Source organism: Hemitrygon akajei, chromosome 15, assembly GCF_048418815.1.
Source record: "Hemitrygon akajei chromosome 15, sHemAka1.3, whole genome shotgun sequence".
In the NCBI taxonomy this organism is placed as follows: Eukaryota; Metazoa; Chordata; class Chondrichthyes; order Myliobatiformes; family Dasyatidae; genus Hemitrygon; species Hemitrygon akajei.
Genome location: NC_133138.1, coordinates 97,815,696 through 97,885,431, shown reverse-complemented (window position 1 = coordinate 97,885,431; position 69,736 = coordinate 97,815,696).

Genomic DNA, 69,736 nt, shown 5'->3' with positions numbered 1-69,736 from the left:
CGGAGACTGCCGTTTGATTTCTGATGAGATCTCTCTGCTGCTAGTGAGGGGAGACATCCGTATGATTTCTGGTGTGATCTCTCTGCTGTTGTTGTCAAGAGACTGCCGTTTGATTTCTGGTGGGATCTCTCTGCTGCTGATGAGGGGAGACTGCCGTTTGATTTCTGGTGGGATCTCTCTGCTGCTGGTGAGGGGAGACTGCCATTTGATTTCTGGTGGGATCTCTCTGCTGCTGGTGAGGGGAGACAGCCATTTGATTTCTGGTGGGATCTCTCTGCTGCTGGTGAGGGGAGACTTCCATTTGATTTCTGGTGGGATCTCTCTGCTGCTGGTGAGGGGAGACTGCCATTTGATTTCAGGTGAGATCTCTCTGCTGCTGGTGAGAGGAGACTGCCGTTTGATTTCTGGTGGGATCTCTCTGCGGCTGTTGAGAAGAGACTTCCGTTTGATTTCTGGTGAGATCTCTCTGCTGCTGGTGAGCGGAGACTGCCGTTTGATGTCTGGTGAGATCTCTCTGCTGCTGGTGAGGGGAGACTGCCGTTTGATTTCTGGTGAGATCTCTCTGCTGCTGGTGAGGATTGACTGCTGTTTGTTTTCTGGTGGGATCTCTTTGCTGCTGGTGAGGGGAGTCTGCCATTTGATTTCCGGTGGGATCTCTCTGCTGCTGGTGAGGGTTGACTGCCGTTTGATTTCTGGTGGGATCTCTCTGCTGCTGGTGAGGGGAGACTGCCATTTGATTTCTGGTGGGATCTCTGTGCTGCTGGTGAGGGGAGACTGCCATTTGATTTCTGGTGGGATCTCTCTGCTGCTGTTGTCAAGAGACCTCCGTTTGATCTCTGGTGGGATCTCTCTGCTGCTGGTGAGGGGAGACAGCCGTTTGATTTCTGGTGGGATCTCTCTGCTGCTGTTGAAGGGAGACGGCCGTTTGATTTCTGGTGGGATCTCTCTGCTGCTGATGAGGGGAGACTGCCGTTTGATTTCTGGTGGGATCTCTCTGCTGCTGGTGAGGGGAGACTGCCGTTTGATTTCTGGTGGGATCTCTCTGTTGCTGATGAGGGAAACTGCCGTTTGATTTCTGGTGGTATCTCTCTGCTGCTGGTGAGGGGAGACTGCCATTTGATTTCTGGTGGGATCTCTCTGCTGCTGGTGAGGGGAGACTGCCGTTTCATTTCTGTTGAGATCTCTCAGCTGCTGGTGAGGGGAGACTGCCATTTGATTTCTGGTGGGATCTATCTGCTGCTGGTGAGGGGAGACTGCCGTTTGATTTCTGGAGGTATCTCTCTGCTGCTGGTGAGGGGAGACTGCCATTTGATTTCTGGTGGGACCTCTGTGCTGCTGGTGAGAGGAGACTGCCATTTGATTTCTGGTGGGATCTCTCTGCTGCTGGTGAGGGGAGACCGTTTGATTTCTGCTGGGACCTCTCTGCTGCTGTTGTCGAGAGACTGCCGTTTGATTTCTGTTGAGATCTCTCTGCTGCTGGTGAGGGGAGACTGCCGTTTGATTTCTGGTGGGATCTCTCTGCTGCTGTTGACTAGAGACTGCCGTTTGATTTCTGGTGGGATCTCTCTGCTGCTGTTGACGAGAGACTGCCGTTTGATTTCTGGTGACATCTCTCTACTGCTGGTAAGGGGAGACTGCTGTTTGATTTCTGGTGGGATCTCTCTGCTACTGGTGAGGGGAGACTGCCGTTTGATTTCTGATGAGATCTCTCTGCTGCTAGTGAGGGGAGACATCCGTATGATTTCTGGTGTGATCTCTCTGCTGTTGTTGTCAAGAGACTGCCGTTTGATTTCTGGTGGGATCTCTCTGCTGCTGATGAGGGGAGACTGCCGTTTGATTTCTGGTGGGATCTCTCTGCTGCTGGTGAGGGGAGACTGCCATTTGATTTCTGGTGGGATCTCTCTGCTGCTGGTGAGGGGAGACTGCCATTTGATTTCTGGTGGGATCTCTCTGCTGCTGGTGAGGGGAGACTTCCATTTGATTTCTGGTGGGATCTCTCTGCTGCTGGTGAGGGGAGACTGCCATTTGATTTCAGGTGAGATCTCTCTGCTGCTGGTGAGAGGAGACTGCCGTTTGATTTCTGGTGGGATCTCTCTGCGGCTGTTGAGAAGAGACTTCCGTTTGATTTCTGGTGAGATCTCTCTGCTGCTGGTGAGGGGAGACTGCCGTTTGATGTCTGGTGAGATCTCTCTGCTGCTGGTGAGGGGAGTCTGCCATTTGAGTTCTGGTGGGATCTCTCTGCTGCTGGTGAAGGGAGACTGCCGTTAGATTTCTGGAGGAATCTATCTGCTGCTGGTGAGGGGAGACTGCCGTTTGATTTCTGGTGGGATCTCTCTGCTGCTGGTGAGGGGAGACTTCCGTTTGATTTCTTGTGGGATCTCTCTGCTGCTGGTGAGGGGAGACTGCCGTTTGATTTCTGGTGGGATCTCTCTGCTGCTGTTGACTAGAGACTGCCGTTTGATTTCTGGTGGGATCTCTCTGCTGCTGTTGACGAGAGACTGCCGTTTGATTTCTGGTGACATCTCTCTACTGCTGGTAAGGGGAGACTGCTGTTTGATTTCTGGTGGGATCTCTCTGCTACTGGTGAGGGGAGACTGCCGTTTGATTTCTGATGAGATCTCTCTGCTGCTAGTGAGGGGAGACATCCGTATGATTTCTGGTGTGATCTCTCTGCTGTTGTTGTCAAGAGACTGCCGTTTGATTTCTGGTGGGATCTCTCTGCTGCTGATGAGGGGAGACTGCCGTTTGATTTCTGGTGGGATCTCTCTGCTGCTGGTGAGGGGAGACTGCCATTTGATTTCTGGTGGGATCTCTCTGCTGCTGGTGAGGGGAGACAGCCATTTGATTTCTGGTGGGATCTCTCTGCTGCTGGTGAGGGGAGACTTCCATTTGATTTCTGGTGGGATCTCTCTGCTGCTGGTGAGGGGAGACTGCCATTTGATTTCAGGTGAGATCTCTCTGCTGCTGGTGAGAGGAGACTGCCGTTTGATTTCTGGTGGGATCTCTCTGCGGCTGTTGAGAAGAGACTTCCGTTTGATTTCTGGTGAGATCTCTCTGCTGCTGGTGAGCGGAGACTGCCGTTTGATGTCTGGTGAGATCTCTCTGCTGCTGGTGAGGGGAGACTGCCGTTTGATTTCTGGTGAGATCTCTCTGCTGCTGGTGAGGATTGACTGCTGTTTGTTTTCTGGTGGGATCTCTTTGCTGCTGGTGAGGGGAGTCTGCCATTTGATTTCTGGTGGGATCTCTCTGCTGCTGGTGAGGATTGACTGCCGTTTGATTTCTGGTGGGATCTCTCTGCTGCTGGTGAGGGGAGACTGCCATTTGATTTCTGGTGGGATCTCTGTGCTGCTGGTGAGGGGAGACTGCCATTTGATTTCTGGTGGGATCTCTCTGCTGCTGTTGTCAAGAGACCTCCGTTTGATTTCTGGTGGGATCTCTCTGCTGCTGGTGAGGGGAGACAGCCGTTTGATTTCTGGTGGGATCTCTCTGCTGCTGTTGAAGGGAGACGGCCGTTTGATTTCTGGTGGGATCTCTCTGCTGCTGATGAGGGGAGACTGCCGTTTGATTTCTGGTGGGATCTCTCTGCTGCTGGTGAGGGGAGACTGCCGTTTGATTTCTGGTGGGATCTCTCTGTTGCTGATGAGGGAAACTGCCGTTTGATTTCTGGTGGTATCTCTCTGCTGCTGGTGAGGGGAGACTGCCATTTGATTTCTGGTGGGATCTCTCTGCTGCTGGTGAGGGGAGACTGCCGTTTCATTTCTGTTGAGATCTCTCAGCTGCTGGTGAGGGGAGACTGCCATTTGATTTCTGGTGGGATCTATCTGCTGCTGGTGAGGGGAGACTGCCGTTTGATTTCTGGAGGTATCTCTCTGCTGCTGGTGAGGGGAGACTGCCATTTGATTTCTGGTGGGACCTCTGTGCTGCTGGTGAGAGGAGACTGCCATTTGATTTCTGGTGGATCTCTCTGCTGCTGGTGAGGGGAGACCGTTTGATTTCTGCTGGGACCTCTCTGCTGCTGTTGTCGAGAGACTGCCGTTTGATTTCTGTTGAGATCTCTCTGCTGCTGGTGAGGGGAGACTGCCGTTTGATTTCTGGTGGGATCTCTCTGCTGCTGTTGACTAGAGACTGCCGTTTGATTTCTGGTGGGATCTCTCTGCTGCTGTTGACGAGAGACTGCCGTTTGATTTCTGGTGACATCTCTCTACTGCTGGTAAGGGGAGACTGCTGTTTGATTTCTGGTGGGATCTCTCTGCTACTGGTGAGGGGAGACTGCCGTTTGATTTCTGATGAGATCTCTCTGCTGCTAGTGAGGGGAGACATCCGTATGATTTCTGGTGTGATCTCTCTGCTGTTGTTGTCAAGAGACTGCCGTTTGATTTCTGGTGGGATCTCTCTGCTGCTGGTGAGGGGAGACTGCCATTTGATTTCTGGTGGGATCTCTCTGCTGCTGGTGAGGGGAGACTTCCATTTGATTTCTGGTGGGATCTCTCTGCTGCTGGTGAGGGGAGACTGCCATTTGATTTCAGGTGAGATCTCTCTGCTGCTGGTGAGAGGAGACTGCCGTTTGATTTCTGGTGGGATCTCTCTGCGGCTGTTGAGAAGAGACTTCCGTTTGATTTCTGGTGAGATCTCTCTGCTGCTGGTGAGGGGAGACTGCCGTTTGATGTCTGGTGAGATCTCTCTGCTGCTGGTGAGGGGAGTCTGCCATTTGAGTTCTGGTGGGATCTCTCTGCTGCTGGTGAAGGGAGACTGCCGTTAGATTTCTGGAGGAATCTATCTGCTGCTGGTGAGGGGAGACTGCCGTTTGATTTCTGGAGGGATCTCTCTGCTGCTGGTGAGGGGAGACTTCCGTTTGATTTCTTGTGTGATCTCTCTGCTGTTGTTGTCAAGAGACCGCCGTTTGATTTCTGGTGGGATCTCTCTGCTGCTGATGAGGGGAGACTGCCGTTTGATTTCTGGTGGGATCTCTCTGCTGCTGGTGAGGGGAGACTGCCATTTGATTTCTGGTGGGATCTCTCTGCTGCTGGTGAGGGGAGACTGCCATTTGATTTCTGGTGGGATCTCTCTGCTGCTGGTGAGGGTTGACTGCTGTTTGATTTCTGGTGGGATCTCTCTGCTGCTGGTGAGGGGAGTCTGACATTTGATTTCTGGTGGGATCTCTCTGCTGCTGGTGAGGGTTGACTGCCGTTTGATTTCTGGTGGGATCTCTCTGCTGCTGGTGAGGGGAGTCGGCCATTTGATTTCTGTTGGGATCTCTCTGCTGCTGGTGAGGGGAGACTGCCACTTGATTTCTGGTGGGATCTCTCTGCTGCTGGTGAAGGGAAACTGCCGTTTGATTTCTGGTGGGATCTCTCTGCTGCTTGTGAGGGGAGACTGCCATTTGATTTCTGGTGTGATCTCTCTGCTGCTGTTGTCAAGAGACTGCCGTTTGATTTCTGGTTGGATCTCTCTGCTGCTGATGAGGGGAGACTGCCATTTGATTTCTAGTGGGATCTCTCTGCAGCTGGTGAGGGGAGACTGCCATTTGATTTCTGGTGGGATCTCTCTGCTGCCGGTAAGGGGAGACTGCCGTTTGATTTCAGGTGGGATCTCTCTGCTGCTTTTGAAGGGAGACTGCCTTTTTTTTTACTGGTGGGATCTCTCTGCTGCGGGTGAGGGGAGTCTGCCATTTGAGTTCTGGTGGGATCTCTCTGCTGCTGGTGAAGGGAGACTGCCGTTAGATTTCTGGAGGAATCTCTCTGCTGCTGTTGAGGGGAGACTGCCGTTTGATTTCTGGTGGGATCTCTCTGCTGCTGGTGAGGGGAGACTTCCGTTTGATTTCGTGTGGGATCACTCTGCTGCTGGTGAGGGGAGACTGCCGTTTGATTTCTGGTGGGATCTCTCTGCTGCTGTTGACGAGAGACTGCCGTTTGATTTCTGGTGGGATCTCTCTGCTGCTGTTGACGAGAGACTGCCGTTTGGTTTCTGGTGACATCTCTCTACTGCTGGTAAGTGGAGACTGCTGTTTGATTTCTGGTGGGATCTCTCTGCTACTGGTGAGGGGAGACTGCCGTTTGATTTCTGATGAGATCTCTCTGCTGCTGGTGAGGGGAGACATCCGTATGATTTCTGGTGTGATCTCTCTGCTGTTGTTGTCAAGAGACTGCCGTTTGATTTCTGGTGGGATCTCTCTGCTGCTGATGAGGGGAGACTGCCGTTTGATTTCTGGTGGGATCTCTCTGCTGCTGGTGAGGGGAGACTGCCATTTGATTTCTGGTGGGATCTCTCTGCTGCTGGTGAGGGGAGACTACCATTTGATTTCTGGTGGGATCTCTCTGCTGCTGGTGAGGGGAGACTGCCGTTTGATTTCTGGTGGGATCTCTCTGCTGCTGTTGACTAGAGACTGCCGTTTGATTTCTGGTGGGATCTCTCTGCTGCTGTTGACGAGAGACTGCCGTTTGATTTCTGGTGACATCTCTCTACTGCTGGTAAGGGGAGACTGCTGTTTGTTTTCTGGTGGGATCTCTCTGCTACTGGTGAGGGGAGACTGCCGTTTGATTTCTGATGAGATCTCTCTGCTGCTAGTGAGGAGAGTCTGCCATTTGATTTCTGGTGGGATCTCTCTGCTGCTGGTGAGGGTTGACTGCCATTTGATTTCTGGTGGGATCTCTCTGCTGCTGGTGAGGGGAGTCGGCCATTTGATTTCTGGGGGGATCTCTGTGCTGCTGGTGAGGGGAGACTGCCATTTGATTTCTGGTGGGATCTCTCTGAAGCTGTTGTCAAGAGACCTCCGTTTGATTTCTGGTGGGATCTCTCTGCTGCTGGTGAGGGGAGACAGCCGTTTGATTTCTGGTGGGATCTCTCTGCTGCTGTTGAAGGGAGACGGCCGTTTGATTTCTGGTGGGATCTCTGTGCTGCTGATGAGGGGAGACTGCCGTTTGATTTCTGGTGGGATCTCTCTGCTGCTGGTGAGGGGAGACTGCCGTTTGATTTCTGATGAGATCTCTCTGCTGCTGGTGAGGGGAGACATCCGTTTGATTTCTGGTGGGATCTCTCTGCTGCTGATGATGGGAGACTGCCGTTTGATTTCTGGTGGGATCTCTCTGCTGCTGGTGAGGGGAGACTGCCATTTGATTTCTGGTGGGATCTCTCTGCTGCTGGTGAGGGGAGACTACCATTTGATTTCTGGTGGGATCTCTCTGCTGCTGGTGAGGGGAGACTGCCGTTTGATTTCTGGTGGGATCTCTCTGCTGCTGTTGACTAGAGACTGCCGTTTGATTTCTGGTGGGATCTCTCTGCTGCTGTTGACGAGAGACTGCCGTTTGATTTCTGGTGACATCTCTCTACTGCTGGTAAGGGGAGACTGCTGTTTGTTTTCTGGTGGGATCTCTCTGCTACTGGTGAGGGGAGACTGCCGTTTGATTTCTGATGAGATCTCTCTGCTGCTAGTGAGGGGAGTCTGCCATTTGATTTCTGGTGGGATCTCTCTGCTGCTGGTGAGGGTTGACTGCCATTTGATTTCTGGTGGGATCTCTCTGCTGCTGGTGAGGGGAGTCGGCCATTTGATTTCTGGGGGGATCTCTGTGCTGCTGGTGAGGGGAGACTGCCATTTGATTTCTGGTGGGATCTCTCTGCTGCTGTTGTCAAGAGACCTCCGTTTGATTTCTGGTGGGATCTCTCTGCTGCTGGTGAGGGGAGACAGCCGTTTGATTTCTGGTGGGATCTCTCTGCTGCTGTTGAAGGGAGACGGCCGTTTGATTTCTGGTGGGATCTCTGTGCTGCTGATGAGGGGAGACTGCCGTTTGATTTCTGGTGGGATCTCTCTGCTGCTGGTGAGGGGAGACTGCCGTTTGATTTCTGGTGGGATCTCTCTGCTGCTGATGAGGGAGACTGCCGTTTGATTTCTGGTGGTATCTCTCTGCTGCTGGTGAGGGGAGACTGCCATTTGATTTCTGGTGGGATCTCTCTGCTGCTGGTGAGGGGAGACTGCCGTTTCATTTCTGTTGAGATCTCTCAGCTGTTGGTGAGGGGAGACTGCCATTTGATTTCTGGTGGGATCTATCTGCTGCTGGTGAGGGGAGACTGCCGTTTGATTTCTGGAGGTATCTCTCTGCTGCTGGTGAGGGGAGACTGCCATTTGATTTCTGGTGGGACCTCTGTGCTGCTGGTGAGAGGAGACTGCCATTTGATTTCTGGTGGGATCTCTCTGCTGCTGGTGAGGGGAGACCGTTTGATTTCTGCTGGGACCTCTCTGCTGCTGTTGTCGAGAGACTGCCGTTTGATTTCTGTTGAGATCTCTCTGCTGCTGGTGAGGGGAGACTGCCATTTGATTTCTGGTGGGATCTCTCTGCTGCTGGTGGGGGGAGACTGCCGTTTGATTTCTGGTGGGATCTATCTGCTGCTGGTGAGGGGAGACAGCCATTTGATTTCTTGTGGGATCTCTCTGCTGCTGGGGAGCTGAGACTGCCGTTTGATTTCTGTTGGGATCTCTCTGCTGCTGTTGACGAGTGACTGCCGTTTGATTTCTGGTGGGATCTCTCTGCTGCTGGTGAGGGGAGACTGCCATTTGATTTCTGGTGGGATCTCTCTGCTGCTGGTGAGGGGAGACTGCCGTTTGATTTCTGGTGGGATCGCTCTGCTGCTGGTGAGGGGAGACTGCCGTTTGATTTCTGTGGGATCTCTCTGCTGCTGGTAAGGGGAGACTGCCGTTTGATTTCAGGTGGGATCTCTCTGCTGCTTTTGAAGGGAGACTGCCGTTTGATTTCTGGTGGGATCCCTCTGCTGCTGTTGACGAGAGACTGCCGATAGATTTCAGGTGACATCTCTCTGCTGCTGGTGAGGGGAGACTGCCTTTTTTTTTACTGGTGGGATCTCTCTGCTGCGGGTGAGGGGAGTCTGCCATTTGAGTTCTGGTGGGATCTCTCTGCTGCTGGTGAAGGGAGACTGCCGTTAGATTTCTGGAGGAATCTCTCTGCTGCTGGTGAGGGGAGACTGCCATTTGATTTCTGGTGGGATCTCTCTGCTGCTGGTGAGGGGAGACTTCCTTTTGATTTCTTGTGGGATCTCTCTGCTGCTGGTGAGGGGAGACTGCCGTTTGATTTCTGGTGGGATCTCTCTGCTGCTGTTGACTAGAGACTGCCGTTTGATTTCTGGTGGGATCTCTCTGCTGCTGTTGACGAGAGACTGCCGTTTGATTTCTGGTGACATCTCTCTACTGCTGGTAAGGGGAGACTGCTGTTTGATTTCTGGTGGGATCTCTCTGCTACTGGTGAGGGGAGACTGCCGTTTGATTTCTGATGAGATCTCTCTGCTGCTAGTGAGGGGAGACATCCGTATGATTTCTGGTGTGATCTCTCTGCTGTTGTTGTCAAGAGACTGCCGTTTGATTTCTGGTGGGATCTCTCTGCTGCTGATGAGGGGAGACTGCCGTTTGATTTCTGGTGGGATCTCTCTGCTGCTGGTGAGGGGAGACTGCCATTTGATTTCTGGTGGGATCTCTCTGCTGCTGGTGAGTGGAGACTGCCATTTGATTTCTGGTGGGATCTCTCTGCTGCTGGTGAGGGGAGACTTCCATTTGATTTCTGATGGGATCTCTCTGCTGCTTGTGAGGGGAGACTGCCATTTGATTTCAGGTGAGATCTCTCTGCTGCTGGTGAGAGGAGACTGCCATTTGATTTCTGGTGGGATCTCTCTGCGGCTGTTGAGAAGAGACTTCCGTTTGATTTCTGGTGAGATCTCTCTGCTGCTGGTGAGGGGAGACTGCCGTTTGATGTCTGGTGAGATCTCTCTGCTGCTGGTGAGGGGAGTCTGCCATTTGAGTTCTGGTGGGATCTCTCTGCTGCTGGTGAAGGGAGACTGCCGTTAGATTTCTGGAGGAATCTATCTGCTGCTGGTGAGGGGAGACTGCCGTTTGATTTCTGGTGGGATCTCTCTGCTGCTGGTGAGGGGAGACTTCCGTTTGATTTCTTGTGGGATCTCTCTGCTGCTGGTGAGGGGAGACTGCCGTTTGATTTCTGGTGGGATCTCTCTGCTGCTGTTGACTAGAGACTGCCGTTTGATTTCTGGTGGGATCTCTCTGCTGCTGTTGACGAGAGACTGCCGTTTCATTTCTGGTGACATCTCTCTACTGCTGGTAAGGGGAGACTGCTGTTTGATTTCTGGTGGGATCTCTCTGCTACTGGTGAGGGGAGACTGCCGTTTGATTTCTGATGAGATCTCTCTGCTGCTAGTGAGGGGAGACATCCGTATGATTTCTGGTGTGATCTCTCTGCTGTTGTTGTCAAGAGACTGCCGTTTGATTTCTGGTGGGATCTCTCTGCTGCTGATGAGGGGAGACTGCCGTTTGATTTCTGGTGGGATCTCTCTGCTGCTGGTGAGGGGAGACTGCCATTTGATTTCTGGTGGGATCTCTCTGCTGCTGGTGAGGGGAGACAGCCATTTGATTTCTGGTGGGATCTCTCTGCTGCTGGTGAGGGGAGACTTCCATTTGATTTCTGGTGGGATCTCTCTGCTGCTGGTGAGGGGAGACTGCCGTTTGATTTCTGGTGGGATCTCTCTGCTGCTGTTGACTAGAGACTGCCGTTTGATTTCTGGTGGGATCTCTCTGCTGCTGTTGACGAGAGACTGCCGTTTGATTTCTGGTGACATCTCTCTACTGCTGGTAAGGGGAGACTGCTGTTTGTTTTCTGGTGGGATCTCTCTGCTACTGGTGAGGGGAGACTGCCGTTTGATTTCTGATGAGATCTCTCTGCTGCTAGTGAGGGGAGTCTGCCATTTGATTTCTGGTGGGATCTCTCTGCTGCTGGTGAGGGTTGACTGCCATTTGATTTCTGGTGGGATCTCTCTGCTGCTGGTGAGGGGAGTCGGCCATTTGATTTCTGGGGGGATCTCTGTGCTGCTGGTGAGGGGAGACTGCCATTTGATTTCTGGTGGGATCTCTCTGCTGCTGTTGTCAAGAGACCTCCGTTTGATTTCTGGTGGGATCTCTCTGCTGCTGGTGAGGGGAGACAGCCGTTTGATTTCTGGTGGGATCTCTCTGCTGCTGTTGAAGGGAGACGGCCGTTTGATTTCTGGTGGGATCTCTGTGCTGCTGATGAGGGGAGACTGCCGTTTGATTTCTGGTGGGATCTCTCTGCTGCTGGTGAGGGGAGACTGCCGTTTGATTTCTGATGAGATCTCTCTGCTGCTGGTGAGGGGAGACATCCGTATGATTTCTGGTGTGATCTCTCTGCTGTTGTTGTCAAGAGACTGCCGTTTGATTTCTGGTGGGATCTCTCTGCTGCTGATGAGGGGAGACTGCCGTTTGATTTCTGGTGGGATCTCTCTGCTGCTGGTGAGGGGAGACTGCCATTTGATTTCTGGTGGGATCTCTCTGCTGCTGGTGAGGGGAGACTACAATTTGATTTCTGGTGGGATCTCTCTGCTGCTGGTGAGGGGAGACTGCCGTTTGATTTCTGGTGGGATCTCTCTGCTGCTGTTGACTAGAGACTGCCGTTTGATTTCTGGTGGGATCTCTCTGCTGCTGTTGACGAGAGACTGCCGTTTGATTTCTGGTGACATCTCTCTACTGCTGGTAAGGGGAGACTGCTGTTTGTTTTCTGGTGGGATCTCTCTGCTACTGGTGAGGGGAGACTGCCGTTTGATTTCTGATGAGATCTCTCTGCTGCTAGTGAGGGGAGTCTGCCATTTGATTTCTGGTGGGATCTCTCTGCTGCTGGTGAGGGTTGACTGCCATTTGATTTCTGGTGGGATCTCTCTGCTGCTGGTGAGGGGAGTCGGCCATTTGATTTCTGGGGGGATCTCTGTGCTGCTGGTGAGGGGAGACTGCCATTTGATTTCTGGTGGGATCTCTCTGCTGCTGTTGTCAAGAGACCTCCGTTTGATTTCTGGTGGGATCTCTCTGCTGCTGGTGAGGGGAGACAGCCGTTTGATTTCTGGTGGGATCTCTCTGCTGCTGTTGAAGGGAGACGGCCGTTTGATTTCTGGTGGGATCTCTGTGCTGCTGATGAGGGGAGACTGCCGTTTGATTTCTGGTGGGATCTCTCTGTTGCTGGTGAGGGGAGCCTGCCGTTTGATTTCTGGTGGGATCTCTCTGCTGCTGATGAGGGAGACTGCCGTTTGATTTCTGGTGGTATCTCTCTGCTGCTGGTGAGGGGAGACTGCCATTTGATTTCTGGTGGGATCTCTCTGCTGCTGGTGAGGGGAGACTGCCGTTTCATTTCTGTTGAGATCTCTCAGCTGTTGGTGAGGGGAGACTGCCATTTGATTTCTGGTGGGATCTATCTGCTGCTGGTGAGGGGAGACTGCCGTTTGATTTCTGGAGGTATCTCTCTGCTGCTGGTGAGGGGAGACTGCCATTTGATTTCTGGTGGGACCTCTGTGCTGCTGGTGAGAGGAGACTGCCATTTGATTTCTGGTGGGATCTCTCTGCTGCTGGTGAGGGGAGACCGTTTGATTTCTGCTGGGACCTCTCTGCTGCTGTTGTCGAGAGACTGCCGTTTGATTTCTGTTGAGATCTCTCTGCTGCTGGTGAGGGGAGACTGCCATTTGATTTCTGATGGGATCTCTCTGCTGCTGGTGGGGGGAGACTGCCGTTTGATTTCTGGTGGGATCTATCTGCTGCTGGTGAGGGGAGACAGCCATTTGATTTCTTGTGGGATCTCTCTGCTGCTGGGGAGCTGAGACTGCCGTTTGATTTCTGTTGGGATCTCTCTGCTGCTGTTGACGAGTGACTGCCGTTTGATTTCTGGTGGGATCTCTCTGCTGCTGGTGAGGGGAGACTGCCATTTGATTTCTGGTGGGATCTCTCTGCTGCTGGTGAGGGGAGACTGCCGTTTGATTTCTGGTGGGATCGCTCTGCTGCTGGTGAGGGGAGACTGCCGTTTGATTTCTGTGGGATCTCTCTGCTGCTGGTAAGGGGAGACTGCCGTTTGATTTCAGGTGGGATCTCTCTGCTGCTTTTGAAGGGAGACTGCCGTTTGATTTCTGGTGGGATCCCTCTGCTGCTGTTGACGAGAGACTGCCGATAGATTTCAGGTGACATCTCTCTGCTGCTGGTGAGGGGAGACTGCCTTTTTTTTTACTGGTGGGATCTCTCTGCTGCGGGTGAGGGGAGTCTGCCATTTGAGTTCTGGTGGGATCTCTCTGCTGCTGGTGAAGGGAGACTGCCGTTAGATTTCTGGAGGAATCTCTCTGCTGCTGGTGAGGGGAGACTGCCATTTGATTTCTGGTGGGATCTCTCTGCTGCTGGTGAGGGGAGACTTCCTTTTGATTTCTTGTGGGATCTCTCTGCTGCTGGTGAGGGGAGACTGCCGTTTGATTTCTGGTGGGATCTCTCTGCTGCTGTTGACTAGAGACTGCCGTTTGATTTCTGGTGGGATCTCTCTGCTGCTGTTGACGAGAGACTGCCGTTTGATTTCTGGTGACATCTCTCTACTGCTGGTAAGGGGAGACTGCTGTTTGATTTCTGGTGGGATCTCTCTGCTACTGGTGAGGGGAGACTGCCGTTTGATTTCTGATGAGATCTCTCTGCTGCTAGTGAGGGGAGACATCCGTATGATTTCTGGTGTGATCTCTCTGCTGTTGTTGTCAAGAGACTGCCGTTTGATTTCTGGTGGGATCTCTCTGCTGCTGATGAGGGGAGACTGCCGTTTGATTTCTGGTGGGATCTCTCTGCTGCTGGTGAGGGGAGACTGCCATTTGATTTCTGGTGGGATCTCTCTGCTGCTGGTGAGGGGAGACTGCCATTTGATTTCTGGTGGGATCTCTCTGCTGCTGGTGAGGGGAGACTTCCATTTGATTTCTGGTGGGATCTCTCTGCTGCTGGTGAGGGGAGACTGCCATTTGATTTCAGGTGAGATCTCTCTGCTGCTGGTGAGAGGAGACTGCCGTTTGATTTCTGGTGGGATCTCTCTGCGGCTGTTGAGAAGAGACTTCCGTTTGATTTCTGGTGAGATCTCTCTGCTGCTGGTGAGGGGAGACTGCCGTTTGATGTCTGGTGAGATCTCTCTGCTGCTGGTGAGGGGAGTCTGCCATTTGAGTTCTGGTGGGATCTCTCTGCTGCTGGTGAAGGGAGACTGCCGTTAGATTTCTGGAGGAATCTATCTGCTGCTGGTGAGGGGAGACTGCCGTTTGATTTCTGGTGGGATCTCTCTGCTGCTGGTGAGGGGAGACTTCCGTTTGATTTCTTGTGGGATCTCTCTGCTGCTGGTGAGGGGAGACTGCCGTTTGATTTCTGGTGGGATCTCTCTGCTGCTGTTGACTAGAGACTGCCGTTTGATTTCTGGTGGGATCTCTCTGCTGCTGTTGACGAGAGACTGCCGTTTGATTTCTGGTGACATCTCTCTACTGCTGGTAAGGGGAGACTGCTGTTTGATTTCTGGTGGGATCTCTCTGCTACTGGTGAGGGGAGACTGCCGTTTGATTTCTGATGAGATCTCTCTGCTGCTAGTGAGGGGAGACATCCGTATGATTTCTGGTGTGATCTCTCTGCTGTTGTTGTCAAGAGACTGCCGTTTGATTTCTGGTGGGATCTCTCTGCTGCTGATGAGGGGAGACTGCCGTTTGATTTCTGGTGGGATCTCTCTGCTGCTGGTGAGGGGAGACTGCCATTTGATTTCTGGTGGGATCTCTCTGCTGCTGGTGAGGGGAGACAGCCATTTGATTTCTGGTGGGATCTCTCTGCTGCTGGTGAGGGGAGACTTCCATTTGATTTCTGGTGGGATCTCTCTGCTGCTGGTGAGGGGAGACTGCCATTTGATTTCAGGTGAGATCTCTCTGCTGCTGGTGAGAGGAGACTGCCGTTTGATTTCTGGTGGGATCTCTCTGCGGCTGTTGAGAAGAGACTTCCGTTTGATTTCTGGTGAGATCTCTCTGCTGCTGGTGAGCGGAGACTGCCGTTTGATGTCTGGTGAGATCTCTCTGCTGCTGGTGAGGGGAGACTGCCGTTTGATTTCTGGTGAGATCTCTCTGCTGCTGGTGAGGATTGACTGCTGTTTGTTTTCTGGTGGGATCTCTTTGCTGCTGGTGAGGGGAGTCTGCCATTTGATTTCTGGTGGGATCTCTCTGCTGCTGGTGAGGGTTGACTGCCGTTTGATTTCTGGTGGGATCTCTCTGCTGCTGGTGAGGGGAGACTGCCATTTGATTTCTGGTGGGATCTCTGTGCTGCTGGTGAGGGGAGACTGCCATTTGATTTCTGGTGGGATCTCTCTGCTGCTGTTGTCAAGAGACCTCCGTTTGATTTCTGGTGGGATCTCTCTGCTGCTGGTGAGGGGAGACAGCCGTTTGATTTCTGGTGGGATCTCTCTGCTGCTGTTGAAGGGAGACGGCCGTTTGATTTCTGGTGGGATCTCTCTGCTGCTGATGAGGGGAGACTGCCGTTTGATTTCTGGTGGGATCTCTCTGCTGCTGGTGAGGGGAGACTGCCGTTTGATTTCTGGTGGGATCTCTCTGTTGCTGATGAGGGAAACTGCCGTTTGATTTCTGGTGGTATCTCTCTGCTGCTGGTGAGGGGAGACTGCCATTTGATTTCTGGTGGGATCTCTCTGCTGCTGGTGAGGGGAGACTGCCGTTTCATTTCTGTTGAGATCTCTCAGCTGCTGGTGAGGGGAGACTGCCATTTGATTTCTGGTGGGATCTATCTGCTGCTGGTGAGGGGAGACTGCCGTTTGATTTCTGGAGGTATCTCTCTGCTGCTGGTGAGGGGAGACTGCCATTTGATTTCTGGTGGGACCTCTGTGCTGCTGGTGAGAGGAGACTGCCATTTGATTTCTGGTGGGATCTCTCTGCTGCTGGTGAGGGGAGACCGTTTGATTTCTGCTGGGACCTCTCTGCTGCTGTTGTCGAGAGACTGCCGTTTGATTTCTGTTGAGATCTCTCTGCTGCTGGTGAGGGGAGACTGCCGTTTGATTTCTGGTGGGATCTCTCTGCTGCTGTTGACTAGAGACTGCCGTTTGATTTCTGGTGGGATCTCTCTGCTGCTGTTGACGAGAGACTGCCGTTTGATTTCTGGTGACATCTCTCTACTGCTGGTAAGGGGAGACTGCTGTTTGATTTCTGGTGGGATCTCTCTGCTACTGGTGAGGGGAGACTGCCGTTTGCTTTCTGATGAGATCTCTCTGCTGCTAGTGAGGGGAGACATCCGTATGATTTCTGGTGTGATCTCTCTGCTGTTGTTGTCAAGAGACTGCCGTTTGATTTTTGGTGGGATCTCTCTGCTGCTGATGAGGGGAGACTGCCGTTTGATTTCTGGTGGGATCTCTCTGCTGCTGGTGAGGGGAGACTGCCATTTGATTTCTGGTGGGATCTCTCTGCTGCTGGTGAGGGGAGACTGCCATTTGATTTCTGGTGGGATCTCTCTGCTGCTGGTGAGGGGAGACTTCCATTTGATTTCTGGTGGGATCTCTCTGCTGCTGGTGAGGGGAGACTGCCATTTGATTTCAGGTGAGATCTCTCTGCTGCTGGTGAGAGGAGACTGCCGTTTGATTTCTGGTGGGATCTCTCTGCGGCTGTTGAGAAGAGACTTCCGTTTGATTTCTGGTGAGATCTCTCTGCTGCTGGTGAGGGGAGACTGCCGTTTGATGTCTGGTGAGATCTCTCTGCTGCTGGTGAGGGGAGTCTGCCATTTGAGTTCTGGTGGGATCTCTCTGCTGCTGGTGAAGGGAGACTGCCGTTAGATTTCTGGAGGAATCTATCTGCTGCTGGTGAGGGGAGACTGCCGTTTGATTTCTGGTGGGATCTCTCTGCTGCTGGTGAGGGGAGACTTCCGTTTGATTTCTTGTGGGATCTCTCTGCTGCTGGTGAGGGGAGACTGCCGTTTGATTTCTGGTGGGATCTCTCTGCTGCTGTTGACTAGAGACTGCCGTTTGATTTCTGGTGGGATCTCTCTGCTGCTGTTGACGAGAGACTGCCGTTTGATTTCTGGTGACATCTCTCTACTGCTGGTAAGGGGAGACTGCTGTTTGATTTCTGGTGGGATCTCTCTGCTACTGGTGAGGGGAGACTGCCGTTTGATTTCTGATGAGATCTCTCTGCTGCTAGTGAGGGGAGACATCCGTATGATTTCTGGTGTGATCTCTCTGCTGTTGTTGTCAAGAGACTGCCGTTTGATTTCTGGTGGGATCTCTCTGCTGCTGATGAGGGGAGACTGCCGTTTGATTTCTGGTGGGATCTCTCTGCTGCTGGTGAGGGGAGACTGCCATTTGATTTCTGGTGGGATCTCTCTGCTGCTGGTGAGGGGAGACAGCCATTTGATTTCTGGTGGGATCTCTCTGCTGCTGGTGAGGGGAGACTTCCATTTGATTTCTGGTGGGATCTCTCTGCTGCTGGTGAGGGGAGACTGCCATTTGATTTCAGGTGAGATCTCTCTGCTGCTGGTGAGAGGAGACTGCCGTTTGATTTCTGGTGGGATCTCTCTGCGGCTGTTGAGAAGAGACTTCCGTTTGATTTCTGGTGAGATCTCTCTGCTGCTGGTGAGCGGAGACTGCCGTTTGATGTCTGGTGAGATCTCTCTGCTGCTGGTGAGGGGAGACTGCCGTTTGATTTCTGGTGAGATCTCTCTGCTGCTGGTGAGGATTGACTGCTGTTTGTTTTCTGGTGGGATCTCTTTGCTGCTGGTGAGGGGAGTCTGCCATTTGATTTCTGGTGGGATCTCTCTGCTGCTGGTGAGGGTTGACTGCCGTTTGATTTCTGGTGGGATCTCTCTGCTGCTGGTGAGGGGAGACTGCCATTTGATTTCTGGTGGGATCTCTGTGCTGCTGGTGAGGGGAGACTGCCATTTGATTTCTGGTGGGATCTCTCTGCTGCTGTTGTCAAGAGACCTCCGTTTGATTTCTGGTGGGATCTCTCTGCTGCTGGTGAGGGGAGACAGCCGTTTGATTTCTGGTGGGATCTCTCTGCTGCTGTTGAAGGGAGACGGCCGTTTGATTTCTGGTGGGATCTCTCTGCTGCTGATGAGGGGAGACTGCCGTTTGATTTCTGGTGGGATCTCTCTGCTGCTGGTGAGGGGAGACTGCCGTTTGATTTCTGGTGGGATCTCTCTGTTGCTGATGAGGGAAACTGCCGTTTGATTTCTGGTGGTATCTCTCTGCTGCTGGTGAGGGGAGACTGCCATTTGATTTCTGGTGGGATCTCTCTGCTGCTGGTGAGGGGAGACTGCCGTTTCATTTCTGTTGAGATCTCTCAGCTGCTGGTGAGGGGAGACTGCCATTTGATTTCTGGTGGGATCTATCTGCTGCTGGTGAGGGGAGACTGCCGTTTGATTTCTGGAGGTATCTCTCTGCTGCTGGTGAGGGGAGACTGCCATTTGATTTCTGGTGGGACCTCTGTGCTGCTGGTGAGAGGAGACTGCCATTTGATTTCTGGTGGGATCTCTCTGCTGCTGGTGAGGGGAGACCGTTTGATTTCTGCTGGGACCTCTCTGCTGCTGTTGTCGAGAGACTGCCGTTTGATGTCTGGTGAGATCTCTCTGCTGCTGGTGAGGGGAGACTGCCGTTTGATTTCTGGTGAGATCTCTCTGCTGCTGGTGAGGATTGACTGCTGTTTGTTTTCTGGTGGGATCTCTTTGCTGCTGGTGAGTGGAGTCTGCCATTTGATTTCTGGTGGGATCTCTCTGCTGCTGGTGAGGGTTGACTGCCGTTTGATTTCTGGTGGGATCTCTCTGCTGCTGGTGAGGGGAGACTGCCATTTGATTTCTGGTGGGATCTCTGTGCTGCTGGTGAGGGGAGACTGCCATTTGATTTCTGGTGGGATCTCTCTGCTGCTGTTGTCAAGAGACCTCCGTTTGATTTCTGGTGGGATCTCTCTGCTGCTGGTGAGGGGAGACAGCCGTTTGATTTCTGGTGGGATCTCTCTGCTGCTGTTGAAGGGAGACGGCCGTTTGATTTCTGGTGGGATCTCTCTGCTGCTGATGAGGGGAGACTGCCGTTTGATTTCTGTTGGGATCTCTCTGCTGCTGGTGAGGGGAGACTGCCATTTGATTTCTGGTGGGATCTCTCTGTTGCTGATGAGGGAAACTGCCGTTTGATTTCTGGTGGTATCTCTCTGCTGCTGGTGAGGGGAGACTGCCATTTGATTTCTGGTGGGATCTCTCTGCTGCTGGTGAGGGGAGACTGCCGTTTCATTTCTGTTGAGATCTCTCAGCTGCTGGTGAGGGGAGACTGCCATTTGATTTCTGGTGGGATCTATCTGCTGCTGGTGAGGGGAGACTGCCGTTTGATTTCTGGAGGTATCTCTCTGCTGCTGGTGAGGGGAGACTGCCATTTGATTTCTGGTGGGACCTCTGTGCTGCTGGTGAGAGGAGACTGCCATTTGATTTCTGGTGGGATCTCTCTGCTGCTGGTGAGGGGAGACCGTTTGATTTCTGCTGGGACCTCTCTGCTGCTGTTGTCGAGAGACTGCCGTTTGATTTCTGTTGAGATCTCTCTGCTGCTGGTGAGGGGAGACTGCCGTTTGATTTCTGGTGGGATCTCTCTGCTGCTGTTGACTAGAGACTGCCGTTTGATTTCTGGTGGGATCTCTCTGCTGCTGTTGACGAGAGACTGCCGTTTGATTTCTGGTGACATCTCTCTACTGCTGGTAAGGGGAGACTGCTGTTTGATTTCTGGTGGGATCTCTCTGCTACTGGTGAGCGGAGACTGCCGTTTGATTTCTGATGAGATCTCTCTGCTGCTAGTGAGGGGAGACATCCGTATGATTTCTGGTGTGATCTCTCTGCTGTTGTTGTCAAGAGACTGCCGTTTGATTTCTGGTGGGATCTCTCTGCTGCTGGTGAGGGGAGACTGCCATTTGATTTCTGGTGGGATCTCTCTGCTGCTGGTGAGGGGAGACTTCCATTTGATTTCTGGTGGGATCTCTCTGCTGCTGGTGAGGGGAGACTGCCATTTGATTTCAGGTGAGATCTCTCTGCTGCTGGTGAGAGGAGACTGCCGTTTGATTTCTGGTGGGATCTCTCTGCGGCTGTTGAGAAGAGACTTCCGTTTGATTTCTGGTGAGATCTCTCTGCTGCTGGTGAGGGGAGACTGCCGTTTGATGTCTGGTGAGATCTCTCTGCTGCTGGTGAGGGGAGTCTGCCATTTGAGTTCTGGTGGGATCTCTCTGCTGCTGGTGAAGGGAGACTGCCGTTAGATTTCTGGAGGAATCTATCTGCTGCTGGTGAGGGGAGACTGCCGTTTGATTTCTGGTGGGATCTCTCTGCTGCTGGTGAGGGGAGACTTCCGTTTGATTTCTTGTGGGATCTCTCTGCTGCTGGTGAGGGGAGACTGCCGTTTGATTTCTGGTGGGATCTCTCTGCTGCTGTTGACTAGAGACTGCCGTTTGATTTCTGGTGGGATCTCTCTGCTGCTGTTGACGAGAGACTGCCGTTTGATTTCTGGTGACATCTCTCTACTGCTGGTAAGGGGAGACTGCTGTTTGATTTCTGGTGGGATCTCTCTGCTACTGGTGAGGGGAGACTGCCGTTTGATTTCTGATGAGATCTCTCTGCTGCTAGTGAGGGGAGACATCCGTATGATTTCTGGTGTGATCTCTCTGCTGTTGTTGTCAAGAGACTGCCGTTTGATTTCTGGTGGGATCTCTCTGCTGCTGATGAGGGGAGACTGCCGTTTGATTTCTGGTGGGATCTCTCTGCTGCTGGTGAGGGGAGACTGCCATTTGATTTCTGGTGGGATCTCTCTGCTGCTGGTGAGGGGAGACAGCCATTTGATTTCTGGTGGGATCTCTCTGCTGCTGGTGAGGGGAGACTTCCATTTGATTTCTGGTGGGATCTCTCTGCTGCTGGTGAGGGGAGACTGCCATTTGATTTCAGGTGAGATCTCTCTGCTGCTGGTGAGAGGAGACTGCCGTTTGATTTCTGGTGGGATCTCTCTGCGGCTGTTGAGAAGAGACTTCCGTTTGATTTCTGGTGAGATCTCTCTGCTGCTGGTGAGCGGAGACTGCCGTTTGATGTCTGGTGAGATCTCTCTGCTGCTGGTGAGGGGAGACTGCCGTTTGATTTCTGGTGAGATCTCTCTGCTGCTGGTGAGGATTGACTGCTGTTTGTTTTCTGGTGGGATCTCTTTGCTGCTGGTGAGGGGAGTCTGCCATTTGATTTCTGGTGGGATCTCTCTGCTGCTGGTGAGGGTTGACTGCCGTTTGATTTCTGGTGGGATCTCTCTGCTGCTGGTGAGGGGAGACTGCCATTTGATTTCTGGTGGGATCTCTGTGCTGCTGGTGAGGGGAGACTGCCATTTGATTTCTGGTGGGATCTCTCTGCTGCTGTTGTCAAGAGACCTCCGTTTGATTTCTGGTGGGATCTCTCTGCTGCTGGTGAGGGGAGACAGCCGTTTGATTTCTTGTGGGATCTCTCTGCTGCTGGTGAGCTGAGACTGCCGTTTGATTTCTGTTGGGATCTCTCTGCTGCTGTTGACGAGTGACTGCCGTTTGATTTCTGGTGGGATCTCTCTGCTGCTGGTGAGGGGAGACTGCCATTTGATTTCTGGTGGGATCTCTCTGCTGCTGGTGAGGGGAGACAGCCGTTTGATTTCTGGTGGGATCTCTCTGCGGCTGTTGAGAAGAGACTTCCGTTTGATTTCTGGTGAGATCTCTCTGCTGCTGGTGAGGGGAGACTGCCGTTTGATGTCTGGTGAGATCTCTCTGCTGCTGGTGAGGGGAGTCTGCCATTTGAGTTCTGGTGGGATCTCTCTGCTGCTGGTGAAGGGAGACTGCCGTTAGATTTCTGGAGGAATCTATCTGCTGCTGGTGAGGGGAGACTGCCGTTTGATTTCTGGTGGGATCTCTCTGCTGCTGGTGAGGGGAGACTTCCGTTTGATTTCTTGTGGGATCTCTCTGCTGCTGGTGAGGGGAGACTGCCGTTTGATTTCTGGTGGGATCTCTCTGCTGCTGTTGACTAGAGACTGCCGTTTGATTTCTGGTGGGATCTCTCTGCTGCTGTTGACGAGAGACTGCCGTTTGATTTCTGGTGACATCTCTCTACTGCTGGTAAGGGGAGACTGCTGTTTGATTTCTGGTGGGATCTCTCTGCTACTGGTGAGGGGAGACTGCCGTTTGATTTCTGATGAGATCTCTCTGCTGCTAGTGAGGGGAGACATCCGTATGATTTCTGGTGTGATCTCTCTGCTGTTGTTGTCAAGAGACTGCCGTTTGATTTCTGGTGGGATCTCTCTGCTGCTGATGAGGGGAGACTGCCGTTTGATTTCTGGTGGGATCTCTCTGCTGCTGGTGAGGGGAGACTGCCATTTGATTTCTGGTGGGATCTCTCTGCTGCTGGTGAGGGGAGACAGCCATTTGATTTCTGGTGGGATCTCTCTGCTGCTGGTGAGGGGAGACTTCCATTTGATTTCTGGTGGGATCTCTCTGCTGCTGGTGAGGGGAGACTGCCATTTGATTTCAGGTGAGATCTCTCTGCTGCTGGTGAGAGGAGACTGCCGTTTGATGTCTGGTGAGATCTCTCTGCTGCTGGTGAGGGGAGACTGCCGTTTGATTTCTGGTGAGATCTCTCTGCTGCTGGTGAGGATTGACTGCTGTTTGTTTTCTGGTGGGATCTCTTTGCTGCTGGTGAGGGGAGTCTGCCATTTGATTTCTGGTGGGATCTCTCTGCTGCTGGTGAGGGTTGACTGCCGTTTGATTTCTGGTGGGATCTCTCTGCTGCTGGTGAGGGGAGACTGCCATTTGATTTCTGGTGGGATCTCTGTGCTGCTGGTGAGGGGAGACTGCCATTTGATTTCTGGTGGGATCTCTCTGCTGCTGTTGTCAAGAGACCTCCGTTTGATTTCTGGTGGGATCTCTCTGCTGCTGGTGAGGGGAGACAGCCGTTTGATTTCTGGTGGGATCTCTCTGCTGCTGTTGAAGGGAGACGGCCGTTTGATTTCTGGTGGGATCTCTCTGCTGCTGATGAGGGGAGACTGCCGTTTGATTTCTGGTGGGATCTCTCTGCTGCTGGTGAGGGGAGACTGCCGTTTGATTTCTGGTGGGATCTCTCTGTTGCTGATGAGGGAAACTGCCGTTTGATTTCTGGTGGTATCTCTCTGCTGCTGGTGAGGGGAGACTGCCATTTGATTTCTGGTGGGATCTCTCTGCTGCTGGTGAGGGGAGACTGCCGTTTCATTTCTGTTGAGATCTCTCAGCTGCTGGTGAGGGGAGACTGCCATTTGATTTCTGGTGGGATCTATCTGCTGCTGGTGAGGGGAGACTGCCGTTTGATTTCTGGAGGTATCTCTCTGCTGCTGGTGAGGGGAGACTGCCATTTGATTTCTGGTGGGACCTCTGTGCTGCTGGTGAGAGGAGACTGCCATTTGATTTCTGGTGGGATCTCTCTGCTGCTGGTGAGGGGAGACCGTTTGATTTCTGCTGGGACCTCTCTGCTGCTGTTGTCGAGAGACTGCCGTTTGATTTCTGTTGAGATCTCTCTGCTGCTGGTGAGGGGAGACTGCCGTTTGATTTCTGGTGGGATCTCTCTGCTGCTGGTGGGGGGAGACTGCCATTTGATTTCTGGTGGGATCTATCTGCTGCTGGTGAGGGGAGACAGCCATTTGATTTCTTGTGGGATCTCTCTGCTGCTGGTGAGCTGAGACTGCCGTTTGATTTCTGTTGGGATCTCTCTGCTGCTGTTGACGAGTGACTGCCGTTTGATTTCTGGTGGGATCTCTCTGCTGCTGGTGAGGGGAGACTGCCATTTGATTTCTGGTGGGATCTCTCTGCTGCTGGTGAGGGGAGACAGCCGTTTGATTTCTGGTGGGATCGCTCTGCTGCTGGTGAGGGGAGACTGCCGTTTGATTTCTGGTGGGATCTCTCTGCTGCTGTTAAGGGGAGACTGCCGTTTGATTTCAGGTGGGATCTCTCTGCTGCTTTTGAAGGGAGACTGCCGTTTGATTTCTGTTGGGATCCCTCTGCTGCTGTTGACGAGAGACTGCCGATAGATTTCAGGTGACATCTCTCTGCTGCTGGTGAGGGGAGACTGCCTTTTTTTTTACTGGTGGGATCTCTCTGCTGCTGGTGAGGGGAGACTGCCGTTTGATTTCTGGTGGGATCTCTCTGTTGCTGATGAGGGAAACTGCCGTTTGATTTCTGGTGGTATCTCTCTGCTGCTGGTGAGGGGAGACTGCCATTTGATTTCTGGTGGGATCTCTCTGCTGCTGGTGAGGGGAGACTGCCGTTTCATTTCTGTTGAGATCTCTCAGCTGCTGGTGAGGGGAGACTGCCATTTGATTTCTGGTGGGATCTATCTGCTGCTGGTGAGGGGAGACTGCCGTTTGATTTCTGGAGGTATCTCTCTGCTGCTGGTGAGGGGAGACTGCCATTTGATTTCTGGTGGGACCTCTGTGCTGCTGGTGAGAGGAGACTGCCATTTGATTTCTGGTGGGATCTCTCTGCTGCTGGTGAGGGGAGACCGTTTGATTTCTGCTGGGACCTCTCTGCTGCTGTTGTCGAGAGACTGCCGTTTGATTTCTGTTGAGATCTCTCTGCTGCTGGTGAGGGGAGACTGCCGTTTGATTTCTGGTGGGATCTCTCTGCTGCTGTTGACTAGAGACTGCCGTTTGATTTCTGGTGGGATCTCTCTGCTGCTGTTGACGAGAGACTGCCGTTTGATTTCTGGTGACATCTCTCTACTGCTGGTAAGGGGAGACTGCTGTTTGATTTCTGGTGGGATCTCTCTGCTACTGGTGAGGGGAGACTGCCGTTTGATTTCTGATGAGATCTCTCTGCTGCTAGTGAGGGGAGACATCCGTATGATTTCTGGTGTGATCTCTCTGCTGTTGTTGTCAAGAGACTGCCGTTTGATTTCTGGTGGGATCTCTCTGCTGCTGATGAGGGGAGACTGCCGTTTGATTTCTGGTGGGATCTCTCTGCTGCTGGTGAGGGGAGACTGCCATTTGATTTCTGGTGGGATCTCTCTGCTGCTGGTGAGGGGAGACTGCCATTTGATTTCTGGTGGGATCTCTCTGCTGCTGGTGAGGGGAGACTTCCATTTGATTTCTGGTGGGATCTCTCTGCTGCTGGTGAGGGGAGACTGCCATTTGATTTCAGGTGAGATCTCTCTGCTGCTGGTGAGAGGAGACTGCCGTTTGATTTCTGGTGGGATCTCTCTGCGGCTGTTGAGAAGAGACTTCCGTTTGATTTCTGGTGAGATCTCTCTGCTGCTGGTGAGGGGAGACTGCCGTTTGATGTCTGGTGAGATCTCTCTGCTGCTGGTGAGGGGAGTCTGCCATTTGAGTTCTGGTGGGATCTCTCTGCTGCTGGTGAAGGGAGACTGCCGTTAGATTTCTGGAGGAATCTATCTGCTGCTGGTGAGGGGAGACTGCCGTTTGATTTCTGGTGGGATCTCTCTGCTGCTGGTGAGGGGAGACTTCCGTTTGATTTCTTGTGGGATCTCTCTGCTGCTGGTGAGGGGAGACTGCCGTTTGATTTCTGGTGGGATCTCTCTGCTGCTGTTGACTAGAGACTGCCGTTTGATTTCTGGTGGGATCTCTCTGCTGCTGTTGACGAGAGACTGCCGTTTGATTTCTGGTGACATCTCTCTACTGCTGGTAAGGGGAGACTGCTGTTTGATTTCTGGTGGGATCTCTCTGCTACTGGTGAGGGGAGACTGCCGTTTGATTTCTGATGAGATCTCTCTGCTGCTAGTGAGGGGAGACATCCGTATGATTTCTGGTGTGATCTCTCTGCTGTTGTTGTCAAGAGACTGCCGTTTGATTTCTGGTGGGATCTCTCTGCTGCTGATGAGGGGAGACTGCCGTTTGATTTCTGGTGGGATCTCTCTGCTGCTGGTGAGGGGAGACTGCCATTTGATTTCTGGTGGGATCTCTCTGCTGCTGGTGAGGGGAGACAGCCATTTGATTTCTGGTGGGATCTCTCTGCTGCTGGTGAGGGGAGACTTCCATTTGATTTCTGGTGGGATCTCTCTGCTGCTGGTGAGGGGAGACTGCCATTTGATTTCAGGTGAGATCTCTCTGCTGCTGGTGAGAGGAGACTGCCGTTTGATTTCTGGTGGGATCTCTCTGCGGCTGTTGAGAAGAGACTTCCGTTTGATTTCTGGTGAGATCTCTCTGCTGCTGGTGAGCGGAGACTGCCGTTTGATGTCTGGTGAGATCTCTCTGCTGCTGGTGAGGGGAGACTGCCATTTGATTTCTGGTGGGATCTCTCTGCTGCTGGTGAGGGTTGACTGCCGTTTGATTTCTGGTGGGATCTCTCTGCTGCTGGTGAGGGGAGACTGCCATTTGATTTCTGGTGGGATCTCTGTGCTGCTGGTGAGGGGAGACTGCCATTTGATTTCTGGTGGGATCTCTCTGCTGCTGTTGTCAAGAGACCTCCGTTTGATTTCTGGTGGGATCTCTCTGCTGCTGGTGAGGGGAGACAGCCGTTTGATTTCTGGTGGGATCTCTCTGCTGCTGTTGAAGGGAGACGGCCGTTTGATTTCTGGTGGGATCTCTCTGCTGCTGATGAGGGGAGACTGCCGTTTGATTTCTGGTGGGATCTCTCTGCTGCTGGTGAGGGGAGACTGCCGTTTGATTTCTGGTGGGATCTCTCTGTTGCTGATGAGGGAAACTGCCGTTTGATTTCTGGTGGTATCTCTCTGCTGCTGGTGAGGGGAGACTGCCATTTGATTTCTGGTGGGATCTCTCTGCTGCTGGTGAGGGGAGACTGCCGTTTCATTTCTGTTGAGATCTCTCAGCTGCTGGTGAGGGGAGACTGCCATTTGATTTCTGGTGGGATCTATCTGCTGCTGGTGAGGGGAGACTGCCGTTTGATTTCTGGAGGTATCTCTCTGCTGCTGGTGAGGGGAGACTGCCATTTGATTTCTGGTGGGACCTCTGTGCTGCTGGTGAGAGGAGACTGCCATTTGATTTCTGGTGGGATCTCTCTGCTGCTGGTGAGGGGAGACCGTTTGATTTCTGCTGGGACCTCTCTGCTGCTGTTGTCGAGAGACTGCCGTTTGATGTCTGGTGAGATCTCTCTGCTGCTGGTGAGGGGAGACTGCCGTTTGATTTCTGGTGAGATCTCTCTGCTGCTGGTGAGGATTGACTGCTGTTTGTTTTCTGGTGGGATCTCTTTGCTGCTGGTGAGTGGAGTCTGCCATTTGATTTCTGGTGGGATCTCTCTGCTGCTGGTGAGGGTTGACTGCCGTTTGATTTCTGGTGGGATCTCTCTGCTGCTGGTGAGGGGAGACTGCCATTTGATTTCTGGTGGGATCTCTGTGCTGCTGGTGAGGGGAGACTGCCATTTGATTTCTGGTGGGATCTCTCTGCTGCTGTTGTCAAGAGACCTCCGTTTGATTTCTGGTGGGATCTCTCTGCTGCTGGTGAGGGGAGACAGCCGTTTGATTTCTGGTGGGATCTCTCTGCTGCTGTTGAAGGGAGACGGCCGTTTGATTTCTGGTGGGATCTCTCTGCTGCTGATGAGGGGAGACTGCCGTTTGATTTCTGTTGGGATCTCTCTGCTGCTGGTGAGGGGAGACTGCCGTTTGATTTCTGGTGGGATCTCTCTGTTGCTGATGAGGGAAACTGCCGTTTGATTTCTGGTGGTATCTCTCTGCTGCTGGTGAGGGGAGACTGCCATTTGATTTCTGGTGGGATCTCTCTGCTGCTGGTGAGGGGAGACTGCCGTTTCATTTCTGTTGAGATCTCTCAGCTGCTGGTGAGGGGAGACTGCCATTTGATTTCTGGTGGGATCTATCTGCTGCTGGTGAGGGGAGACTGCCGTTTGATTTCTAGAGGTATCTCTCTGCTGCTGGTGAGGGGAGACTGCCATTTGATTTCTGGTGGGACCTCTGTGCTGCTGGTGAGAGGAGACTGCCATTTGATTTCTGGTGGGATCTCTCTGCTGCTGGTGAGGGGAGACCGTTTGATTTCTGCTGGGACCTCTCTGCTGCTGTTGTCGAGAGACTGCCGTTTGATTTCTGTTGAGATCTCTCTGCTGCTGGTGAGGGGAGACTGCCGTTTGATTTCTGGTGGGATCTCTCTGCTGCTGTTGACTAGAGACTGCCGTTTGATTTCTGGTGGGATCTCTCTGCTGCTGTTGACGAGAGACTGCCGTTTGATTTCTGGTGACATCTCTCTACTGCTGGTAAGGGGAGACTGCTGTTTGATTTCTGGTGGGATCTCTCTGCTACTGGTGAGGGGAGACTGCCGTTTGATTTCTGATGAGATCTCTCTGCTGCTAGTGAGGGGAGACATCCGTATGATTTCTGGTGTGATCTCTCTGCTGTTGTTGTCAAGAGACTGCCGTTTGATTTCTGGTGGGATCTCTCTGCTGCTGGTGAGGGGAGACTGCCATTTGATTTCTGGTGGGATCTCTCTGCTGCTGGTGAGGGGAGACTTCCATTTGATTTCTGGTGGGATCTCTCTGCTGCTGGTGAGGGGAGACTGCCATTTGATTTCAGGTGAGATCTCTCTGCTGCTGGTGAGAGGAGACTGCCGTTTGATTTCTGGTGGGATCTCTCTGCGGCTGTTGAGAAGAGACTTCCGTTTGATTTCTGGTGAGATCTCTCTGCTGCTGGTGAGGGGAGACTGCCGTTTGATGTCTGGTGAGATCTCTCTGCTGCTGGTGAGGGGAGTCTGCCATTTGAGTTCTGGTGGGATCTCTCTGCTGCTGGTGAAGGGAGACTGCCGTTAGATTTCTGGAGGAATCTATCTGCTGCTGGTGAGGGGAGACTGCCGTTTGATTTCTGGTGGGATCTCTCTGCTGCTGGTGAGGGGAGACTTCCGTTTGATTTCTTGTGGGATCTCTCTGCTGCTGGTGAGGGGAGACTGCCGTTTGATTTCTGGTGGGATCTCTCTGCTGCTGTTGACTAGAGACTGCCGTTTGATTTCTGGTGGGATCTCTCTGCTGCTGTTGACGAGAGACTGCCGTTTGATTTCTGGTGACATCTCTCTACTGCTGGTAAGGGGAGACTGCTGTTTGATTTCTGGTGGGATCTCTCTGCTACTGGTGAGGGGAGACTGCCGTTTGATTTCTGATGAGATCTCTCTGCTGCTAGTGAGGGGAGACATCCGTATGATTTCTGGTGTGATCTCTCTGCTGTTGTTGTCAAGAGACTGCCGTTTGATTTCTGGTGGGATCTCTCTGCTGCTGATGAGGGGAGACTGCCGTTTGATTTCTGGTGGGATCTCTCTGCTGCTGGTGAGGGGAGACTGCCATTTGATTTCTGGTGGGATCTCTCTGCTGCTGGTGAGGGGAGACAGCCATTTGATTTCTGGTGGGATCTCTCTGCTGCTGGTGAGGGGAGACTTCCATTTGATTTCTGGTGGGATCTCTCTGCTGCTGGTGAGGGGAGACTGCCATTTGATTTCAGGTGAGATCTCTCTGCTGCTGGTGAGAGGAGACTGCCGTTTGATTTCTGGTGAGATCTCTCTGCTGCTGGTGAGGATTGACTGCTGTTTGTTTTCTGGTGGGATCTCTTTGCTGCTGGTGAGGGGAGTCTGCCATTTGATTTCTGGTGGGATCTCTCTGCTGCTGGTGAGGGTTAACTGCCGTTTGATTTCTGGTGGGATCTCTCTGCTGCTGGTGAGGGGAGACTGCCATTTGATTTCTGGTGGGATCTCTGTGCTGCTGGTGAGGGGAGACTGCCATTTGATTTCTGGTGGGATCTCTCTGCTGCTGTTGTCAAGAGACCTCCGTTTGATTTCTGGTGGGATCTCTCTGCTGCTGGTGAGGGGAGACAGCCGTTTGATTTCTGGTGGGATCTCTCTGCTGCTGTTGAAGGGAGACGGCCGTTTGATTTCTGGTGGGATCTCTCTGCTGCTGATGAGGGGAGACTGCCGTTTGATTTCTGGTGGGATCTCTCTGCTGCTGGTGAGGGGAGACTGCCGTTTGATTTCTGGTGGGATCTCTCTGTTGCTGATGAGGGAAACTGCCGTTTGATTTCTGGTGGTATCTCTCTGCTGCTGGTGAGGGGAGACTGCCATTTGATTTCTGGTGGGATCTCTCTGCTGCTGGTGAGGGGAGACTGCCGTTTCATTTCTGTTGAGATCTCTCAGCTGCTGGTGAGGGGAGACTGCCATTTGATTTCTGGTGGGATCTATCTGCTGCTGGTGAGGGGAGACTGCCGTTTGATTTCTGGAGGTATCTCTCTGCTGCTGGTGAGGGGAGACTGCCATTTGATTTCTGGTGGGACCTCTGTGCTGCTGGTGAGAGGAGACTGCCATTTGATTTCTGGTGGGATCTCTCTGCTGCTGGTGAGGGGAGACCGTTTGATTTCTGCTGGGACCTCTCTGCTGCTGTTGTCGAGAGACTGCCGTTTGATTTCTGTTGAGATCTCTCTGCTGCTGGTGAGGGGAGACTGCCGTTTGATTTCTGGTGGGATCTCTCTGCTGCTGGTGGGGGGAGACTGCCATTTGATTTCTGGTGGGATCTATCTGCTGCTGGTGAGGGGAGACAGCCATTTGATTTCTTGTGGGATCTCTCTGCTGCTGGTGAGCTGAGACTGCCGTTTGATTTCTGTTGGGATCTCTCTGCTGCTGTTGACGAGTGACTGCCGTTTGATTTCTGGTGGGATCTCTCTGCTGCTGGTGAGGGGAGACTGCCATTTGATTTCTGGTGGGATCTCTCTGCTGCTGGTGAGGGGAGACAGCCGTTTGATTTCTGGTGGGATCGCTCTGCTGCTGGTGAGGGGAGACTGCCGTTTGATTTCTGGTGGGATCTCTCTGCTGCTGTTAAGGGGAGACTGCCGTTTGATTTCAGGTGGGATCTCTCTGCTGCTTTTGAAGGGAGACTGCCGTTTGATTTCTGTTGGGATCCCTCTGCTGCTGTTGACGAGAGACTGCCGATAGATTTCAGGTGACATCTCTCTGCTGCTGGTGAGGGGAGACGACCTTTTTTTTTACTGGTGGGATCTCTCTGCTGCGGGTGAGGGGAGTCTGCCATTTGAGTTCTGGTGGGATCTCCCTGCTGCTGGTGAAGGGAGACTGCCGTTAGATTTCTGGAGGAATCTCTCTGCTGCTGGTGAGGGGAGACTGCCGTTTGATTTCTGGTGGGATCTCTCTGCTGCTGGTGAGGGGAGACTTCCGTTTGATTTCTTGTGGGATCTCTCTGCTGCTGGTGAGGGGAGACTGCCATTTGATTTCTGGTGGGATCTCTCTGCTGCTGTTGACTAGAGACTGCCGTTTGATTTCTGGTGGGATCTCTCTGCTGCTGTTGACGAGAGACTGCCGTTTGATTTCTGGTGACATCTCTCTACTGCTGGTAAGGGGAGACTGCTGTTTGATTTCTGGTGGGATCTCTCTGCTACTGGTGAGGGGAGACTGCCGTTTGCTTTCTGATGAGATCTCTCTGCTGCTAGTGAGGGGAGACATCCGTATGATTTCTGGTGTGATCTCTCTGCTGTTGTTGTCAAGAGACTGCCGTTTGATTTTTGGTGGGATCTCTCTGCTGCTGATGAGGGGAGACTGCCGTTTGATTTCTGGTGGGATCTCTCTGCTGCTGGTGAGGGGAGACTGCCATTTGATTTCTGGTGGGATCTCTCTGCTGCTGGTGAGGGGAGACTGCCATTTGATTTCTGGTGGGATCTCTCTGCTGCTGGTGAGGGGAGACTTCCATTTGATTTCTGGTGGGATCTCTCTGCTGCTGGTGAGGGGAGACTGCCATTTGATTTCAGGTGAGATCTCTCTGCTGCTGGTGAGAGGAGACTGCCGTTTGATTTCTGGTGGGATCTCTCTGCGGCTGTTGAGAAGAGACTTCCGTTTGATTTCTGGTGAGATCTCTCTGCTGCTGGTGAGGATTGACTGCTGTTTGTTTTCTGGTGGGATCTCTTTGCTGCTGGTGAGGGGAGTCTGCCATTTGATTTCTGGTGGGATCTCTCTGCTGCTGGTGAGGGTTGACTGCCGTTTGATTTCTGGTGGGATCTCTCTACTGCTGGTGAGGTGAGTCTGCCATTTGATTTCTTGTGGGATCTCTTTGCTGCTGGTGAGGGGAGACTGCCGTTTGATTTCTGGTGGTATCTCTCTGCTGCTGGTGAGGGGAGACTGCCATTTGATTTCTGGTGGGATCTCTCTGCTGCTGGTGAGGGGAGACTGCCGTTTCATTTCTGTTGAGATCTCTCAGCTGCTGGTGAGGGGAGACTGCCATTTGATTTCTGGTGGGATCTATCTGCTGCTGGTGAGGGGAGACTGCCGTTTGATTTCTGGAGGTATCTCTCTGCTGCTGGTGAGGGGAGGCTGCCATTTGATTTCTGGTGGGACCTCTGTGCTGCTGGTGAGAGGAGACTGCCATTTGATTTCTGGTGGGATCTCTCTGCTGCTGGTGAGGGGAGACCGTTTGATTTCTGCTGGGACCTCTCTGCTGCTGTTGTCGAGAGACTGCCGTTTGATTTCTGTTGAGATCTCTCTGCTGCTGGTGAGGGGAGACTGCCATTTCATTTCTGGTGGGATCTCTCTGCTGCTGGTGGGGGGAGACTGCCGTTTGATTTCTGGTGGGATCTATCTGCTGCTGGTGAGGGGAGACAGCCATTTGATTTCTTGTGGGATCTCTCTGCTGCTTGTGAGCTGAGACTGCCGTTTGATTTCTGTTGGGATCTCTCTGCTGCTGTTGACGAGTGACTGCCGTTTGATTTCTGGTGGGATCTCTCTGCTGCTGGTGAGGGGAGACTGCCATTTGATTTCTGGTGGGATCTCTCTGCTGCTGGTGAGGGGAGACTGCCATTTGATTTCTGGTGGGATCTCTCTGCTGCTGGTGAGGGGAGACTGCCGTTTGATTTCTGGTGGGATCGCTCTGCTGCTGGTGAGGGGAGACTGCCGTTTGATTTCTGGTGGGATCTCTCTGCTGCTGGTAAGGGGAGACTGCCGTTTGATTTCAGGTGGGATCTCTCTGCTGCTTTTGAAGGGAGACTGCCGTTTGATTTCTGGTGGGATCCCTCTGCTGCTGTTGACGAGAGACTGCCGATAGATTTCAGGTGACATCTCTCTGCTGCTGGTGAGGGGAGACTGCCTTTTTTTTTACTGGTGGGATCTCTCTGCTGCGGGTGAGGGGAGTCTGCCATTTGAGTTCTGGTGGGATCTCTCTGCTGCTGGTGAAGGGAGACTGCCGTTAGATTTCTGGAGGAATCTCTCTGCTGCTGGTGAGGGGAGACTGCCGTTTGATTTCTGGTGGGATCTCTCTGCTGCTGGTGAGGGGAGACTTCCGTTTGATTTCTTGTGGGATCTCTCTGCTGCTGGTGAGGGGAGACTGCCGTTTGATTTCTGGTGGGATCTCTCTGCTGCTGTTGACTAGAGACTGCCGTTTGATTTCTGGTGGGATCTCTCTGCTGCTGTTGACGAGAGACTGCCGTTTGATTTCTGGTGACATCTCTCTACTGCTGGTAAGGGGAGACTGCTGTTTGATTTCTGGTGGGATCTCTCTGCTACTGGTGAGGGGAGACTGCCGTTTGATTTCTGATGAGATCTCTCTGCTGCTAGTGAGGGGAGACATCCGTATGATTTCTGGTGTGATCTCTCTACTGTTGTTGTCAAGAGACTGCCGTTTGATTTCTGGTGGGATCTCTCTGCTGCTGATGAGGGGAGACTGCCATTTGATTTCTGGTGGGATCTCTCTGCTGCTGGTGAGGGGAGACTGCCATTTGATTTCTGGTGGGATCTCTCGGCTGCTGGTGAGGGGAGACTGCCATTTGATTTCAGGTGAGATCTCTCTGCTGCTGGTGAGAGGAGACTGCCGTTTGATTTCTGGTGGGATCTCTCTGCGGCTGTTGAGAAGAGACTTCCGTTTGATTTCTGGTGAGATCTCTCTGCTGCTGGTGAGGATTGACTGCTGTTTGTTTTCTGGTGGGATCTCTTTGCTGCTGGTGAGGGGAGTCTGCCATTTGATTTCTGGTGGGATCTCTCTGCTGCTGGTGAGGGTTGACTGCCGTTTGATTTCTGGTGGGATTTCTCTGCTGCTGGTGAGGGGAGTCTGCCATTTGATTTCTGGTGGGATCTCTTTGCTGCTGGTGAGGGGAGACTGCCATTTGATTTCTGGTGGGATCTCTCTGCTGCTGGTGAGGGGAGACTGCCGTTTGATTTCTGGTGGGATCTCTCTGCTGCTGGTGACGAGAGACAGCCGTTTGATTTCTGGTGGGATCTCTCTGCTGCTTTTGACGATAGACTGCCGTTTGATTTCTGGTGGGATCTCTCTGCTGCTGTTGACGATAGACTGCCGTTTGATTTCTGGTGGGATCTCTCTGCTGCTGGTGAGCGGAGACTGCAGTTTGATTTCTGGTGTGATCTCTCTGCTCCAGGTGATGGGAGACGGCCGTTTGATTTCTGGTGGGATCTCTCTGCTGCTGGTGAGCGGAGACTGTCATTTGATTTCAGGTGAAATCTCTCTGCTGCTGGTGAGAGGAGACTGCCGTTTGATTTCTGGTGGGATCTCTCTGCTGCTGTTGACAAGAGACTTCCGTTTGATTTCTGGTGAGATCTCTCTGCTGCTGGTGAGGGGAGACTGCCGTTTGATGTCTGGTGAGATCTCTCTGCTGCAGGTGAGGGGAGACTGCTGTTTGATTTCTAGTGGGATCTCTCTGCTGCTGGTGAGGGGAGTCTGCCATTTGATTTCTGGTGGGATCTCTCTGCTGCTGGTGAGGGTTGACTGCCATTTGATTTCTGGTGGGTTCTCTCTGCTGCTGGTGAGGGGAGTCGGCCATTTGATTTCTGGCGGGATCTCTCTGCTGCTGGTGAGGGGAGACTGCCATTTGATTTCTGGTGGGATCTCTCTGCTGCTGTTGTCAAGAGACCTCCGTTTGATTTCTGGTGGGATCTCTCTGCTGCTGGTGAGGGGAGACAGCCGTTTGATTTCTGGAGGGATCTCTCTGCTGCTGGTGAGGGGAGACTGCCGTTTGATTTCTGGTGGGATCTCTCTGCTGCTGGTAAGGGGAGACTGCCGTTTGATTTCTGGTGGGATCTCTCTGCTGCTGTTGAAGGGAGACGGCCGTTTGATTTCTGGTGGGATCTCTCTGCTGCTGATGAGGGGAGACTGCCGTTTGATTTCTGGTGGGATCTCTCTGCTGCTGGTGAGGGGAGACTGCCGTTTGATTTCTGGTGGTATCTCTCTGCTGCTGGTGAGGGGAGACTGCCGTTTGATTTCTGTTCAGATCTCTCAGCTGCTGGTGAGGGGAGACTGCCATTTGATTTCTGGTGGTATCTATCTGCTGCTGGTGAGGGGAGACTGCCGTTTGATTTCTGGAGGTATCTCTCTGCTGCTGGTGAGGGGAGACTGCCATTTGATTTCTGGTGGGACCTCTGTGCTGCTGGTGAGAGGAGAATGCCATTTGATTTCTGGTGGGATCTCTCTGCTGCTGGTGAGGGGAGACAGTTTGATTTCTGCTGGGACCTCTCTGCTGCTGTTGTCGAGAGACTGCCGTTTGATTTCTGTTGAGATCTCTCTGCTGCTGGTGAGGGGAGACTGCCATTTGATTTCTTGTGGGATCTCTCTGCTGCTGGTGAGCTGAGACTGCCGTTTGATTTCTGTTGGGATCTCTCTGCTGCTGTTGACGAGTGAATGCTGTTTGATTTCTGGTGGGATCTCTCTGCTGCTGGTGAGGGGAGACTGCCATTTGATTTCTGGTGGGATCTCTCTGCTGCTGGTGAGGGGAGACTGCCGTTTGATTTCTGGTGGGATCGCTCTGCTGCTGGTAAGGGGAGACTGTCGTTTGATTTCTGTTGGGATCTCTCTGCTACTGGTGAGGGGAGACTGCCGTTTGATTTCTGCTGAGATCTCTCTGCTGCTGGTGAGGTGAGACTGCCGTTTGATTTCCGGTGGGATCTCTCTGCTGCTGTTGACAAGAGACTTCTGTTTGATTTCTGGTGAGATCTCTCTGCTGCTGGTGAGGGGAGACTGCCGTTTGATTTCTGGTGGAATCTCTCTGCTGCTGGTGAGGGGAGACTGCAGTTTGATGTCTGGTATGATCTGTCTGCTGCTGGTGAGGGGAGACTGCCGTTTGATTTCCGGTGGGATCTCTCTGCTGCTGTTGACAAGAGACTTCTGTTTGATTTCTGGTGAGATCACTCTGCTGCTGGTGAGGGGAGACTGCCTTTTTTTTTACTGGTGGGATCTCTCTGCTGCGGGTGAAGGGAGTCTGCCATTTGAGTTCTGGTGGGATCTCTCTGCTGCTGGTGAGGGGAGACTGCCGTTTGATTTCTGGAGTAATCTCTCTGCTGCTGGTGAGGGGAGACTGCCGTTTGATTTCTGGTGGGATCTCTCTGCTGCTGGTGAGGGGAGACTTCCGTTTGATTTCGTGTGGGATCTCTTTGCTGCTGGTGAGGTGAGACTGCCGTTTGATTTCTGGTGGGATCTCTCTGCTGCTGTTGACGAGAGACTGCCGTTTGATTTCTGGTGGGATCTCTCGGCTGCTGTTTACGAGAGACTGCCGTTTGATTTCTGGTGACATCTCTCTACTGCTGGTAAGGGGAGACTGCTGTTTGATTTCTGGTGGGATCTCTCTGCTACTGGTGAGGGGAGACTGCTGTTTGATTTCTGATGAGATCTCTCTGCTGCTGGTGAGGGGAGTCATCCGTATGATTTCTGGTGTGATCTCTCTGCTGTTGTTGTCAAGAGACTGCCGTTTGATTTCTGGTGGGATCTCTCTACTGCTGATGAGGGGAGACTGCTGTTTGATTTCTGGTTGGATCTCTCTGCTGCTGGTGAGGGGAGACTGCCATTTGATTTCTGGTGGGATCTCTCTGCTGCTGGTGAGGGGAGACTGCCATTTGATTTCTGGTGGGATCTCTCTGCTGCTGGTGAGGGGAGACTTCCATTTGATTTCTGGTGGGATCTCTCTGAGGCTGTTGACAAGAGACTTCCGTTTGATTTCTGGTGAGATCTCTCTGCTGCTGGTGAGGGGAGACTGCCGTTTGATGTCTGGTGAGATCTCTCTGCTGCTGGTGAGGGTAGACTGCCGTTTGATTTCTGGTGAGATCTCTCTGCTGCTGGTGAGGGTTGACTGCCGTTTGATTTCTGGTGGGATCTCTCTGCTGCTGGTGAGGGGAGACTGCCATTTGATTTCTGGTGGGATCTCTCTGCTGCTGGTGAGGGGAGACTGCCGTTTGATTTCTGGTGGGATCCCTCTGCTGCTGGTAAGGGGAGACTGCCGTTTGATTTCTTGTGGGATCTCTCTGCTGCTGGTGAGGGGAGACTGCCGTTTGATTTCTGGTCGGATCTCTCTGCTGCTGATGAGGGGAGACTGCCATTTGATTTCTGGTGGGACCTCTGTGCTGCTGGTAGGAGGAGACTGCCATTTGATTTCTGGTGGGATCTCTCTGCTGCTGGTGAGGGGAGACAGTTTGATTTCTGCTGGGACCTCTCTGCTGCTGTTGATGAGAGACTGCCGTTTGATTTCTGTTGAGATCTCTCTGCTGCTGGTGAGGAGAGACTGCCATTTGATTTCTGGTGGGATCTCTCTGCTGCTGGTGGGGGGAGACTGCCGTTTGATTTCTGGTGGGATCTATCTGCTGCTGGTGAGGGGAGACTGCCATTTGATTTCTTGTGGGATCTCTCTGCTGCGGGTGAGCTGAGACTGCCGTTTGATTTCTGTTGGGATCTCTCTGCTGCTGTTGACGAGTGACTGCCATTTGATTTCTGGTGGGATCTCTCTGCTGCTGGTGAGGGGAGACTGCCATTTGATTTCTGGTGGGATCTCTCTGCTGCTGGTGAGGGGAGACTGCCGTTTGATTTCTGGTGGGATCGCTCTGCTGCTGGTAAGGGGAGACTGTCGTTTGATTTCTGTTGGGATCTCTCTGCTGCTGGTGAGGGGAGACTGCCGTTTGATTTCTGCTGAGATCTCTCTGCTGCTGGTGAGGGGAGACTGCCGTTTGATTTCCAGTGGGATCTCTCTGCTGCTGTTGACAAGAGACTTCCGTTTGATTTCTGGTGAGATCTCTCTGCTGCTGGTGAGGGGAGACTGCCGTTTGATTTCTGGTGGGATCTCTCTGCTGCTGGTGACGGGAAACTGCCGTATGATCTCTGGTGGGATCTCTCTGCTGCTGTTGACGAGAGACTGCCGTTTGATTTCTGGTGAGATCTCTCTGCTGCTGGTGAAGGGAGACTGCCATTTGACTTCTGGTGGGATCTCTCTGCTGCTGTTGACGAGAGACTGCCGTTTGATTTCTGGTGACATCTCTCTGCTGCTGGTGAGGGGAGACTGCCATTTTTTTTTACTGGTGGGATCTCTCTGCTGCGGGTGAGGGGAGTCTGCCATTTGAGTTCTGGTGGGATCTCTCTGCTGCTGGTGAGGGGAGACTGCCGTTTGATTTCTGGAGGAATCTCTCTGCTGCTGGTGAGGGGAGACTGCCGTTTGATTTCTGGTGGGATCTCTCTGCTGCTGGTGACGGGAGACTTCCGTTTGATTTCAGGTGAAATCTCTCTGCTGCTGGTGAGAGGAGACTGCCGTTTGATTTCTGGTGGGATCTCTCTGCTGCTGTTGACAAGAGACTTCCGTTTGATTTCTGGTGAGATCTCTCTGCTGCTGGTGAGGGGAGACTGCCGTTTGATGTCTGGTGAGATCTCTCTGCTGCAGGTGAGGGGAGACTGCTGTTTGATTTCTAGTGGGATCTCTCTGCTGCTGGTGAGGGGAGTCTGCCATTTGATTTCTGGTGGGATCTCTCTGCTGCTGGTGAGGGTTGACTGCCATTTGATTTCTGGTGGGTTCTCTCTGCTGCTGGTGAGGGGAGTCGGCCATTTGATTTCTGGCGGGATCTCTCTGCTGCTGGTGAGGGGAGACTGCCATTTGATTTCTGGTGGGATCTCTCTGCTGCTGTTGTCAAGAGACCTCCGTTTGATTTCTGGTGGGATCTCTCTGCTGCTGGTGAGGGGAGACAGCCGTTTGATTTCTGGAGGGATCTCTCTGCTGCTGGTGAGGGGAGACTGCCGTTTGATTTCTGGTGGGATCTCTCTGCTGCTGGTAAGGGGAGACTGCCGTTTGATTTCTGGTGGGATCTCTCTGCTGCTGTTGAAGGGAGACGGCCGTTTGATTTCTGGTGGGATCTCTCTGCTGCTGATGAGGGGAGACTGCCGTTTGATTTCTGGTGGGATCTCTCTGCTGCTGGTGAGGGGAGACTGCCGTTTGATTTCTGGTGGGATCTCTCTGCTGCTGATGAGGGGAGACTGCCGTTTGATTTCTGGTGGTATCTCTCTGCTGCTGGTGAGGGGAGACTGCCGTTTGATTTCTGTTGAGATCTCTCAGCTGCTGGTGAGGGGAGACTGCCATTTGATTTCTGGTGGTATCTATCTGCTGCTGGTGAGGGGAGACTGCCGTTTGATTTCTGGAGGTATCTCTCTGCTGCTGGTGAGGGGAGACTGCCATTTGATTTCTGGTGGGACCTCTGTGCTGCTGGTGAGAGGAGAATGCCATTTGATTTCTGGTGGGATCTCTCTGCTGCTGGTGAGGGGAGACAGTTTGATTTCTGCTGGGACCTCTCTGCTGCTGTTGTCGAGAGACTGCCGTTTGATTTCTGTTGAGATCTCTCTGCTGCTGGTGAGGGGAGACTGCCATTTGATTTCTTGTGGGATCTCTCTGCTGCTGGTGAGCTGAGACTGCCGTTTGATTTCTGTTGGGATCTCTCTGCTGCTGTTGACGAGTGAATGCTGTTTGATTTCTGGTGGGATCTCTCTGCTGCTGGTGAGGGGAGACTGCCATTTGATTTCTGGTGGGATCTCTCTGCTGCTGGTGAGGGGAGACTGCCGTTTGATTTCTGGTGGGATCGCTCTGCTGCTGGTAAGGGGAGACTGTCGTTTGATTTCTGTTGGGATCTCTCTGCTACTGGTGAGGGGAGACTGCCGTTTGATTTCTGCTGAGATCTCTCTGCTGCTGGTGAGGGGAGACTGCCGTTTGATTTCCGGTGGGATCTCTCTGCTGCTGTTGACAAGAGACTTCTGTTTGATTTCTGGTGAGATCTCTCTGCTGCTGGTGAGGGGAGACTGCCGTTTGATTTCTGGTGGAATCTCTCTGCTGCTGGTGAGGGGAGACTGCAGTTTGATGTCTGGTATGATCTGTCTGCTGCTGGTGAGGGGAGACTGCCGTTTGATTTCCGGTGGGATCTCTCTGCTGCTGTTGACAAGAGACTTCTGTTTGATTTCTGGTGAGATCACTCTGCTGCTGGTGAGGGGAGACTGCCTTTTTTTTTACTGGTGGGATCTCTCTGCTGCGGGTGAAGGGAGTCTGCCATTTGAGTTCTGGTGGGATCTCTCTGCTGCTGGTGAGGGGAGACTGCCGTTTGATTTCTGGAGTAATCTCTCTGCTGCTGGTGAGGGGAGACTGCCGTTTGATTTCTGGTGGGATCTCTCTGCTGCTGGTGAGGGGAGACTTCCGTTTGATTTCGTGTGGGATCTCTTTGCTGCTGGTGAGGTGAGACTGCCGTTTGATTTCTGGTAGGATCTCTCTGCTGCTGTTGACGAGAGACTGCCGTTTGATTTCTGGTGGGATCTCTCGGCTGCTGTTTACGAGAGACTGCCGTTTGATTTCTGGTGACATCTCTCTACTGCTGGTAAGGGGAGACTGCTGTTTGATTTCTGGTGGGATCTCTCTGCTACTGGTGAGGGGAGACTGCCGTTTGATTTCTGATGAGATCTCTCTGCTGCTGGTGAGGGGAGTCATCCGTATGATTTCTGGTGTGATCTCTCTGCTGTTGTTGTCAAGAGACTGCCGTTTGATTTCTGGTGGGATCTCTCTACTGCTGATGAGGGGAGACTGCTGTTTGATTTCTGGTTGGATCTCTCTGCTGCTGGTGAGGGGAGACTGCCATTTGATTTCTGGTGGGATCTCTCTGCTGCTGGTGAGGGGAGACTGCCGTTTGATGTCTGGTGAGATCTCTCTGCTGCTGGTGAGGGAAGACTGCCGTTTGATTTCTGGTGAGATCTCTCTGCTGCTGGTGAGGGTTGACTGCCGTTTGATTTCTGGTGGGATCTCTCTGCTGCTGGTGAGGGCAGACTGCCATTTGATTTCTGGTGGGATCTCTCTGCTGCTGGTGAGGGGAGACTGCCGTTTGATTTCTGGTGGGATCCCTCTGCTGCTGGTAAGGGGAGACTGCCGTTTGATTTCTTGTGGGATCTCTCTGCTGCTGGTGAGGGGAGACTGCCGTTTGATTTCTGGTCGGATCTCTCTGCTGCTGATGAGGGGAGACTGCCATTTGATTTCTGGTGGGACCTCTGTGCTGCTGGTAGGAGGAGACTGCCATTTGATTTCTGGTGGGATCTCTCTGCTGCTGGTGAGGGGAGACAGTTTGATTTCTGCTGGGACCTCTCTGCTGCTGTTGATGAGAGACTGCCGTTTGATTTCTGTTGAGATCTCTCTGCTGCTGGTGAGGAGAGACTGCCATTTGATTTCTGGTGGGATCTCTCTGCTGCTGGTGGGGGGAGACTGCCGTTTGATTTCTGGTGGGATCTATCTGCTGCTGGTGAGGGGAGACTGCCATTTGATTTCTTGTGGGATCTCTCTGCTGCGGGTGAGCTGAGACTGCCGTTTGATTTCTGTTGGGATCTCTCTGCTGCTGTTGACGAGTGACTGCCATTTGATTTCTGGTGGGATCTCTCTGCTGCTGGTGAGGGGAGACTGCCATTTGATTTCTGGTGGGATCTCTCTGCTGCTGGTGAGGGGAGACTGCCGTTTGATTTCTGGTGGGATCGCTCTGCTGCTGGTAAGGGGAGACTGTCGTTTGATTTCTGTTGGGATCTCTCTGCTGCTGGTGAGGGGAGACTGCCGTTTGATTTCTGCTGAGATCTCTCTGCTGCTGGTGAGGGGAGACTGCCGTTTGATTTCCAGTGGGATCTCTCTGCTGCTGTTGACAAGAGACTTCCGTTTGATTTCTGGTGAGATCTCTCTGCTGCTGGTGAGGGGAGACTGCCGTTTGATTTCTGGTGGGATCTCTCTGCTGCTGGTGACGGGAAACTGCCGTATGATCTCTGGTGGGATCTCTCTGCTGCTGTTGACGAGAGACTGCCGTTTGATTTCTGGTGAGATCTCTCTGCTGCTGGTGAAGGGAGACTGCCATTTGACTTCTGGTGGGATCTCTCTGCTGCTGTTGACGAGAGACTGCCGTTTGATTTCTGGTGACATCTCTCTGCTGCTGGTGAGGGGAGACTGCCATTTTTTTTTACTGGTGGGATCTCTCTGCTGCGGGTGAGGGGAGTCAGGCATTTGAGTTCTGGTGGGATCTCTCTGCTGCTGGTGAGGGGAGACTGCCGTTTGATTTCTGGAGGAATCTCTCTGCTGCTGGTGAGGGGAGACTGCCGTTTGATTTCTGGTGGGATCTCTCTGCTGCTGGTGTGGGGAGACTTCCGTTTGATTTCGTGTGGGATCTCTCTGCTGCTGGTGAGGGGAGACTGCCGTTTGATTTCTGGTGGGATCTCTCTGCTGCTGTTGACGAGAGACTGCCGTTTGATTTCTGGTGGGATCTCTCTGCTGCTGTTTACGAGAGACTGCCGTTTGATTTCTGGTGACATCTCTCTACTGCTGGTAAGGGGAGACAGCTGTTTGATTTCTGGTGGGATCTCTCTGCTACTGGTGAGGGCAGACTGCTGTTTGATTTCTGATGAGATCTCTCTGCTGCTGGTGAGGGGAGACTTCCGTATGATTTCTGGTGTGATCTCTCTGCTGTTGTGGTCAAGAGACTGCCGTTTGATTTCTGGTGAGATCTCTCTGCTGCTGTTGAGGGGAGACAGCCGTTTGATGTCTGGTGAGATCTCTCTGCTGCTGGTGAGGGTAGACTGCCGTTGATTTCTGGTGAGATCTCTCTGCTGCTGGTGAGGGTTGACTGCCGTTTGATTTCTGGTGGGATCTCTCTGCTGCTGGTGAGGGGAGTCGGCCATTTGATTTCTGGTGGGATCTCTCTGCTGCTGGTGAGGGGAGACTGCCATTTGTTTTCTGGTGGGATCTCTCTGCTGCTGTTGTCAAGAAACTGCCGTTTGATTTCTGGTTGGATCTCTCTGCTGCTGGTGAGGGGAGACTGCAGTTTGATGTCTGGTATGATCTGTCTTCTGCTGGTGAGGGGAGACTGCCGTTTGATTTCCGGTGGGATCTCTCTGCTGCTGTTGACAAGAGACTTCTGTTTGATTTCTGGTGAGATCTCTCTGCTGCTGGTGAGGGGAGACTGCCTTTTTTTTTACTGGTGGGATCTCTCTGCTGCGGGTGAAGGGAGTCTGCCATTTGAGTTCTGGTGGGATCTCTCTGCTGCTGGTGAGGGGAGACTGCCATTTGATTTCTGGAGGAATCTCTCTGCTGCTGGTGAGGGGAGACTGCCGTTTGATTTCTGGTGGGATCTCTCTGCTGCTGGTGAGGGGAGACTTCCGTTTGATTTCGTGTGGGATCTCTCTGCTGCTGGTGAGGTGAGACTGCCGTTTGATTTCTGGTGGGATCTCTCTGCTGCTGTTGACGAGAGACTGCCGTTTGATTTCTGGTGGGTTCTCTCGGCTGCTGTTTACGAGAGACTGCCGTTTGATTTCTGGTGACATCTCTCTACTGCTGGTAAGGGGAGACTGCTGTTTGATTTCTGGTGGGATCTCTCTGCTACTGGTGAGGGGAGACTGCCGTTTGATTTCTGATGAGATCTCTCTGCTGCTGGTGAGGGGAGACATCCGTATGATTTCTGGTGTGATCTCTCTGCTGTTGTTGTCAAGAGACTGCCGTTTGATTTCTGGTGGGATCTCTCTACTGCTGATGAGGGGAGACTGCTGTTTGATTTCTGGTGGGATCTCTCTTCTTCTGGTGAGGGGAGACTGCCATTTGATTTCTGGTGGGATCTCTCTGCTGCTGGTGAGGGGAGACTGCCATTTGATTTCTGGTGGGATCTCTCTGCTGCTGGTGAGGGGAGACTTCCATTTGATTTCTGGTGGGATCTCTCTGAGGCTGTTGACAAGAGACTTCCGTTTGATTTCTGGTGAGATCTCTCTGCTGCTGTTGAGGGGAGACAGCCGTTTGATGTCTGTTGAGATCTCTCTGCTGCTGGTGAGGGTAGACTGCCGTTTGATTTCTGGTGAGATCTCTCTGCTGCTGGTGAGGGTTGACTGCCGTTTGATTTCTGGTGGGATCTCTCTGCTGCTGGTGAGGGGAGACTGCCATTTGATTTCTGGTGGGATCTCTCTGCTGCTGTTGTCAAGAGACCTCCGTTTGATTTCTGGTGGGATCTCTCTGCTGCTGGTGAGGGGAGACAGCCGTTTGATTTCTGGTGGGATCTCTCTGCTGCTGTTGAAGGGAGACGGCCGTTTGATTTCTGGTGGGATCTCTGTGCTGCTGATGAGGGGAGACTGCCGTTTGATTTCTGGTGGGATCTCTCTGCTGCTGGTGAGGGGAGACTGCCGTTTGATTTCTGGTGGGATCTCTCTGCTGCTGATGAGGGAGACTGCCGTTTCATTTCTGTTGAGATCTCTCAGCTGTTGGTGAGGGGAGACTGCCATTTGATTTCTGGTGGGATCTATCTGCTGCTGGTGAGGGTAGACTGCCGTTTGATTTCTGGAGGTATCTCTCTGCTGCTGGTGAGGGGAGACTGCCATTTGATTTCTGGTGGGACCTCTGTGCTGCTGGTGAGAGGAGACTGCCATTTGATTTCTGGTGGGATCTCTCTGCTGCTGGTGAGGGGAGACCGTTTGATTTCTGCTGGGACCTCTCTGCTGCTGTTGTCGAGAGACTGCCGTTTGATTTCTGTTGAGATCTCTCTGCTGCTGGTGAGGGGAGACTGCCATTTGATTTCTGATGGGATCTCTCTGCTGCTGGTGGGGGGAGACTGCCGTTTGATTTCTGGTGGGATCTATCTGCTGCTGGTGAGGGGAGACAGCCATTTGATTTCTTGTGGGATCTCTCTGCTGCTGGGGAGCTGAGACTGCCGTTTGATTTCTGTTGGGATCTCTCTGCTGCTGTTGACGAGTGACTGCCGTTTGATTTCTGGTGGGATCTCTCTGCTGCTGGTGAGGGGAGACTGCCATTTGATTTCTGGTGGGATCTCTCTGCTGCTGGTGAGGGGAGACTGCCGTTTGATTTCTGGTGGGATCGCTCTGCTGCTGGTGAGGGGAGACTGCCGTTTGATTTCTGTGGGATCTCTCTGCTGCTGGTAAGGGGAGACTGCCGTTTGATTTCAGGTGGGATCTCTCTGCTGCTTTTGAAGGGAGACTGCCGTTTGATTTCTGGTGGGATCCCTCTGCTGCTGTTGACGAGAGACTGCCGATAGATTTCAGGTGACATCTCTCTGCTGCTGGTGAGGGGAGACTGCCTTTTTTTTTACTGGTGGGATCTCTCTGCTGCGGGTGAGGGGAGTCTGCCATTTGAGTTCTGGTGGGATCTCTCTGCTGCTGGTGAAGGGAGACTGCCGTTAGATTTCTGGAGGAATCTCTCTGCTGCTGGTGAGGGGAGACTGCCATTTGATTTCTGGTGGGATCTCTCTGCTGCTGGTGAGGGGAGACTTCCTTTTGATTTCATGTGGGATCTCTCTGCTGCTGGTGAGGGGAGACTGCCGTTTGATTTCTGGTGGGATCTCTCTGCTGCTGTTGACTAGAGACTGCCGTTTGATTTCTGGTGGGATCTCTCTGCTGCTGTTGACGAGAGACTGCCGTTTGATTTCTGGTGACATCTCTCTACTGCTGGTAAGGGGAGACTGCTGTTTGATTTCTGGTGGGATCTCTCTGCTACTGGTGAGGGGAGACTGCCGTTTGATTTCTGATGAGATCTCTCTGCTGCTAGTGAGGGGAGACATCCGTATGATTTCTGGTGTGATCTCTCTGCTGTTGTTGTCAAGAGACTGCCGTTTGAATTCTGGTGGGATCTCTCTGCTGCTGATGAGGGGAGACTGCCGTTTGATTTCTGGTGGGATCTCTCTGCTGCTGGTGAGGGGAGACTGCCATTTGATTTCTGGTGGGATCTCTCTGCTGCTGGTGAGGGGAGACTGCCATTTGATTTCTGGTGGGATCTCTCTGCTGCTGGTGAGGGGAGACTTCCATTTGATTTCTGGTGGGATCTCTCTGCTGCTGGTGAGGGGAGACTGCCATTTGATTTCAGGTGAGATCTCTCTGCTGCTGGTGAGAGGAGACTGCCGTTTGATTTCTTTTGGGATCTCTCTGCGGCTGTTGAGAAGAGACTTCCGTTTGATTTCTGGTGAGATCTCTCTGCTGCTGGTGAGGGGAGACTGCCGTTTGATGTCTGGTGAGATCTCTCTGCTGCTGGTGAGGGGAGTCTGCCATTTGAGTTCTGGTGGGATCTCTCTGCTGCTGGTGAAGGGAGACTGCCGTTAGATTTCTGGAGGAATCTATCTGCTGCTGGTGAGGGGAGACTGCCGTTTGATTTCTGGTGGGATCTCTCTGCTGCTGGTGAGGTGAGACTTCCGTTTGATTTCTGGTGGGATCTCTCTGCTGCTGGTGAGGGGAGACAGTTTGATTTCTGCTGGGACCTCTCTGCTGCTGTTGATGAGAGACTGCCGTTTGATTTCTGTTGAGATCTCTCTGCTGCTGGTGAGGAGAGACTGCCATTTGATTTCTGGTGGGATCTCTCTGCTGCTGGTGGGGGGAGACTGCCGTTTGATTTCTGGTGGGATCTATCTGCTGCTGGTGAGGGGAGACTGCCATTTGATTTCTTGTGGGATCTCTCTGCTGCGGGTGAGCTGAGACTGCCGTTTGATTTCTGTTGGGATCTCTCTGCTGCTGTTGACGAGTGACTGCCATTTGATTTCTGGTGGGATCTCTCTGCTGCTGGTGAGGGGAGACTGCCATTTGATTTCTGGTGGGATCTCTCTGCTGCTGGTGAGGGGAGACTGCCGTTTGATTTCTGGTGGGATCGCTCTGCTGCTGGTAAGGGGAGACTGTCGTTTGATTTCTGTTGGGATCTCTCTGCTGCTGGTGAGGGGAGACTGCCGTTTGATTTCTGCTGAGATCTCTCTGCTGCTGGTGAGGGGAGACTGCCGTTTGATTTCCAGTGGGATCTCTCTGCTGCTGTTGACAAGAGACTTCCGTTTGATTTCTGGTGAGATCTCTCTGCTGCTGGTGAGGGGAGACTGCCGTTTGATTTCTGGTGGGATCTCTCTGCTGCTGGTGACGGGAAACTGCCGTATGATCTCTGGTGGGATCTCTCTGCTGCTGTTGACGAGAGACTGCCGTTTGATTTCTGGTGAGATCTCTCTGCTGCTGGTGAAGGGAGACTGCCATTTGACTTCTGGTGGGATCTCTCTGCTGCTGTTGACGAGAGACTGCCGTTTGATTTCTGGTGACATCTCTCTGCTGCTGGTGAGGGGAGACTGCCATTTTTTTTTACTGGTGGGATCTCTCTGCTGCGGGTGAGGGGAGTCAGGCATTTGAGTTCTGGTGGGATCTCTCTGCTGCTGGTGAGGGGAGACTGCCGTTTGATTTCTGGAGGAATCTCTCTGCTGCTGGTGAGGGGAGACTGCCGTTTGATTTCTGGTGGGATCTCTCTGCTGCTGGTGTGGGGAGACTTCCGTTTGATTTCGTGTGGGATCTCTCTGCTGCTGGTGAGGGGAGACTGCCGTTTGATTTCTGGTGGGATCTCTCTGCTGCTGTTGACGAGAGACTGCCGTTTGATTTCTGGTGGGATCTCTCTGCTGCTGTTTACGAGAGACTGCCGTTTGATTTCTGGTGACATCTCTCTACTGCTGGTAAGGGGAGACAGCTGTTTGATTTCTGGTGGGATCTCTCTGCTACTGGTGAGGGCAGACTGCTGTTTGATTTCTGATGAGATCTCTCTGCTGCTGGTGAGGGGAGACTTCCGTATGATTTCTGGTGTGATCTCTCTGCTGTTGTGGTCAAGAGACTGCCGTTTGATTTCTGGTGAGATCTCTCTGCTGCTGTTGAGGGGAGACAGCCGTTTGATGTCTGGTGAGATCTCTCTGCTGCTGGTGAGGGTAGACTGCCGTTGATTTCTGGTGAGATCTCTCTGCTGCTGGTGAGGGTTGACTGCCGTTTGATTTCTGGTGGGATCTCTCTGCTGCTGGTGAGGGGAGTCGGCCATTTGATTTCTGGTGGGATCTCTCTGCTGCTGGTGAGGGGAGACTGCCATTTGTTTTCTGGTGGGATCTCTCTGCTGCTGTTGTCAAGAAACTGCCGTTTGATTTCTGGTTGGATCTCTCTGCTGCTGGTGAGGGGAGACTGCAGTTTGATGTCTGGTATGATCTGTCTTCTGCTGGTGAGGGGAGACTGCCGTTTGATTTCCGGTGGGATCTCTCTGCTGCTGTTGACAAGAGACTTCTGTTTGATTTCTGGTGAGATCTCTCTGCTGCTGGTGAGGGGAGACTGCCTTTTTTTTTACTGGTGGGATCTCTCTGCTGCGGGTGAAGGGAGTCTGCCATTTGAGTTCTGGTGGGATCTCTCTGCTGCTGGTGAGGGGAGACTGCCATTTGATTTCTGGAGGAATCTCTCTGCTGCTGGTGAGGGGAGACTGCCGTTTGATTTCTGGTGGGATCTCTCTGCTGCTGGTGAGGGGAGACTTCCGTTTGATTTCGTGTGGGATCTCTCTGCTGCTGGTGAGGTGAGACTGCCGTTTGATTTCTGGTGGGATCTCTCTGCTGCTGTTGACGAGAGACTGCCGTTTGATTTCTGGTGGGTTCTCTCGGCTGCTGTTTACGAGAGACTGCCGTTTGATTTCTGGTGACATCTCTCTACTGCTGGTAAGGGGAGACTGCTGTTTGATTTCTGGTGGGATCTCTCTGCTACTGGTGAGGGGAGACTGCCGTTTGATTTCTGATGAGATCTCTCTGCTGCTGGTGAGGGGAGACATCCGTATGATTTCTGGTGTGATCTCTCTGCTGTTGTTGTCAAGAGACTGCCGTTTGATTTCTGGTGGGATCTCTCTACTGCTGATGAGGGGAGACTGCTGTTTGATTTCTGGTGGGATCTCTCTTCTTCTGGTGAGGGGAGACTGCCATTTGATTTCTGGTGGGATCTCTCTGCTGCTGGTGAGGGGAGACTGCCATTTGATTTCTGGTGGGATCTCTCTGCTGCTGGTGAGGGGAGACTTCCATTTGATTTCTGGTGGGATCTCTCTGAGGCTGTTGACAAGAGACTTCCGTTTGATTTCTGGTGAGATCTCTCTGCTGCTGTTGAGGGGAGACAGCCGTTTGATGTCTGTTGAGATCTCTCTGCTGCTGGTGAGGGTAGACTGCCGTTTGATTTCTGGTGAGATCTCTCTGCTGCTGGTGAGGGTTGACTGCCGTTTGATTTCTGGTGGGATCTCTCTGCTGCTGGTGAGGGGAGACTGCCATTTGATTTCTGGTGGGATCTCTCTGCTGCTGTTGTCAAGAGACCTCCGTTTGATTTCTGGTGGGATCTCTCTGCTGCTGGTGAGGGGAGACAGCCGTTTGATTTCTGGTGGGATCTCTCTGCTGCTGTTGAAGGGAGACGGCCGTTTGATTTCTGGTGGGATCTCTGTGCTGCTGATGAGGGGAGACTGCCGTTTGATTTCTGGTGGGATCTCTCTGCTGCTGGTGAGGGGAGACTGCCGTTTGATTTCTGGTGGGATCTCTCTGCTGCTGATGAGGGAGACTGCCGTTTCATTTCTGTTGAGATCTCTCAGCTGTTGGTGAGGGGAGACTGCCATTTGATTTCTGGTGGGATCTATCTGCTGCTGGTGAGGGTAGACTGCCGTTTGATTTCTGGAGGTATCTCTCTGCTGCTGGTGAGGGGAGACTGCCATTTGATTTCTGGTGGGACCTCTGTGCTGCTGGTGAGAGGAGACTGCCATTTGATTTCTGGTGGGATCTCTCTGCTGCTGGTGAGGGGAGACCGTTTGATTTCTGCTGGGACCTCTCTGCTGCTGTTGTCGAGAGACTGCCGTTTGATTTCTGTTGAGATCTCTCTGCTGCTGGTGAGGGGAGACTGCCATTTGATTTCTGATGGGATCTCTCTGCTGCTGGTGGGGGGAGACTGCCGTTTGATTTCTGGTGGGATCTATCTGCTGCTGGTGAGGGGAGACAGCCATTTGATTTCTTGTGGGATCTCTCTGCTGCTGGGGAGCTGAGACTGCCGTTTGATTTCTGTTGGGATCTCTCTGCTGCTGTTGACGAGTGACTGCCGTTTGATTTCTGGTGGGATCTCTCTGCTGCTGGTGAGGGGAGACTGCCATTTGATTTCTGGTGGGATCTCTCTGCTGCTGGTGAGGGGAGACTGCCGTTTGATTTCTGGTGGGATCGCTCTGCTGCTGGTGAGGGGAGACTGCCGTTTGATTTCTGTGGGATCTCTCTGCTGCTGGTAAGGGGAGACTGCCGTTTGATTTCAGGTGGGATCTCTCTGCTGCTTTTGAAGGGAGACTGCCGTTTGATTTCTGGTGGGATCCCTCTGCTGCTGTTGACGAGAGACTGCCGATAGATTTCAGGTGACATCTCTCTGCTGCTGGTGAGGGGAGACTGCCTTTTTTTTTACTGGTGGGATCTCTCTGCTGCGGGTGAGGGGAGTCTGCCATTTGAGTTCTGGTGGGATCTCTCTGCTGCTGGTGAAGGGAGACTGCCGTTAGATTTCTGGAGGAATCTCTCTGCTGCTGGTGAGGGGAGACTGCCATTTGATTTCTGGTGGGATCTCTCTGCTGCTGGTGAGGGGAGACTTCCTTTTGATTTCATGTGGGATCTCTCTGCTGCTGGTGAGGGGAGACTGCCGTTTGATTTCTGGTGGGATCTCTCTGCTGCTGTTGACTAGAGACTGCCGTTTGATTTCTGGTGGGATCTCTCTGCTGCTGTTGACGAGAGACTGCCGTTTGATTTCTGGTGACATCTCTCTACTGCTGGTAAGGGGAGACTGCTGTTTGATTTCTGGTGGGATCTCTCTGCTACTGGTGAGGGGAGACTGCCGTTTGATTTCTGATGAGATCTCTCTGCTGCTAGTGAGGGGAGACATCCGTATGATTTCTGGTGTGATCTCTCTGCTGTTGTTGTCAAGAGACTGCCGTTTGAATTCTGGTGGGATCTCTCTGCTGCTGATGAGGGGAGACTGCCGTTTGATTTCTGGTGGGATCTCTCTGCTGCTGGTGAGGGGAGACTGCCATTTGATTTCTGGTGGGATCTCTCTGCTGCTGGTGAGGGGAGACTGCCATTTGATTTCTGGTGGGATCTCTCTGCTGCTGGTGAGGGGAGACTTCCATTTGATTTCTGGTGGGATCTCTCTGCTGCTGGTGAGGGGAGACTGCCATTTGATTTCAGGTGAGATCTCTCTGCTGCTGGTGAGAGGAGACTGCCGTTTGATTTCTTTTGGGATCTCTCTGCGGCTGTTGAGAAGAGACTTCCGTTTGATTTCTGGTGAGATCTCTCTGCTGCTGGTGAGGGGAGACTGCCGTTTGATGTCTGGTGAGATCTCTCTGCTGCTGGTGAGGGGAGTCTGCCATTTGAGTTCTGGTGGGATCTCTCTGCTGCTGGTGAAGGGAGACTGCCGTTAGATTTCTGGAGGAATCTATCTGCTGCTGGTGAGGGGAGACTGCCGTTTGATTTCTGGTGGGATCTCTCTGCTGCTGGTGAGGTGAGACTTCCGTTTGATTTCTTGTGGGATCTCTCTGCTGCTGGTGAGGGGAGACTGCCGTTTGATTTCTGGTGGGATCTCTCTGCTGCTGTTGACTAGAGACTGCCGTTTGATTTCTGGTGGGATCTCTCTGCTGCTGTTGACGAGAGACTGCCGTTTGATTTCTGGTGACATCTCTCTACTGCTGGTAAGGGGAGACTGCTGTTTGATTTCTGGTGGGATCTCTCTGCTACTGGTGAGGGGAGACTGCCGTTTGATTTCTGATGAGATCTCTCTGCTGCTAGTGAGGGGAGACATCCGTATGATTTCTGGTGTGATCTCTCTGCTGTTGTTGTCAAGAGACTGCCGTTTGATTTCTGGTGGGATCTCTCTGCTGCTGATGAGGGGAGACTGCCGTTTGATTTCTGGTGGGATCTCTCTGCTGCTGGTGAGGGGAGACTGCCATTTGATTTCTGGTGGGATCTCTCTGCTGCTGGTGAGGGGAGACAGCCATTTGATTTCTGGTGGGATCTCTCTGCTGCTGGTGAGGGGAGACTTCCATTTGATTTCTGGTGGGATCTCTCTGCTGCTGGTGAGGGGAGACTGCCATTTGATTTCAGGTGAGATCTCTCTGCTGCTGGTGAGAGGAGACTGCCGTTTGATTTCTGGTGGGATCTCTCTGCGGCTGTTGAGAAGAGACTTCCGTTTGATTTCTGGTGAGACCTCTCTGCTGCTGGTGAGCGGAGACTGCCGTTTGATGTCTGGTGAGATCTCTCTGCTGCTGGTGAGGGGAGACTGCCGTTTGATTTCTGGTGAGATCTCTCTGCTGCTGGTGAGGATTGACTGCTGTTTGTTTTCTGGTGGGATCTCTTTGCTGCTGGTGAGGGGAGTCTGCCATTTGATTTCTGGTGGGATCTCTCTGCTGCTGGTGAGGGTTGACTGCCGTTTGATTTCTGGTGGGATCTCTCTGCTGCTGGTGAGGGGAGACTGCCATTTGATTTCTGGTGGGATCTCTGTGCTGCTGGTGAGGGGAGACTGCCATTTGATTTCTGGTGGGATCTCTCTGCTGCTGTTGTCAAGAGACCTCCGTTTGATTTCTGGTGGGATCTCTCTGCTGCTGGTGAGGGGAGACAGCCGTTTGATTTCTGGTGGGATCTCTCTGCTGCTGTTGAAGGGAGACGGCCGTTTGATTTCTGGTGGGATCTCTCTGCTGCTGATGAGGGGAGACTGCCGTTTGATTTCTGGTGGGATCTCTCTGCTGCTGGTGAGGGGAGACTGCCGTTTGATTTCTGGTGGGATCTCTCTGTTGCTGATGAGGGAGACTGCCGTTTGATTTCTGGTGGTATCTCTCTGCTGCTGGTGAGGGGAGACTGCCATTTGATTTCTGGTGGGATCTCTCTGCTGCTGGTGAGGGGAGACTGCCGTTTCATTTCTGTTGAGATCTCTCAGCTGCTGGTGAGGGGAGACTGCCATTTGATTTCTGGTGGGATCTATCTGCTGCTGGTGAGGGGAGACTGCCGTTTGATTTCTGGAGGTATCTCTCTGCTGCTGGTGAGGGGAGACTGCCATTTGATTTCTGGTGGGACCTCTGTGCTGCTGGTGAGAGGAGACTGCCATTTGATTTCTGGTGGGATCTCTCTGCTGCTGGTGAGGGGAGACCGTTTGATTTCTGCTGGGACCTCTCTGCTGCTGTTGTCGAGAGACTGCCGTTTGATTTCTGTTGAGTTCTCTCTGCTGCTGGTGAGGGGAGACTGCCATTTGATTTCTGGTGGGATCTCTCTGCTGCTGGTGGGGGGAGACTGCCATTTGATTTCTGGTGGGATCTATCTGCTGCTGGTGAGGGGAGACAGCCATTTGATTTCTTGTGGGATCTCTCTGCTGCTGGTGAGCTGAGACTGCCGTTTGATTTCTGTTGGGATCTCTCTGCTGCTGTTGACGAGTGACTGCCGTTTGATTTCTGGTGGGATCTCTCTGCTGCTGGTGAGGGGAGACTGCCATTTGATTTCTGGTGGGATCTCTCTGCTGCTGGTGAGGGGAGACAGCCGTTTGATTTCTGGTGGGATCGCTCTGCTGCTGGTGAGGGGAGACTGCCGTTTGATTTCTGGTGGGATCTCTCTGCTGCTGGTAAGGGGAGACTGCCGTTTGATTTCAGGTGGGATCTCTCTGCTGCTTTTGAAGGGAGACTGCCGTTTGATTTCTGTTGGGATCCCTCTGCTGCTGATGAGGGAGACTGCCGTTTCATTTCTGTTGAGATCTCTCAGCTGTTGGTGAGGGGAGACTGCCATTTGATTTCTGGTGGGATCTATCTGCTGCTGGTGAGGGTAGACTGCCGTTTGATTTCTGGAGGTATCTCTCTGCTGCTGGTGAGGGGAGACTGCCATTTGATTTCTGGTGGGACCTCTGTGCTGCTGGTGAGAGGAGACTGCCATTTGATTTCTGGTGGGATCTCTCTGCTGCTGGTGAGGGGAGACCGTTTGATTTCTGCTGGGACCTCTCTGCTGCTGTTGTCGAGAGACTGCCGTTTGATTTCTGTTGAGATCTCTCTGCTGCTGGTGAGGGGAGACTGCCATTTGATTTCTGATGGGATCTCTCTGCTGCTGGTGAGGGGAGACAGCCATTTGATTTCTTGTGGGATCTCTCTGCTGCTGGGGAGCTGAGACTGCCGTTTGATTTCTGTTGGGATCTCTCTGCTGCTGTTGACGAGTGACTGCCGTTTGATTTCTGGTGGGATCTCTCTGCTGCTGGTGAGGGGAGACTGCCATTTGATTTCTGGTGGGATCTCTCTGCTGCTGGTGAGGGGAGACTGCCGTTTGATTTCTGGTGGGATCGCTCTGCTGCTGGTGAGGGGAGACTGCCGTTTGATTTCTGTGGGATCTCTCTGCTGCTGGTAAGGGGAGACTGCCGTTTGATTTCAGGTGGGATCTCTCTGCTGCTTTTGAAGGGAGACTGCCGTTTGATTTCTGGTGGGATCCCTCTGCTGCTGTTGACGAGAGACTGCCGATAGATTTCAGGTGACATCTCTCTGCTGCTGGTGAGGGGAGACTGCCTTTTTTTTTACTGGTGGGATCTCTCTGCTGCGGGTGAGGGGAGTCTGCCATTTGAGTTCTGGTGGGATCTCTCTGCTGCTGGTGAAGGGAGACTGCCGTTAGATTTCTGGAGGAATCTCTCTGCTGCTGGTGAGGGGAGACTGCCATTTGATTTCTGGTGGGATCTCTCTGCTGCTGGTGAGGGGAGACTTCCTTTTGATTTCTTGTGGGATCTCTCTGCGGCTGTTGAGAAGAGACTTCCGTTTGATTTCTGGTGAGATCTCTCTGCTGCTGGTGAGGGGAGACTGCCGTTTGATGTCTGGTGAGATCTCTCTGCTGCTGGTGAGGGGAGTCTGCCATTTGAGTTCTGGTGGGATCTCTCTGCTGCTGGTGAAGGGAGACTGCCGTTAGATTTCTGGAGGAATCTATCTGCTGCTGGTGAGGGGAGACTGCCGTTTGATTTCTGGTGGGATCTCTCTGCTGCTGGTGAGGTGAGACTTCCGTTTGATTTCTTGTGGGATCTCTCTGCTGCTGGTGAGGGGAGACTGCCGTTTGATTTCTGGTGGGATCTCTCTGCTGCTGTTGACTAGAGACTGCCGTTTGATTTCTGGTGGGATCTCTCTGCTGCTGTTGACGAGAGACTGCCGTTTGATTTCTGGTGACATCTCTCTACTGCTGGTAAGGGGAGACTGCTGTTTGATTTCTGGTGGGATCTCTCTGCTACTGGTGAGGGGAGACTGCCGTTTGATTTCTGATGAGATCTCTCTGCTGCTAGTGAGGGGAGACATCCGTATGATTTCTGGTGTGATCTCTCTGCTGTTGTTGTCAAGAGACTGCCGTTTGATTTCTGGTGGGATCTCTCTGCTGCTGATGAGGGGAGACTGCCGTTTGATTTCTGGTGGGATCTCTCTGCTGCTGGTGAGGGGAGACTGCCATTTGATTTCTGGTGGGATCTCTCTGCTGCTGGTGAGGGGAGACAGCCATTTGATTTCTGGTGGGATCTCTCTGCTGCTGGTGAGGGGAGACTTCCATTTGATTTCTGGTGGGATCTCTCTGCTGCTGGTGAGGGGAGACTGCCATTTGATTTCAGGTGAGATCTCTCTGCTGCTGGTGAGAGGAGACTGCCGTTTGATTTCTGGTGGGATCTCTCTGCGGCTGTTGAGAAGAGACTTCCGTTTGATTTCTGGTGAGACCTCTCTGCTGCTGGTGAGCGGAGACTGCCGTTTGATGTCTGGTGAGATCTCTCTGCTGCTGGTGAGGGGAGACTGCCGTTTGATTTCTGGTGAGATCTCTCTGCTGCTGGTGAGGATTGACTGCTGTTTGTTTTCTGGTGGGATCTCTTTGCTGCTGGTGAGGGGAGTCTGCCATTTGATTTCTGGTGGGATCTCTCTGCTGCTGGTGAGGGTTGACTGCCGTTTGATTTCTGGTGGGATCTCTCTGCTGCTGGTGAGGGGAGACTGCCATTTGATTTCTGGTGGGATCTCTGTGCTGCTGGTGAGGGGAGACTGCCATTTGATTTCTGGTGGGATCTCTCTGCTGCTGTTGTCAAGAGACCTCCGTTTGATTTCTGGTGGGATCTCTCTGCTGCTGGTGAGGGGAGACAGCCGTTTGATTTCTGGTGGGATCTCTCTGCTGCTGTTGAAGGGAGACGGCCGTTTGATTTCTGGTGGGATCTCTCTGCTGCTGATGAGGGGAGACTGCCGTTTGATTTCTGGTGGGATCTCTCTGCTGCTGGTGAGGGGAGACTGCCGTTTGATTTCTGGTGGGATCTCTCTGTTGCTGATGAGGGAGACTGCCGTTTGATTTCTGGTGGTATCTCTCTGCTGCTGGTGAGGGGAGACTGCCATTTGATTTCTGGTGGGATCTCTCTGCTGCTGGTGAGGGGAGACTGCCGTTTCATTTCTGTTGAGATCTCTCAGCTGCTGGTGAGGGGAGACTGCCATTTGATTTCTGGTGGGATCTATCTGCTGCTGGTGAGGGGAGACTGCCGTTTGATTTCTGGAGGTATCTCTCTGCTGCTGGTGAGGGGAGACTGCCATTTGATTTCTGGTGGGACCTCTGTGCTGCTGGTGAGAGGAGACTGCCATTTGATTTCTGGTGGGATCTCTCTGCTGCTGGTGAGGGGAGACCGTTTGATTTCTGCTGGGACCTCTCTGCTGCTGTTGTCGAGAGACTGCCGTTTGATTTCTGTTGAGTTCTCTCTGCTGCTGGTGAGGGGAGACTGCCATTTGATTTCTGGTGGGATCTCTCTGCTGCTGGTGGGGGGAGACTGCCATTTGATTTCTGGTGGGATCTATCTGCTGCTGGTGAGGGGAGACAGCCATTTGATTTCTTGTGGGATCTCTCTGCTGCTGGTGAGCTGAGACTGCCGTTTGATTTCTGTTGGGATCTCTCTGCTGCTGTTGACGAGTGACTGCCGTTTGATTTCTGGTGGGATCTCTCTGCTGCTGGTGAGGGGAGACTGCCATTTGATTTCTGGTGGGATCTCTCTGCTGCTGGTGAGGGGAGACAGCCGTTTGATTTCTGGTGGGATCGCTCTGCTGCTGGTGAGGGGAGACTGCCGTTTGATTTCTGGTGGGATCTCTCTGCTGCTGGTAAGGGGAGACTGCCGTTTGATTTCAGGTGGGATCTCTCTGCTGCTTTTGAAGGGAGACTGCCGTTTGATTTCTGTTGGGATCCCTCTGCTGCTGATGAGGGAGACTGCCGTTTCATTTCTGTTGAGATCTCTCAGCTGTTGGTGAGGGGAGACTGCCATTTGATTTCTGGTGGGATCTATCTGCTGCTGGTGAGGGTAGACTGCCGTTTGATTTCTGGAGGTATCTCTCTGCTGCTGGTGAGGGGAGACTGCCATTTGATTTCTGGTGGGACCTCTGTGCTGCTGGTGAGAGGAGACTGCCATTTGATTTCTGGTGGGATCTCTCTGCTGCTGGTGAGGGGAGACCGTTTGATTTCTGCTGGGACCTCTCTGCTGCTGTTGTCGAGAGACTGCCGTTTGATTTCTGTTGAGATCTCTCTGCTGCTGGTGAGGGGAGACTGCCATTTGATTTCTGATGGGATCTCTCTGCTGCTGGTGAGGGGAGACAGCCATTTGATTTCTTGTGGGATCTCTCTGCTGCTGGGGAGCTGAGACTGCCGTTTGATTTCTGTTGGGATCTCTCTGCTGCTGTTGACGAGTGACTGCCGTTTGATTTCTGGTGGGATCTCTCTGCTGCTGGTGAGGGGAGACTGCCATTTGATTTCTGGTGGGATCTCTCTGCTGCTGGTGAGGGGAGACTGCCGTTTGATTTCTGGTGGGATCGCTCTGCTGCTGGTGAGGGGAGACTGCCGTTTGATTTCTGTGGGATCTCTCTGCTGCTGGTAAGGGGAGACTGCCGTTTGATTTCAGGTGGGATCTCTCTGCTGCTTTTGAAGGGAGACTGCCGTTTGATTTCTGGTGGGATCCCTCTGCTGCTGTTGACGAGAGACTGCCGATAGATTTCAGGTGACATCTCTCTGCTGCTGGTGAGGGGAGACTGCCTTTTTTTTTACTGGTGGGATCTCTCTGCTGCGGGTGAGGGGAGTCTGCCATTTGAGTTCTGGTGGGATCTCTCTGCTGCTGGTGAAGGGAGACTGCCGTTAGATTTCTGGAGGAATCTCTCTGCTGCTGGTGAGGGGAGACTGCCATTTGATTTCTGGTGGGATCTCTCTGCTGCTGGTGAGGGGAGACTTCCTTTTGATTTCTTGTGGGATCTCTCTGCTGCTGGTGAGGGGAGACTGCCGTTTGATTTCTGGTGGGATCTCTCTGCTGCTGTTGACTAGAGACTGCCGTTTGATTTCTGGTGGGATCTCTCTGCTGCTGTTGACGAGAGACTGCCGTTTGATTTCTGGTGACATCTCTCTACTGCTGGTAAGGGGAGACTGCTGTTTGATTTCTGGTGGGATCTCTCTGCTACTGGTGAGGGGAGACTGCCGTTTGATTTCTGATGAGATCTCTCTGCTGCTAGTGAGGGGAGACATCCGTATGATTTCTGGTGTGATCTCTCTGCTGTTGTTGTCAAGAGACTGCCGTTTGATTTCTGGTGGGATCTCTCTGCTGCTGATGAGGGGAGACTGCCGTTTGATTTCTGGTGGGATCTCTCTGCTGCTGGTGAGGGGAGACTGCCATTTGATTTCTGGTGGGATCTCTCTGCTGCAGGTGAGGGGAGACAGCCATTTGATTTCTGGTGGGATCTCTCTGCTGCTGGTGAGGGGAGACTTCCATTTGATTTCTGGTGGGATCTCTCTGCTGCTGGTGAGGGGAGACTGCCATTTGATTTCAGGTGAGATCTCTCTGCTGCTGGTGAGAGGAGACTGCCGTTTGATTTCTGGTGGGATCTCTCTGCGGCTGTTGAGAAGAGACTTCCGTTTGATTTCTGGTGAGACCTCTCTGCTGCTGGTGAGCGGAGACTGCCGTTTGATGTCTGGTGAGATCTCTCTGCTGCTGGTGAGGGGAGACTGCCGTTTGATTTCTGGTGAGATCTCTCTGCTGCTGGTGAGGATTGACTGCTGTTTGTTTTCTGGTGGGATCTCTTTGCTGCTGGTGAGGGGAGTCTGCCATTTGATTTCTGGTGGGATCTCTCTGCTGCTGGTGAGGGTTGACTGCCGTTTGATTTCTGGTGGGATCTCTCTGCTGCTGGTGAGGGGAGACTGCCATTTGATTTCTGGTGGGATCTCTGTGCTGCTGGTGAGGGGAGACTGCCATTTGATTTCTGGTGGGATCTCTCTGCTGCTGTTGTCAAGAGACCTCCGTTTGATTTCTGGTGGGATCTCTCTGCTGCTGGTGAGGGGAGACAGCCGTTTGATTTCTGGTGGGATCTCTCTGCTGCTGTTGAAGGGAGACGGCCGTTTGATTTCTGGTGGGATCTCTCTGCTGCTGATGAGGGGAGACTGCCGTTTGATTTCTGGTGGGATCTCTCTGCTGCTGGTGAGGGGAGACTGCCGTTTGATTTCTGGTGGGATCTCTCTGTTGCTGATGAGGGAGACTGCCGTTTGATTTCTGGTGGTATCTCTCTGCTGCTGGTGAGGGGAGACTGCCATTTGATTTCTGGTGGGATCTCTCTGCTGCTGGTGAGGGGAGACTGCCGTTTCATTTCTGTTGAGATCTCTCAGCTGCTGGTGAGGGGAGACTGCCATTTGATTTCTGGTGGGATCTATCTGCTGCTGGTGAGGGGAGACTGCCGTTTGATTTCTGGAGGTATCTCTCTGCTGCTGGTGAGGGGAGACTGCCATTTGATTTCTGGTGGGACCTCTGTGCTGCTGGTGAGAGGAGACTGCCATTTGATTTCTGGTGGGATCTCTCTGCTGCTGGTGAGGGGAGACCGTTTGATTTCTGCTGGGACCTCTCTGCTGCTGTTGTCGAGAGACTGCCGTTTGATTTCTGTTGAGATCTCTCTGCTGCTGGTGAGGGGAGACTGCCATTTGATTTCTGGTGGGATCTCTCTGCTGCTGGTGGGGGGAGACTGCCATTTGATTTCTGGTGGGATCTATCTGCTGCTGGTGAGGGGAGACAGCCATTTGATTTCTTGTGGGATCTCTCTGCTGCTGGTGAGCTGAGACTGCCGTTTGATTTCTGTTGGGATCTCTCTGCTGCTGTTGACGAGTGACTGCCGTTTGATTTCTGGTGGGATCTCTCTGCTGCTGGTGAGGGGAGACTGCCATTTGATTTCTGGTGGGATCTCTCTGCTGCTGGTGAGGGGAGACAGCCGTTTGATTTCTGGTGGGATCGCTCTGCTGCTGGTGAGGGGAGACTGCCGTTTGATTTCTGGTGGGATCTCTCTGCTGCTGGTAAGGGGAGACTGCCGTTTGATTTCAGGTGGGATCTCTCTGCTGCTTTTGAAGGGAGACTGCCGTTTGATTTCTGTTGGGATCCCTCTGCTGCTGATGAGGGAGACTGCCGTTTCATTTCTGTTGAGATCTCTCAGCTGTTGGTGAGGGGAGACTGCCATTTGATTTCTGGTGGGATCTATCTGCTGCTGGTGAGGGTAGACTGCCGTTTGATTTCTGGAGGTATCTCTCTGCTGCTGGTGAGGGGAGACTGCCATTTGATTTCTGGTGGGACCTCTGTGCTGCTGGTGAGAGGAGACTGCCATTTGATTTCTGGTGGGATCTCTCTGCTGCTGGTGAGGGGAGACCGTTTGATTTCTGCTGGGACCTCTCTGCTGCTGTTGTCGAGAGACTGCCGTTTGATTTCTGTTGAGATCTCTCTGCTGCTGGTGAGGGGAGACTGCCATTTGATTTCTGATGGGATCTCTCTGCTGCTGGTGAGGGGAGACAGCCATTTGATTTCTTGTGGGATCTCTCTGCTGCTGGGGAGCTGAGACTGCCGTTTGATTTCTGTTGGGATCTCTCTGCTGCTGTTGACGAGTGACTGCCGTTTGATTTCTGGTGGGATCTCTCTGCTGCTGGTGAGGGGAGACTGCCATTTGATTTCTGGTGGGATCTCTCTGCTGCTGGTGAGGGGAGACTGCCGTTTGATTTCTGGTGGGATCGCTCTGCTGCTGGTGAGGGGAGACTGCCGTTTGATTTCTGTGGGATCTCTCTGCTGCTGGTAAGGGGAGACTGCCGTTTGATTTCAGGTGGGATCTCTCTGCTGCTTTTGAAGGGAGACTGCCGTTTGATTTCTGGTGGGATCCCTCTGCTGCTGTTGACGAGAGACTGCCGATAGATTTCAGGTGACATCTCTCTGCTGCTGGTGAGGGGAGACTGCCTTTTTTTTTACTGGTGGGATCTCTCTGCTGCGGGTGAGGGGAGTCTGCCATTTGAGTTCTGGTGGGATCTCTCTGCTGCTGGTGAAGGGAGACTGCCGTTAGATTTCTGGAGGAATCTCTCTGCTGCTGGTGAGGGGAGACTGCCATTTGATTTCTGGTGGGATCTCTCTGCTGCTGGTGAGGGGAGACTTCCTTTTGATTTCTTGTGGGATCTCTCTGCTGCTGGTGAGGGGAGACTGCCGTTTGATTTCTGGTGGGATCTCTCTGCTGCTGTTGACTAGAGACTGCCGTTTGATTTCTGGTGGGATCTCTCTGCTGCTGTTGACGAGAGACTGCCGTTTGATTTCTGGTGACATCTCTCTACTGCTGGTAAGGGGAGACTGCTGTTTGATTTCTGGTGGGATCTCTCTGCTACTGGTGAGGGGAGACTGCCGTTTGATTTCTGATGAGATCTCTCTGCTGCTAGTGAGGGGAGACATCCGTATGATTTCGGGTGTGATCTCTCTGCTGTTGTTGTCAAGAGACTGCCGTTTGAATTCTGGTGGGATCTCTCTGCTGCTGATGAGGGGAGACTGCCGTTTGATTTCTGGTGGGATCTCTCTGCTGCTGGTGAGGGGAGACTGCCATTTGATTTCTGGTGGGATCTCTCTGCTGCTGGTGAGGGGAGACTGCCATTTGATTTCTGGTGGGATCTCTCTGCTGCTGGTGAGGGGAGACTTCCATTTGATTTCTGGTGGGATCTCTCTGCTGCTGGTGAGGGGAGACTGCCATTTGATTTCAGGTGAGATCTCTCTGCTGCTGGTGAGAGGAGACTGCCGTTTGATTTCTTTTGGGATCTCTCTGCGGCTGTTGAGAAGAGACTTCCGTTTGATTTCTGGTGAGATCTCTCTGCTGCTGGTGAGGGGAGACTGCCGTTTGATGTCTGGTGAGATCTCTCTGCTGCTGGTGAGGGGAGTCTGCCATTTGAGTTCTGGTGGGATCTCTCTGCTGCTGGTGAAGGGAGACTGCCGTTAGATTTCTGGAGGAATCTATCTGCTGCTGGTGAGGGGAGACTGCCGTTTGATTTCTGGTGGGATCTCTCTGCTGCTGGTGAGGGGAGACTTCCGTTTGATTTCTTGTGGGATCTCTCTGCTGCTGGTGAGGGGAGACTGCCGTTTGATTTCTGGTGGGATCTCTCTGCTGCTGTTGACTAGAGACTGCCGTTTGATTTCTGGTGGGATCTCTCTGCTGCTGTTGACGAGAGACTGCCGTTTGATTTCTGGTGACATCTCTCTACTGCTGGTAAGGGGAGACTGCTGTTTGATTTCTGGTGGGATCTCTCTGCTACTGGTGAGGGGAGACTGCCGTTTGATTTCTGATGAGATCTCTCTGCTGCTAGTGAGGGGAGACATCCGTATGATTTCTGGTGTGATCTCTCTGCTGTTGTTGTCAAGAGACTGCCGTTTGATTTCTGGTGGGATCTCTCTGCTGCTGATGAGGGGAGACTGCCGTTTGATTTCTGGTGGGATCTCTCTGCTGCTGGTGAGGGGAGACTGCCATTTGATTTCTGGTGGGATCTCTCTGCTGCTGGTGAGGGGAGACAGCCATTTGATTTCTGGTGGGATCTCTCTGCTGCTGGTGAGGGGAGACTTCCATTTGATTTCTGGTGGGATCTCTCTGCTGCTGGTGAGGGGAGACTGCCATTTGATTTCAGGTGAGATCTCTCTGCTGCTGGTGAGAGGAGACTGCCGTTTGATTTCTGGTGCGATCTCTCTGCGGCTGTTGAGAAGAGACTTCCGTTTGATTTCTGGTGAGACCTCTCTGCTGCTGGTGAGCGGAGACTGCCGTTTGATGTCTGGTGAGATCTCTCTGCTGCTGGTGAGGGGAGACTGCCGTTTGATTTCTGGTGAGATCTCTCTGCTGCTGGTGAGGATTGACTGCTGTTTGTTTTCTGGTGGGATCTCTTTGCTGCTGGTGAGGGGAGTCTGCCATTTGATTTCTGGTGGGATCTCTCTGCTGCTGGTGAGGGTTGACTGCCGTTTGATTTCTGGTGGGATCTCTCTGCTGCTGGTGAGGGGAGACTGCCATTTGATTTCTGGTGGGATCTCTGTGCTGCTGGTGAGGGGAGACTGCCATTTGATTTCTGGTGGGATCTCTCTGCTGCTGTTGTCAAGAGACCTCCGTTTGATTTCTGGTGGGATCTCTCTGCTGCTGGTGAGGGGAGACAGCCGTTTGATTTCTGGTGGGATCTCTCTGCTGCTGTTGAAGGGAGACGGCCGTTTGATTTCTGGTGGGATCTCTCTGCTGCTGATGAGGGGAGACTGCCGTTTGATTTCTGGTGGGATCTCTCTGCTGCTGGTGAGGGGAGACTGCCGTTTGATTTCTGGTGGGATCTCTCTGTTGCTGATGAGGGAGACTGCCGTTTGATTTCTGGTGGTATCTCTCTGCTGCTGGTGAGGGGAGACTGCCATTTGATTTCTGGTGGGATCTCTCTGCTGCTGGTGAGGGGAGACTGCCGTTTCATTTCTGTTGAGATCTCTCAGCTGCTGGTGAGGGGAGACTGCCATTTGATTTCTGGTGGGATCTATCTGCTGCTGGTGAGGGGAGACTGCCGTTTGATTTCTGGAGGTATCTCTCTGCTGCTGGTGAGGGGAGACTGCCATTTGATTTCTGGTGGGACCTCTGTGCTGCTGGTGAGAGGAGACTGCCATTTGATTTCTGGTGGGATCTCTCTGCTGCTGGTGAGGGGAGACCGTTTGATTTCTGCTGGGACCTCTCTGCTGCTGTTGTCGAGAGACTGCCGTTTGATTTCTGTTGAGATCTCTCTGCTGCTGGTGAGGGGAGACTGCCATTTGATTTCTGGTGGGATCTCTCTGCTGCTGGTGGGGGGAGACTGCCATTTGATTTCTGGTGGGATCTATCTGCTGCTGGTGAGGGGAGACAGCCATTTGATTTCTTGTGGGATCTCTCTGCTGCTGGTGAGCTGAGACTGCCGTTTGATTTCTGTTGGGATCTCTCTGCTGCTGTTGACGAGTGACTGCCGTTTGATTTCTGGTGGGATCTCTCTGCTGCTGGTGAGGGGAGACTGCCATTTGATTTCTGGTGGGATCTCTCTGCTGCTGGTGAGGGGAGACAGCCGTTTGATTTCTGGTGGGATCGCTCTGCTGCTGGTGAGGGGAGACTGCCGTTTGATTTCTGGTGGGATCTCTCTGCTGCTGGTAAGGGGAGACTGCCGTTTGATTTCAGGTGGGATCTCTCTGCTGCTTTTGAAGGGAGACTGCCGTTTGATTTCTGTTGGGATCCCTCTGCTGCTGTTGACGAGAGACTGCCGATAGATTTCAGGTGACATCTCTCTGCTGCTGGTGAGGGGAGACTGCCTTTTTTTTTACTGGTGGGATCTCTCTGCTGCGGGTGAGGGGAGTCTGCCATTTGAGTTCTGGTGGGATCTCCCTGCTGCTGGTGAAGGGAGACTGCCGTTAGATTTCTGGAGGAATCTCTCTGCTGCTGGTGAGGGGAGACTGCCGTTTGATTTCTGGTGGGATCTCTCTGCTGCTGGTGAGGGGAGACTTCCGTTTGATTTCTTGTGGGATCTCTCTGCTGCTGGTGAGGGGAGACTGCCATTTGATTTCTGGTGGGATCTCTCTGCTGCTGTTGACTAGAGACTGCCGTTTGATTTCTGGTGGGATCTCTCTGCTGCTGTTGACGAGAGACTGCCGTTTGATTTCTGGTGACATCTCTCTACTGCTGGTAAGGGGAGACTGCTGTTTGATTTCTGGTGGGATCTCTCTGCTACTGGTGAGGGGAGACTGCCGTTTGCTTTCTGATGAGATCTCTCTGCTGCTAGTGAGGGGAGACATCCGTATGATTTCTGGTGTGATCTCTCTGCTGTTGTTGTCAAGAGACTGCCGTTTGATTTTTGGTGGGATCTCTCTGCTGCTGATGAGGGGAGACTGCCGTTTGATTTCTGGTGGGATCTCTCTGCTGCTGGTGAGGGGAGACTGCCATTTGATTTCTGGTGGGATCTCTCTGCTGCTGGTGAGGGGAGACTGCCATTTGATTTCTGGTGGGATCTCTCTGCTGCTGGTGAGGGGAGACTTCCATTTGATTTCTGGTGGGATCTCTCTGCTGCTGGTGAGGGGAGACTGCCATTTGATTTCAGGTGAGATCTCTCTGCTGCTGGTGAGAGGAGACTGCCGTTTGATTTCTGGTGGGATCTCTCTGCGGCTGTTGAGAAGAGACTTCCGTTTGATTTCTGGTGAGATCTCTCTGCTGCTGGTGAGGATTGACTGCTATTTGTTTTCTGGTGGGATCTTTTTGCTGCTGGTGAGGGGAGTCTGCCATTTGATTTCTGGTGGGATCTCTCTGCTGCTGGTGAGGGTTGACTGCCGTTTGATTTCTGGTGGGATCTCTCTGCTGCTGGTGAGGTGAGTCTGCCATTTGATTTCTTGTGGGATCTCTTTGCTGCTGGTGAGGGGAGACTGCCGTTTGATTTCTGGTGGTATCTCTCTGCTGCTGGTGAGGGGAGACTGCCATTTGATTTCTGGTGGGATCTCTCTGCTGCTGGTGAGGGGAGACTGCCGTTTCATTTCTGTTGAGATCTCTCAGCTGCTGGTGAGGGGAGACTGCCATTTGATTTCTGGTGGGATCTATCTGCTGCTGGTGAGGGGAGACTGCCGTTTGATTTCTGGATGTATCTCTCTGCTGCTGGTGAGGGGAGGCTGCCATTTGATTTCTGGTGGGACCTCTGTGCTGCTGGTGAGAGGAGACTGCCATTTGATTTCTGGTGGGATCTCTCTGCTGCTGGTGAGGGGAGACCGTTTGATTTCTGCTGGGACCTCTCTGCTGCTGTTGTCGAGAGACTGCCGTTTGATTTCTGTTGAGATCTCTCTGCTGCTGGTGAGGGGAGACTGCCATTTCATTTCTGGTGGGATCTCTCTGCTGCTGGTGGGGGGAGACTGCCGTTTGATTTCTGGTGGGATCTATCTGCTGCTGGTGAGGGGAGACAGCCATTTGATTTCTTGTGGGATCTCTCTGCTGCTGGTGAGCTGAGACTGCCGTTTGATTTCTGTTGGGATCTCTCTGCTGCTGTTGACGAGTGACTTCCGTTTGATTTCTGGTGGGATCTCTCTGCTGCTGGTGAGGGGAGACTGCCATTTGATTTCTGGTGGGATCTCTCTGCTGCTGGTGAGGGGAGACTGCCATTTGATTTCTGGTGGGATCTCTCTGCTGCTGGTGAGGGGAGACTGCCGTTTGATTTCTGGTGGGATCGCTCTGCTGCTGGTGAGGGGAGACTGCCGTATGATTTCTGTGGGATCTCTCTGCTGCTGGTAAGGGGAGACTGCCGTTTGATTTCAGGTGGGATCTCTCTGCTGCTTTTGAAGGGAGACTGCCGTTTGATTTCTGGTGGGATCCCTCTGCTGCTGTTGACGAGAGACTGCCGATAGATTTCAGGTGACATCTCTCTGCTGCTGGTGAGGGGAGACTGCCTTTTTTTTTACTGGTGGGATCTCTCTGCTGCGGGTGAGGGGAGTCTGCCATTTGAGTTCTGGTGGGATCTCTCTGCTGCTGGTGAAGGGAGACTGCCGTTAGATTTCTGGAGGAATCTCTCTGCTGCTGGTGAGGGGAGACTGCCATTTGATTTCTGGTGGGATCTCTCTGCTGCTGGTGAGGGGAGACTTCCTTTTGATTTCTTGTGGGATCTCTCTGCTGCTGGTGAGGGGAGACTGCCGTTTGATTTCTGGTGGGATCTCTCTGCTGCTGTTGACTAGAGACTGCCGTTTGATTTCTGGTGGGATCTCTCTGCTGCTGTTGACGAGAGACTGCCGTTTGATTTCTGGTGACATCTCTCTACTGCTGGTAAGGGGAGACTGCTGTTTGATTTCTGGTGGGATCTCTCTGCTACTGGTGAGGGGAGACTGCCGTTTGATTTCTGATGAGATCTCTCTGCTGCTAGTGAGGGGAGACATCCGTATGATTTCTGGTGTGATCTCTCTGCTGTTGTTGTCAAGAGACTGCCGTTTGAATTCTGGTGGGATCTCTCTGCTGCTGATGAGGGGAGACTGCCGTTTGATTTCTGGTGGGATCTCTCTGCTGCTGGTGAGGGGAGACTGCCATTTGATTTCTGGTGGGATCTCTCTGCTGCTGGTGAGGGGAGACTGCCATTTGATTTCTGGTGGGATCTCTCTGCTGCTGGTGAGGGGAGACTTCCATTTGATTTCTGGTGGGATCTCTCTGCTGCTGGTGAGGGGAGACTGCCATTTGATTTCAGGTGAGATCTCTCTGCTGCTGGTGAGAGGAGACTGCCGTTTGATTTCTTTTGGGATCTCTCTGCGGCTGTTGAGAAGAGACTTCCGTTTGATTTCTGGTGAGATCTCTCTGCTGCTGGTGAGGGGAGACTGCCGTTTGATGTCTGGTGAGATCTCTCTGCTGCTGGTGAGGGGAGTCTGCCATTTGAGTTCTGGTGGGATCTCTCTGCTGCTGGTGAAGGGAGACTGCCGTTAGATTTCTGGAGGAATCTATCTGCTGCTGGTGAGGGGAGACTGCCGTTTGATTTCTGGTGGGATCTCTCTGCTGCTGGTGAGGGGAGACTTCCGTTTGATTTCTTGTGGGATCTCTCTGCTGCTGGTGAGGGGAGACTGCCGTTTGATTTCTGGTGGGATCTCTCTGCTGCTGTTGACTAGAGACTGCCGTTTGATTTCTGGTGGGATCTCTCTGCTGCTGTTGACGAGAGACTGCCGTTTGATTTCTGGTGACATCTCTCTACTGCTGGTAAGGGGAGACTGCTGTTTGATTTCTGGTGGGATCTCTCTGCTACTGGTGAGGGGAGACTGCCGTTTGATTTCTGATGAGATCTCTCTGCTGCTAGTGAGGGGAGACATCCGTATGATTTCTGGTGTGATCTCTCTGCTGTTGTTGTCAAGAGACTGCCGTTTGATTTCTGGTGGGATCTCTCTGCTGCTGATGAGGGGAGACTGCCGTTTGATTTCTGGTGGGATCTCTCTGCTGCTGGTGAGGGGAGACTGCCATTTGATTTCTGGTGGGATCTCTCTGCTGCTGGTGAGGGGAGACAGCCATTTGATTTCTGGTGGGATCTCTCTGCTGCTGGTGAGGGGAGACTTCCATTTGATTTCTGGTGGGATCTCTCTGCTGCTGGTGAGGGGAGACTGCCATTTGATTTCAGGTGAGATCTCTCTGCTGCTGGTGAGAGGAGACTGCCGTTTGATTTCTGGTGGGATCTCTCTGCGGCTGTTGAGAAGAGACTTCCGTTTGATTTCTGGTGAGACCTCTCTGCTGCTGGTGAGCGGAGACTGCCGTTTGATGTCTGGTGAGATCTCTCTGCTGCTGGTGAGGGGAGACTGCCGTTTGATTTCTGGTGAGATCTCTCTGCTGCTGGTGAGGATTGACTGCTGTTTGTTTTCTGGTGGGATCTCTTTGCTGCTGGTGAGGGGAGTCTGCCATTTGATTTCTGGTGGGATCTCTCTGCTGCTGGTGAGGGTTGACTGCCGTTTGATTTCTGGTGGGATCTCTCTGCTGCTGGTGAGGGGAGACTGCCATTTGATTTCTGGTGGGATCTCTGTGCTGCTGGTGAGGGGAGACTGCCATTTGATTTCTGGTGGGATCTCTCTGCTGCTGTTGTCAAGAGACCTCCGTTTGATTTCTGGTGGGATCTCTCTGCTGCTGGTGAGGGGAGACAGCCGTTTGATTTCTGGTGGGATCTCTCTGCTGCTGTTGAAGGTAGACGGCCGTTTGATTTCTGGTGGGATCTCTCTGCTGCTGATGAGGGGAGACTGCCGTTTGATTTCTGGTGGGATCTCTCTGCTGCTGGTGAGGGGAGACTGCCGTTTGATTTCTGGTGGGATCTCTCTGTTGCTGATGAGGGAGACTGCCGTTTGATTTCTGGTGGTATCTCTCTGCTGCTGGTGAGGGGAGACTGCCATTTGATTTCTGGTGGGATCTCTCTGCTGCTGGTGAGGGGAGACTGCCGTTTCATTTCTGTTGAGATCTCTCAGCTGCTGGTGAGGGGAGACTGCCATTTGATTTCTGGTGGGATCTATCTGCTGCTGGTGAGGGGAGACTGCCGTTTGATTTCTGGAGGTATCTCTCTGCTGCTGGTGAGGGGAGACTGCCATTTGATTTCTGGTGGGACCTCTGTGCTGCTGGTGAGAGGAGACTGCCATTTGATTTCTGGTGGGATCTCTCTGCTGCTGGTGAGGGGAGACCGTTTGATTTCTGCTGGGACCTCTCTGCTGCTGTTGTCGAGAGACTGCCGTTTGATTTCTGTTGAGATCTCTCTGCTGCTGGTGAGGGGAGACTGCCATTTGATTTCTGGTGGGATCTCTCTGCTGCTGGTGGGGGGAGACTGCCATTTGATTTCTGGTGGGATCTATCTGCTGCTGGTGAGGGGAGACAGCCATTTGATTTCTTGTGGGATCTCTCTGCTGCTGGTGAGCTGAGACTGCCGTTTGATTTCTGTTGGGATCTCTCTGCTGCTGTTGACGAGTGACTGCCGTTTGATTTCTGGTGGGATCTCTCTGCTGCTGGTGAGGGGAGACTGCCATTTGATTTCTGGTGGGATCTCTCTGCTGCTGGTGAGGGGAGACAGCCGTTTGATTTCTGGTGGGATCGCTCTGCTGCTGGTGAGGGGAGACTGCCGTTTGATTTCTGGTGGGATCTCTCTGCTGC